This window comes from Drosophila suzukii, chromosome X (genome assembly GCF_043229965.1).
Source record: "Drosophila suzukii chromosome X, CBGP_Dsuzu_IsoJpt1.0, whole genome shotgun sequence".
Lineage (NCBI taxonomy): Eukaryota > Metazoa > Arthropoda > Insecta > Diptera > Drosophilidae > Drosophila > Drosophila suzukii.
Window position 1 is genome coordinate 32,211,608 of NC_092084.1, and position 72,089 is coordinate 32,283,696.

At 40.6% G+C, this 72,089-nt stretch overlaps 4 protein-coding genes across 4 annotated transcripts; 3 read left to right on the forward strand and 1 right to left on the reverse strand.

Moving 5' to 3' along the window:
• Window positions 1–10,133: 10,133 nt before the first annotated feature.
• LOC139353457 (uncharacterized) lies at window positions 10,134–27,084 on the forward strand. Its single transcript, XM_070997702.1, has 2 exons — window positions 10,134–10,398; window positions 25,742–27,084. Exon 2 carries the CDS (start codon window positions 25,743–25,745, stop codon window positions 26,778–26,780), a length of 1,038 nt encoding a protein of 345 aa, XP_070853803.1. The 5' UTR covers window positions 10,134–10,398; window position 25,742; the 3' UTR covers window positions 26,781–27,084.
• A 15,575-nt stretch (window positions 27,085–42,659) lies between these two features.
• LOC118878269 (uncharacterized) lies at window positions 42,660–43,325 on the reverse strand. The gene has a single exon (XM_036820155.2). It carries the CDS (start codon window positions 43,323–43,325, stop codon window positions 42,660–42,662), a length of 666 nt encoding a protein of 221 aa, XP_036676050.2.
• Window positions 43,326–44,985: 1,660 nt separating this feature from the next.
• Window positions 44,986–50,314, forward strand: LOC136117769 (uncharacterized). Its single transcript, XM_065868735.2, has 2 exons — window positions 44,986–45,268; window positions 49,128–50,314. The coding sequence occupies exon 2, from the start codon at window positions 49,129–49,131 to the stop codon at window positions 49,987–49,989; it is 861 nt and encodes a 286-aa protein (XP_065724807.1). The 5' UTR covers window positions 44,986–45,268; window position 49,128; the 3' UTR covers window positions 49,990–50,314.
• A 3,593-nt stretch (window positions 50,315–53,907) lies between these two features.
• Window positions 53,908–58,344, forward strand: LOC136117762 (uncharacterized). Its single transcript, XM_065868731.2, has 2 exons — window positions 53,908–54,192; window positions 57,203–58,344. The coding sequence occupies exon 2, from the start codon at window positions 57,204–57,206 to the stop codon at window positions 58,062–58,064; it is 861 nt and encodes a 286-aa protein (XP_065724803.1). The 5' UTR covers window positions 53,908–54,192; window position 57,203; the 3' UTR covers window positions 58,065–58,344.
• Window positions 58,345–72,089: the final 13,745 nt, after the last annotated feature.

Here is a 72,089-nt window from a genome sequence, read left to right on the forward strand (position 1 = left end):
TTCCCAGTTTTAAATACACGTGGCTAATGGGACACCTTTTAAAGTTAGTTTTAATTAAACTGTTGTTGAATATTTAATCAGGTATATTATAATCCTTAAGTATTTTCTAATTTCCATCCTAGCACAGCTTTCTCTCTGAAACTGTACAAAAAATTAAAAAATATTTTTATTTTTTATTCCAACTGCATCTTAAAACATCGTTCACAACCAAATTTCCGACGTTCCAAACCGGGCGCCGACCGCAAATCTAGTATATATTAAAATGTATAAATAAATAAAGAAGACATTTCAAGGGAACCAAAAAAAAATCTCTTTACAGAACTGTCATCTCGACAAGCTCACAGTTTTTATTTAGACTTCTTTAAAAAAAAACCGACCACCAGCTTCCAGCAAGCCACTATCCCCATTCAAAACCCTACCATCAGCTTCCATCAACTTGCCATCAGCTTCCAGCAACGTACCAGCAGCTTTCAGCATTTGGGTTCTTAGCTTCCAGAAGACCTTCACCGTGTGAAAGCAAATTCATAAATTGGCAACTGGAAACTATTCGTGATCCTTCGACCTAAGTTGCAAAGAACTGGTGATTTCTTCAGCAAAACAAGGTAAATTTCCCCCAGCCGCGCGAAAAATAAAACCTTTTTTTTTATTTATGTGCATGTGCATTTCAACATACGTTCATACATACAGAAAGTAAACAAAGTTTAACCTTGTGCCTCAATAGGGACAGTCCACATACACAAGTATACATTGAGTGCACGCACAAAATTGTGAAAGATAATAAGGACTTCTTAGCAGTATGCAGACTTCTGCGACTTAAGTTTTTGGGGTTGATTCAATTAAATGGGCATATTAAGAAAAACGCTAAGCCAATATATATCTTTGAAGCCCACAAACGTGTTCGCAACCATATTTAACATCAGAGTTATTTGACATTAAATTCAAAGCATGGGCTGCAGGCAGAGATTTGGAGTGTATTTACATATCATATTAACAAAAAAGACGTTGCATCACATCTACACACTAAACGAAAATCAAGAACGCATTTGTCGAGTGCCTCCACAATCATACAACCGCTACTCAGCAAATCAAATCAACCTAGTAACTAACGGTTGAGTATTTCAAGCCTAAAGTTTAATACTGGCTCGATTTGTAATCAATGTGCACATTAAAAGAAAAAAAGCAATATATTGAAGAATGAAAATGCGATGCGGTTTTTATTTTGATTTGGTTATCTTATATTATCTATTTATACTACCCGTTACCCGTAGAGTAAAAGGGTACACTAGATTTGTCAGAAAGTATGTAACATGAAGAAGCAAGCGTTTCCAACCCCATAGAATATAAAGTACATTAAGTATATTGATCACGATCACTAGCCAAGTCGATCTAGCCGTGTCCGTCTGTCCAATTGTCTGATTGACCGTCTGTCCGTATGAACCCAGAGATCTCGGAAACTTTAAGAGCTAGAGTGTTGGGAATTGGCATGTAACTTGGCAGGGTGCCAAGACCACTCTTACGCCCACAACTCTAACACTAAAACCCGTCCAGCACACACATTTTTTTATGTTTTGTAAAAATTTTCAAAAGCGTTTGCCTTTTTATAAATTCCTTTCTACACGTCAAAAAATTTTGGAAATCGGACCTTCATTAAAAAGTTATAACCAAATAATAATCAATATTGTGCAATTCAATCGAGATTGCACACCACATGTAGCAAATAAGCTGTTTTCACTAATACGCCAGGGGCTAGGGGCGCTATAGGCCAGTTGGCGCTGTAAGTCAAGTGGCGCTATAGAAGAAGAAGATAGGTGGCGCTATTGACCAGGTGTGATACTGAAAAAACCATATCTTCATCCCTCTCGCATTCCCTTAAGCTTAGTAACGGGTAATAGTCGAGGCCATCGACTTGTTTTTATACTTGTTACTCGTAGAGTAAAAGGGTATAATAGATTCGTCGGAAAGTATGTAACAGGTAAAAGAAAGCGTCTTCGAACCTATAAAGTATACATATATATTCTTGATCACGATCACTAGCAAATTTGATCTAGCCATGTCTGTCTGTCCGCTTGTCCGTATGAACGCTGTGATCTCGGAAACTATAAAAGCTGCAGTACTGGAATTAGGCATGCAGTGTGCCATTGGAATCTTTCGGAGTCTATTTAAACCTAATTAACTCTTACCTAAATATTCTCAAAGAAAACTGCGCAAAAGGCCCGACGTCGGCAGCGACGAGCAGAATTGACGGTAACGTTATGGGCAGAGCGCTGACCTTGCACTCCGTATCAGCCGCATAGCCCGCTGCATAACTCGTCCGTTTTGGTCAACGGCACTAGCGTGGGACCGCTGCACCATCAAATGAATGATGCATAGATTTGTGCAGTCAAGGCAGGCATGAAATGTATTTCATACGGGTTGCACTTTTCATCTCTCAATAACTTTCAAACGGTAATTATTAGGGCAAAAAGTGTTGTAGATGGAAAGTTGAGGAATCTTAAGGGCACTATATTTTGAATTTTAAAAAGAAATTGTTCGAACCAATTTTGAGAAATAGGCAAAAAGAGGATTTAAAAAAAAATTAAGCTTTAAAAAAATTTTTTAAGTTCTCACTTTTACACTTTTACTGCCTTTTTTCTAAAGCCAATTGAAATTATTTAAGTCTTGGTAAGCAATATATTTAGTTTTCGCAACAATTTCGATTATCGTGTCACATTGTGGACGGACCATCAATGCAGATCTTCGATTCTGAGGCTAAATGTAGAAGGCGCCATCACACTCTCCAGGCGCGCAAGTTAAGTGTTCTCCTTTAATGAGTAGGAGGTAATGGTAAATGTGTAGCAGATATTTTGGGTTTAAAAGAATTAAAGAAGTGATCGCTTTGGAAGCCAGAAATCAAGTGTTCTATTCTATAGACGGTTGGCTCTTCCAAAGCTCGGCCCATACCATAAGAAATGAATAAGCATTTCTGTACAAAGTATGTATAAGTCTAAGTTTAAATGTGTATTCTCTTTTATGCAGCTACGTCAGGCCGGATGTGTGCCGACTAGGTGGATTTCGTTGTGCCGGTGGAGGGGAGTGCTCAGCCGGTAACTCCTCCCGTTTCTCCCGTTGAGTATAAGATGAACCCTTCTTCTGGTTCCAAAATGTCGATGGCCTCTCCGACGGCTCTTCTTATTTAAGAGGCTATTGATGCATTTGTTTGAAACCGAAGGTGTGTGTGTGTCTTTCGGCTTCTTACAAAACATTGTTTTGTTTATCATGGGACATTTGGTCTTGAATTTTTTTGTCTCTCCATCGTTGTGCGCAACGAAGTTTGGTATGTTACTGAATTATGTATTCTATAAAATTTGTATATAATTTTCTCGAAAATAGGTATTTTAATATTAAACATGATATGGTTTTTGTCTATAATGGTTTGTATTTAAATTATAGAAAGCATATCCTCCTCTAGATTTAATTGTAAGTTTTGGTCTATAAGGACATTTCTTATTTTGTTCATTTCGCTTTTATCGAAAAAAAATTTTGGAAGGATATTGGCTCTTGCAAAAACCATGCTTTCCGCAATGTTTTCGATTAAGTTACTTCTAATGTCTATGTTAAAAGCTATTCTATTTGACTATTGGAGTGTGAGAATAGTATAGTTGTGTGACGAAAATAGTAACCTACATATCTTCGTTATCTATTTTTTTATATATTAAATTTTGTATATTGTTGAAGAATTGTTTAATATTTTGTTGTTCTCTGTTTATATGTTCTGTTACATTTGAAAATCGGATCATGATCTCATGGTTTAGATTACTTTGAGTTTTGGCTTCTGTATTTAGATTGTTTTGCATAGATTTTAAAGAATTTAATTCCTTAAAAATTTCTTCGGCGTCTGCGGTATCCATATTTCCCGAGATTGTTTTAATAATTGAACCTAAACCGTTTATTAGCCCTCTTTATACCCGTTACTCGTAGAGTAAAAGGGTATACTAGATTCGTCGGAAAGTATGTAACAGGCAGAAGGAAGCGTTTCCGACCCCATAAAGTATATATATTCTTGATCAGGATCACTAGCCGAGTCGATCTAGCCATGTCCGTCTGTCCGTCTGTCCGTCTGTCCGTCTGTCCGTCTGTCCGTCTGTCCGTCTGACCGTCTGTCCGTCTGTCCGTCTGTCCGTCTGTCCGTCTGTCTGTCCGGATGAACGCTGAGATCTCGGAAACTATGAGAGTTAGGCTATTGAGATTTGGCGTACAGATTCCTGAGCTTCTTACGCAGCGCAAGTTTGTTTCAGTAGACTGCCACGCCCACTCTAACGCCCACAAACCGCCCAAAACTGAAACTCCTACAGTTTTGATGCTAGATAGAAAATTTTAACTGAAATGTATTGTTCTCATCAATACCTATCGATTGACCTAAAAAAAAGTTTGCCACGCCCACTTAAACGCCCACAAACCGCGAAAACTTGTGACGCCCACAATTTGGATGCTAGATGAAAAATTTTAACTGAAATGTATTGGTGTCGTCAATACCTATCGATTGATCCAAAAATAAATTTGCCACGCCCACTCTAACGCTCATAACGCTTAAATCTGTCTACCGCCGGCAGGTGGCGCATTTTAATTTCGCTTTGCTGCTTGCATATCTCCATTTCCCTTTGAGTAACGGGTATCTGATAGTCGAGGTACTCGACTATAGCGTACATCCTTGTTTTGTTCTGTATTGCGGTATAAGGTTTCTGTTCGGAGCAGATCGCCAGCGCCTAGTCATGAGCGCATACAGGTAGATAGACAGATAGATAGAGAGACAGACAGACAGAAAGATAAACATACAAACAGACAGACAGATAGATAGACAGATAGACAGATAGACAGATAGACAGATAGACAGATAGACAGATAGACAGATAGACAGATAGACAGATAGACAGATAGACAGATAGACAGATAGACAGATAGACAGATAGACAGATAGACAGATAGACAGATAGACAGATAGACAGATAGACAGATAGACAGATAGACAGATAGACAGATAGACAGATAGACAGATAGACAGATAGACAGATAGACAGATAGACAGATAGACAGATAGACAGATAGACAGATAGACAGATAGACAGATAGACAGATAGACAGATAGACAGATAGACAGATAGACAGATAGACAGATAGACAGATAGACAGATAGACAGATAGACAGATAGACAGACGCCTAAGTCTGTCTACCGCCCACATAACCATATATTGTGATCAGGGGTAGGTGGCGCATTTCAGTCTCGCTTTGCTGCTTGCATATCTCCATTTCCCTTTTGTCCCTTTAGCTGAGTTACGGGTATCTGATAGTCGAGGTACTCGACTATAGCGTTCTTCCTTGTTTAAATTTTGAAACGTTATTAACGATATATAACGATGTATAATATAAAACTTTTCCTCTTTATGTACTTTCCTAGGATGAACCAGGATGGCCTTTCTCCGCCCATCGACCACGATGGGGATACACTGAGCAACAGCAGTGACAGCATGCATAACTCCGTCGTGTCGTCGGTTCTGGACACGTCACCGCGATATAGCCCCACGGGGTGTGGCATAGCATTGCGTAGGAATGAAGACGAGGAACCCAGAGGAGGAATCTCGACAGCGAGCAACGAGCCCACAAGTCCCGATAGCCCGGGGATGAGTTCCCGAAATTACGATTCGGATTCAACCCAAGCTTTCATGCACCCGGGCCAGATTTCACCGATAGGAGACCACAGCGAGGAAGTGTACAACGAGGAAACCGCACTGAACTTAGGGCGACTGCCAATGCTGAGGGTCGAAGAGGACATCGCACCTGTAACCGACTCGGCTCACTGGTTGCTAACCTCCTGGCTGCGCACCCAAAACCACCACTCCTTCGCACCAGGACTCTTGGAGAGTTGCGTTGAGGAGTTTCAAGGGACCGAATGGACCGACTCGACATCGTCTGACGATTCCTCGGTAGGGGGCGATGGTCGCTTTGGCATTGGAGGATATCGACCACCCCTAGCCGACGCTGTCAGGGCAGCGAACGCTGCTTGGGACATCTACCTGGACGACATCAGCGGCGATAGAAACGCTCCCAACGATGCCATACCCGACCGGATCCTAGCAGCTCCTGATTCCCAAGTAATCTTCGACGCAACGCTCTCCTCGATTGGTGATACGGATCATTACGACCCGGTTCGCAGTCCAACTCCGCGAACACCCTGGTCACCAGGACACTTGGATTGGTCTGTTGAGATGGATCAAGATACCGGACCGACGATTCCTCGTTAGAAGGCGATGGTCTCAGGGTAACGACCGCGGTTTGGAAAAACTACCTGGATACTTTATTCTTGTTACGCTCCCCGTCCGAGAGGTCTCCCTACGATGCCGAAAACGACCTGGTCCTAGCGTCACCTGATTTCCCACCTCTCCGAATGGAAGATGAGATACACAACACGGTGTGCAGTCCTCTTCCGCAAACACCGCCAACGACACCCAGGGCAGTGTCATCCAGGGCACCAGTCTCGCCACTTTTTCTGGCCCAAGGGTTGCGTACCTCCGCCCGATTAAACCCACCGACCCCAGGGCGTACAGTCCCACCGGCAGCCCACGACATGCTTCACTGGAGAAAGCCAAGAACAAGCACATCCGAGACCGAAGACACGCAATGGGGACTGCAAGATCTTCGGGTATCGCCCGGAGCAGAGGAGGCCTTGAGTGAGGACCACTAGCATGGCGAGTGGACACGCACGACCGCCGACTACCCCCGACTCTAGTCCAGTTCGTTCTTCAGCATGAACGCACACGGGTCCGTTTCTTTCGGCACGCGGGGGGTCACCGGTTCCGGATCACCATCTCGGGACAGCGAGCCGTCACAATTTCCATGTGCAACCTAAAAGAATAGGGGGGCGGGAGTAAGCACTAAACTAAACCCCACATTTATCTATCACATCGGTCCAGGAGGCCACTTCACGTTTCTGACTATGATTTAGTTTAAATATAAGATTTGAATAAATTTTAAACTCAGGGCTTAAAGGAAATGTTTCATATTATTTTCCCACTAATTTTCCGATCGTTTCTATGGCAGCTGTATGATATAGTCGTCCGATTTTAACAAAATTAAATACGAAATTCAGAACTAATTAAAAAATGTAGTTTCCAAGCGTAGGAGGATATATGTTAAACACCACAGATATAATTTTTTTACATTTTTTTCCCGATTATTTCTAAACGAGCTATAAGATATAGTTGTCCTTATACTTATATACTACTACTGCAAAGGAAAGAAGACTTTTGGAAAAGTTTCAGCCCGATAGCTTTAAAACTGAGAGACTAGTTTGCGCAGACGGGCGAACAGACGGGCAGACGGACGTGGCTAGATCGACTTGTCTAGTCATGCTCATCAAGAATATATATACTTTATGGGGTCTGAAACGTTTCCTTCACTGCGCTGCAAACTTCTGACTGAAATCATATTACCCTCTGCAAGGGTATAATAAGTAAGAAAAGTCCTTGAAACCCCCGATCAGCTTTTTACACCCGTTACTTGTGGAGCAAAAACGTATATTAGATTCGTCGGAGAGTATGTAACAGGCAGAAGGAAGTTCAGAAACTCTTCTGTTTTACCATATAAAGTATAAAAATATTCTTAGAAATGTAAAGATAAAGTTCGAGGAAAAAAAGTAGGATCTAAATCTGTGTTAGAACATTTAATATTTTGTGATAATAGGATAAAGTATATTACAATCATAACATAATACTCTAAAAGGTTCATGCAAGTTATAGTTAGATCTACAATAATTTAAAATAAGGGGAATGAAATTTCTTGTTGATCTGCATGGAACAGAAAAGTTTAGCAGGATAACCAAGTCGGGGCTATCCATTTCACCCCGAATAAGGTTATAATTAAAGACTCTTCCAAGCATCGTTCTGCGGTTGGCAGAGGAGGGTTAGAAGTGATCTATTAGAATTAAGAGGTAAAATAAGGCTTGCGTCCCAGGCGCCTTCTTTAAGCAAATAGTAAAATATATTGCATATTGAGGACTGACACGACAAAAAGTCATTTATAGCCAGTAAATTGTCAGAGCACCATGTTTGAAAATTATTTAAATTGGATTGAAAGTTGGACTGGCAAGAAGTATCCTTGTATTGCAGGCATAATTTAACATAATCTGCGGAGGTAACGTGGAGTAGACAAGATAAATAAAAAGTGCTCTTTTGTTCTGGAATTCATATAACTTAAGATCCATTTTAAAGGATCAACAGTTTTCTAACCAGTAAGTGGTTGTTGATCTACGTTTCAGAAACCAGTGTTGAAACGGAACATATGGACCTTAGAGTTGCGTAAGAGGTGCTACTTTGGACAGAAACACGCAGTCCAGATTAGATACAAGAACAATAAGCTGCCTAGTGAATTTATAAAATAGCTAACTTGGGACAAAGATATGTCAAGCAAACCTTCAGTGAAATCAGGATGAGCTAACGGAAGTAAGACATTCGATTTTTTATCTGTGGACCACGAAGTTCCAGGTTTATCAAAGTCCCCTACGCAAGCCTCTGATATTCTGATAAGAGTTAAGCTAGTTTTTAGTTTTTTCAAGAAGGTGCTAAGATAGAAGATGCAGGTGCGACACTACTCTGGCCGGGGAATCTTGTTACTAAGGTTCTTTTTCTTTTACTTGTATTCTTATTCCTAGTTTTGAATTTCTTTACCACCATAAATGCGGGCCAGAAATCTGCCGAACATATGGTTGAAAAGAGCTCACTTGGAACAGAGATTTTAAAAGACGAAGTATCTTTAGCATAGGTAAAATTAAATATTTCCATGGTAATGTTTTTGGCATTTGTTTTGTGTTGTATATAGTCCAACCCCTCGGAGGCCGTTTGGTCAGGGGAAACTTGTACCGGTAGAATGCATTCAGTATTCAGTGGAGGTGGGAAGTTATTTAAGGAAGGAAGAATTGGTGAGTCAGTTGCAGACGATCCAAATTTAAATTGATCCATATCTTTTTTAGCTGCTGATCTGAACAACATTTGAGGATCTGTTGAAGTCGACCGCTGCTCCGTGAAAGAGCTTTGATCATCACATTCCAGGGGTCGCGGGGTTTTCCCCATGGGCTGCCCACCAGCAGTTGTTTTTTTACGCGTTGGGGACTCATCCAATAGCTAACGGCTATTAAATTGGGAGTCCAGTGCTGAGAGTAACTCATCCGCTTGCCGAAAACTATCTCTAGCTATGCCGAAGCTATTAAATATACCCTTTAAGCCATCTTTAGTTTGGCGCATAAACGATCTTATCTCTTGCGCAACCTCAAGACAAGGGTCACAACAACATAGTAAGTTATGCCCCTTAGCAAGGTCATCAGGGCGACAGGTATACCCAGCCATTTTTTCACAAAGCCAACTCGTCAGTTTTGACTGGTCGGCTCTACTTAATCGATGGCATTTTTTAATGGAGTCGACAAAAGTATATGTAACAGGTAAAAGGAAGCGTCTCCGACCCTATAAAGTATATATATTCTTGATCAGGATCTGTCCGTATAAACGCTGAGATCTCAGAAACTATAAGAGCTAGAGTGTTGGGACTTACCATATAGATTCTTGGGCTTTCTGCGCAGCGCAAGCTTGCGCCACGCCCACTCTAACGCCCACATGCAACTATACCGTCTAGCGCCCAAATTTTTAAATATTTTATCAATACCTATTTACATGCCAAACATTATTGAAATCGGACCAGTCATAAAAAAGTTATAGCCAAGTTATTATCAATATTTTGCAATCAAATCGAGATTGCACACCACATGCCGCAAAAAAGCTGTTTTTACTTATACGTCACCAAGCCGCTAGGGGCGCTATAGGCTTATTGGCGCTGTAGGCCAAGTGGCGCTATAGAAGAATTAGATAGGTGCCGCTATAGACTAGATGTGTTCGTGAAAAAACAGAGTTGCTTTAAGAATATACCTCATCCTTCTCGTACTCCCTTAAGCTGAGTAACGGGCATCTAATAGTCGAGGCCATCGACTATAGCGTTTTCTTAAAATATCGTTCACACCCTAGTTTACGCCGTTCAAAAACGAACACCGGTCTGAAATCTAGTGTGTATCAAAATTTAGTTAGAAATTAAAACATTTTAAGGCAACCCAAAAAAGGTCTCATTACAGAACTGTCATCTCGACAAGCTCACAGTTTTCATTTACACTCATTGAAAAAAAAATTACCATCAGCTTCCAGCAAGCCACTATCACCTTTCAACATCAGCTTCTAGCGACGTACCAGCAGCTACCAGCATTTGGGTTCTCTGCTTTCTGAAGACCTTCACCGCCTGAAAGCTATATCATAGATTGGCAACCGGCAACTATTCGTGGTTCTACGACTAGAGTGGCAAATAACTAGTGTGTTTTTCAGCATTACAAGGTAAATTTCTCTCAGCCGCGCGAAAGAAAACTTTTTTTATTTATACACTCAATACAGACAGTCCACTTACTTACGTACACATTGAGTGCACGAGTTACGTGTTGAAATATGGTTGAGGGTGGAGAATATCCTGTGTTAGGTAAAAGGTGACCGCCCAAATGATAATACGATCGTTTAGGACTGCCGTGATTGGGTTCGTCTCAGCGACTGACTTCATTTATTTTTATCTTTGTCTTTCAATGGCTTATAGCTAATACAATTTATGCTGACCTAGCGGAAGGGAGTTGCAATTGGAGCGGATGTGCAGCGGCCCAGATGTTTATGTTGGCACTTGTTGCCAACGTGATATTTGCGCTGAGATGGCATTTATGCCAGTCGTAGGGGTTTCGGTGGGGGATCGCCGAGGGTAAGTGCTGAGGCGGTAACTCCTCCCCCCTCAGACTGAACTACCGACCATAGTGGAGCGATGGTAGGTGTGAAGGTGGCAGGTGGACCAATAGTTGGCGTGAATGACGTGAGTGGTGCCGCTGGTGTAAAGGTGGTCGTTCTTTTCGACAAGCAAGCCACGGCTGTTACCACTATCAATAGTACGGTTAGCATTGTATATGTCGCTGTTGCGTGTATTGCTGTTCCCGTCTGGATTCTATTGATTTGTATTTTCGTCTCGATGTCCTCCATCTTCAACTCATGTATGCCCAATTCTTGGGTAGTTCGGTTTTTTTGGATGGCTTTGATCTGAGGTATCTGTAAGTTTAATCTCACTGTGCCAAGCTTTTCCAATGTTCCGTATTGGATGTTCTTTACCATTGCTCTGCACTCTCTGAATGTGATCAGTGCTGATCCATTTATGGTCCTTTCATGTCCGCAGTCTGTTTGCACCTTTATATTCTCTCCATTGAATATAGCGATGTAACCCTCTTCCGGCTCGAAAATTCTGCTCACGAGTCCTACATCCTTCGTCTCGCAACTTGCTTCCTCCCCGCTAATCAGCTTCCTAATACATTTCTCATTGACTTGGTTTACTATTTTCTCATTCTTACATGTAAATAAATTTCTTATTTTTAGACATTTTTCCTTATAGTAATATATCTCTTCTTCGTTGTTTACAATATATTCCGGTGCTAATACATATTCAGTTTTGTTCATGGGTAACGCTATTATTCTCTGCAAAGAATACGTTCCCTTTTTAAAAACCGGTAATTTAATTGAGAATATTATGTCCGTTCTGTTCATAATTGCTTTTAATTCTAAGAATTCATACATGTGTTCCTCGGACGTTATATTTATGCCTTGTCCTTCTAACTCCTGTACACATTTTGTTGTTTCTTGCTTATCAAATATGAATTTTGAAACTAATCCTATCTTAGCCAGCAACAGGCTTTCTGCTATGTCGTTAATATTCAATCCTAACATGTCTATCGTTACAGAAATTATATCTATGTATTCTAACCTGTATATTCTTTTATCTTCTTCCAGGAACGTTTTACTTATTCCGTTCCTATAGTTATTTATGAACATGGTTACCCTAGTTTGCTCCTCATTAATATATTTTGTTAGGTTTTTGAACATTATGCTGAACTTTACTCCTGTCCTTTCCTGCGCATTCATTGTCTCTCTCAATACCTTCTCTTCCTCCTGGGTCTTCCTAATTTCTTCTTCCAGTCTTTCTGCATCCTCTGCATCAAGATTTCCCGTTATAGATTTGACAACCGATCCTAACCCATTAATTAACCCTCTAGTTCTCCTACTCTTGGGACATATTGCTTCCAGCCTGGCTTTAATCATGTGTAATTTGTTTTGTAACACCCTAACGAGGTCCTTTGTTTCTGCATCCTCGACTACCTCTCTGAGTGTCTGTTCTATTGGGTTGGCAAGAAAGTCATGTCGTTTTTTTTCAATATTTTCAAAGATGATTTATTTATATCAGGACTTATAATTAATCAATTATGTATTGGCCGTTTTGTTCGACCACTAATGACCATCTCTCGGGCAGCTGCATAATTCCGCGCTCGAAGAACTTTTGGTCTTTTCCAGCAAAGAATCGAGACAAGTGGTTTTCGACAGCCTCATCTGAATCAAAGTTTTTACCATTCAAAGAGTTTTGAAGAGAGCGAAACAAATGGTAATCTGAAGGTGCTAGGTCCGGACTATAAGGTGGATGTGGTAGCACTTCCCAATTCAGCTCCGTTAATTTTTGCCGAGTGACCAAAGATGTGTGGGGCCTAGCGTTGTCATGGTGAAAGACTATACGCTTGCGATTAGCTAGTGCCGGCTCCTTTTCTTTAATTTTTTCCGCCAAATTGGATAGCTGGCGACAGTACACATCTGAATTGATGGTTTCATTCCGTCCCAGCAGCTCAAAGTGCACTACACCCTTCCAATTCCACCAAACAGACAGCATAACTTTCCTCTGATGGATATCGGCCTTTGATGTGGCTTGGGCTTGCTCATCTTTCTTGCTCCATGATCTTTTTCGTTGGACATTATTGTAAACAACCCACTTTTCGTCGCCAGTAATGATCCGCTTCAAAAAAGGATCGTTTTTAATCCGTTGCAGCAGAGAATAGCAGATGTTGATACGCTTAGTTAGGTGAATTTCCTTTAAGTTATGCGGAACCCAAACATCGAGCTTGCTTACGTAGCCAAGTTTCTTCAAATGGTTTTCAACCGTTGTATGCGACACACTGAGCTTCTCTGACATCTCCCGCGTTGAATAGCGCCGGTTTTCATCCAGCAAAGCCTGAATTTGTTCGTCAAAAACGGCCGATGGTCGACCAGAACGTGGGGCGTCTTTAACTCCAAAATCTCCAAGCCTGAATTTGGAAAACCAGCGCTGACATTGGCGATCACTCATGGCATCTTTACCATACACTTCGCACAATTTTTCGCGAGCTTCGACCGCTTTTTTTCCTTTTCGGAAGTAAAAAAGCAAAATATGCCGAAAATGCTCACTTTGGTCCTCCATGTTTAATTTGCTATAGCTTCCACAAATGTTATCGAATAATTACCAAATTTTCGTCGATAGTACCTAAGACAATAAGCTTTAAAACGATACTAAAAAGTGTGACCCTGGTGCTCGATTAGTCGTAAATAAATTAGATTAAAAACGATTACTAAAAAAAACGACATGACTTTCTTGCCCACCCAATATGTTCTCTATAGCCTCCTGATATTCCTGTAGTCTTATTATGTGTATTAAATTTTTATGTGTCTGAATTATTTTAGCAGGGCCTAAGCTGATTTGTGCTACCGGTTCGTCTCCTTGTAATGTCCGGATCTCGAACCTCTTCTCCGCTGTCATGGTCCTTGACCACCTGGAATGAATCATTCATTTGATTTAGTTAATTTCCTGATTTTTTCTTTATGGATCTTTTGTGGTCTTGTTGATGTTAGTGTTAGTCCGTTGTCCTCCAAAACCTTGTGTTTCGAAAACCGAGGGGTAAGTTTATCCCTCCTGTTTTCTTTCCTAAATATTGTATCACCTGCCTGTACCGGGCTTGGTTCTTCTCTATCTGCATTTGCTGCATCTATCCTTCTGATTTTTTGTTGCTCTACTTTTTCTTTGATTTTTGGGTACAATTCTGCCTGAAACGCATTGATCTTTTGCAAATAATCGTGTTCATTGTTAAACGCTACGTTATTTAAGAAGGTATGTGTTCTACCAGTGAATAATTCTTGCGGTGTTAACTTAGTGGCTGAATGAATAGCATTATTGTAAGTTATAAACGCCTCATCCAGTACTTCCTCATGTCTGATATCTAACTTATTTGTCTTTTTAGTTTCGTTAATAAGCCTGTATATTTCCGTAATCGTGGAGTGTAGCCTTTCAACCGTGGAGTTGCTCGACGACTGCTGAAAGGACGTTGTGTGCAGTTCCAAATCGTACTGCCTACAAAAGTCTTTGAAGAGGTTGGACGAGAATTCTACTCCCTGATCGCAAACTATCTTCTTGGGTACTCCGAACAAGGCCATGAAACCTTTTATTGCCTTCACTATATTTACGCTTTCCTTTGCTGGAATTGTTAATCCCCAAGCGTACCTCGAGAATTTGTCTATTATGGTTAGTACATTTTTCTTGTTCACGAAATACAAGTCTATGTGCACTATTTCCATAGGTCTCTCTGGCGTTTCCGTCAGACTGTACTTAATCTTATTTGGTTTCCTATCGTATTTCTGAATTTGGCAGCTGTCGCAATTATTTATCGTTTGTGCGATTGCCTGTTTCATGAGTAGGAAAAACACCTTCCTCTTGAGGTGGGCTAACGTTTCATCTATGCCCCTATGATTGCTCTTTTCGTGATACTCCTTAATGACTTGTTCCTGTTCGCCCTTTTCCGTTATATCTGGCAACAAGACTGTACATCTTATTGCCCTATACAACTTACTATAAGCAAAGTATTTGCAATATACGTCCTGGATCGTTATCACCAAGTTTTCCGGAATCAATAACGCCACCGTCCTTTTTGGTTTTAGAATTTCTTTTAGCCTACGGCCAATTGTTTCGTCGTCAAAACAGTTTTCCGTCCAAATTATTCTTAATTTATTCCTAAATGGGACTCGTTTTTCTACTCCTGCTCTCACCCCTTCCTGTATAACCACCTGAATATTATACTCATTCAGTGGTTTCTCTGATATTGGGAATCCCAGTTGTAGGTCTTCTCCAGCAGAGTGAATTGTCTCTCCATTCGTTGCTATTCCCGACGCATCTTCTAACACATTGAGTTCGGGTTGAATTCTGCTCAATGCGTCTGCCACTACGTTCAAGGAGCCCTTTTTATATACGATCTCATAATCATACTCCAACAGTTGGAGTCGCCACCTTACGAGTTTGGAGTCTGGTTCCTTGATGCTCATCAGCCAGGTCAGTGGCCTATGATCCGTAACTATTTTGAACTTTGTGCCGAATACATAGTGTCTAAAATGCTTAATTGCCCAGATAATGGCCAGCATTTCTTTTTCTATGGTCGCATAGTTCACCTCCGATCCTGATAATGTCCTACTAGCATATGCTATTGGTCTGTCCGTTCCCAGGTTTCCTTGGGATAATACGGCGCCAATCGCATAGTTGCTTGCATCCGTGGTCAGGATGAATGGTTTCTCAAAATCGGGAAACTGTAAAATCGGATCGTTGCATAGTAAGGTTTTGCATACCTCAAATGCTTCTTTGTATTCTTGATCCATCTGTACAGTTTTTTTGCCCTTTAATTGTTTCGTCATCGGCTTCGTGATAGCCGCGAAATCTCGTATAAACTTCCTATAGTACCCCAATAGGCCTAGGAACGATTTGATCTGTTTCCTAGTCTTGGGAATCTCGAATCTTTTAATTGCTTCGATCTTCCCTGGGTTTGGTTTAATACCTTGTTGGGTTACTACATGTCCTAAATATTCTACTTCTTTCCTCAAAAATTCCGTCTTGTCTAACTGTAGTTTAAAATTAGCTTCCACCAACTTCTTAAAGACTCTTTCCAAATCCGTGATGTGCTCCTGCAACGAGGCTGAGAATACCATAATGTCATCCATATATATGAGACAACATTTTCCCAGTAGTTCCCCGAAAATGTTATTCATTAACCTTTGAAAGGTTGCTGGAGCGTTATTCAATCCGAATGGCATTCTTACATACTCGAAGTGCCCCCCTTCAGCCGAGAAGGCTGTTTTCGGAATATCTTCTGCCTTTACCTCGATTTGGTGGTATCCACTCGCCAAATCTAAGGTTGAGAAATATTTGGCCCTACCCAAACTATCCAATACATCACTTATTATTGGCATCGGGTACCTGTCCTTAATTACTTTCTCGTTTAACTTCCTATAGTCCACTACCATCCGCCATTTCCTCTCTCCTGAGGCATCCTTCTTCTTTGGCACCAACCAAACCGGCGCACTCCATGGTGAGTGGCTATGTCTAATGATCTTCTGATCTAGTAACTTCTCTATTTGTTTCTTAACTTCCTGTCTCTCTTTGAATGCATACCGGTACGGCCTGGCATACACTGGTATGTCATCCCCCGTTCTAATTTGATGCTTGACTGCATTAGTGAACGATAACTTCTCCTTTTCTTTATGGAATACCTTAGGGTACTTCTTGCAAATCCTGCGAAGCTCTCTAAGCTCCTCACTATTTAGGTGCTCTGTCCTGATCTTGTGGAACGGTACGATTGTATCTTCGTTCCCTGTTCCTTCTATATTATTGAGCTCGAAATGCTGCTCAGTTTTGAATTTTACCACTTTTAATGGTTCCTCTAAAAACAACTCCTGGTCTATCTCCGCGTAATTTGTTACCTCTACTAGGCTCTCTCCAGCCATTGCCCTATAAATTCCTTCTGAAATGATCATATCTTCCTTTACTGTTGTTTTACTCAGTAAGAAGTCCCCATCAGGTACCTGTACTGGAATACTTATAACTCTTTTTGTTCCCGCTTCTATCCTGTGAACCTCGCTTGGTCTATATGTAGCAAACTGAATCTGCAACCTCTTGTCTACCGTGCGGAACCACCCATTTTCTATATCGATCACGGCCTTTAACTGTTGTAGTAAATCTATTCCGATTAATCCTTCAAAAAACTGGTGGAATCTGAAGAGCAGCATCCTCATCTTCCCTATTCCTCCCAGTTCCTTGAATGTCGGCAAGTATGCTTCTTTCGAAATCTTATGAGATTGTGTAATTGTCTTAATTGCTATTGGGTCTTGTAGGTCTTTCACGTATTGTGATTGAGCCAGTTCGGGTCGAATAAAAGAGAAAGTAGATCCTGTGTCAATTAACATTTTAATTACTCTTTCGGGAGTGATTCTGATCAATACATAAGGTAGGGTTGAATGGCCCCTCCTGGCCCCTAAATATCCTGTTGGTTGTTCGAGGCTGATTTCGGAAAATTTACATCGTCTTCTTGAATGTTATGCAACTGGCCACTGGTTGCCGGCTGATTTCCCCCTCTCTCTGCGTTATTTGTCGAATTATACGACCGTCTTGTATTGGCCGAATTATTCGACTGCCTTGAATTGTTGGAATTATACGATTGCCCGGAATAGTTCGAATTCCTAGACATCCTTGTCTGGCCACTACCCTCTGCATCTCCAGCCGCCTGGATTGCTCGCTGACCCTCTCTAGGCCTGTTGTTATACCTGTTGTTTCCATACCACTGCCTATCTCGATTATTTTGCCCATAGTTCCTATTATTATTCCAATTATCATTCCTATTATCGTTCCTGTTCTGGTAGTTACGATATGGTCTTGAGTAGTTGGAAGTTTCCCCCTGGTTAAAACTGTCTGGTCTGAATGGGTTCCCCATCATGGGACACGGAAATCCAAATCCCGGCCATCCATTCATGTTGGGCATCGGAAATGGCATTGGGAACTGTGGTAAGGTGTTTTCTGCCCACCGATACTGAGCCCAAGTGCCAGTCTGCGACTCGGGTACTGGGTTATCTTGCCTTCCTGGCTCCTGTTTCGGAGTTTCTTTAACCTCTTTGCCCTGCGGCTCTGTCAAAACTTGCCCTTTTGCTTCCACTTCTACCTCCTCCAGGGTGCCCAAGTTCTTTTCCCTGCAGGCTATCTCGTAGGCTTTGGCTATATTGGTTACCCCCATGTTCCTGATAGTCACTCCTATTGGTCCTTTTAAGGCTGACACAAAGGCGTTTAAGGCCATATCCTCATACCATTTGGTCTTTTCGCCCCTCAACAACATGCCTTGCTCCTTGGACTTGGCCTGGCTCACTAGGGCTTTCTTTAGGGTCATAACTTTGGTGTACAAGGCCTCTAATTCCAACTTCTTTTCCTTAATATGTGTTAATTCCATAATCAAATCCTGTTCAGATCTCTTGTCTTTGAAATGGGTAATCAATATCTTCTTTATCTGGTCCCAATTTAGCTCCGAATCATCCAAATCTAGGACTTTATCTGCTGCTCCTACAATCTTGCTCCTTATCGCTCCGAGTGCGATCACTCCTATGTTTGACCTCTCTTCTCCCTTTATCAGATTGAGGACCTGTTCTACTGTCCCTATAAATCCATCTAGTTTCGCCGATTCTCCTTCATACTTAGGGATTATCTCTACCAGGTCTATGACCTTGATAGCTTCCAGGACGCTAGTCGTCGCCATACTTGTCGTCCTATTCTCTTCTGTCATAACAATTGTTTTTTCTCTTCCTATTCTTGCTGTCTTCTTCTTCTTTACTTAGTAGTGTGCTTATACTATGTATACTGTGTATAATTTTAGTGTATAATTTTAGTGGATAATTTTAGTGTATCTCTTAATTTTAGTGTTACTTATTCTTATTTATTTGTTTTCTTCTTGTGTTTGTGTAGATCCGTGTCCGTGTTGTGCAATGGAATTCTGTAATTAATTCAATATAAGTACTTTTCCTCAGATTGGTTTTTATAAATAGCAACAATGGATTTCATTATAATCATTTAGAAAATTTTTTTTTTTTTTTTCTTTATTATCACTGTACTTCCGTCTCCTCCTACCATACCTCATAATTTAATTGTTCTTTACTGTTTATTTATTTTATTTATTCCTTTAATCGTTGCTACCCGGCATGCTGAAGCTAGCTGCTCAGCTGTGCGATACAGCATCACAACCAAATGCGGACAGTCAGTGCCATTAGGGATTTTTATTTGTATTTCCTTTGACTATCCCCATGCTAAACGACTACACTGTTTGTTCCAGTGTATCGCTTAATACATGTGAAAAGCCTCGTGTCACGTTCCATGTATTTTATTAATTTTTCTCTGTATTCTCTTAGTAACATATTCTTCCATCCCCACGCTAAGCGGCCGCCCTGTGCATTACAGTGCGCCGCCTAATACATGTTAATGGATATATATCACTTCTCTTATTCTCTCTATCGAATCAGTACCTCCCCTTGCTAAGCGGCCGCCCTGTGATCCACAGTTCGCCGCCTAATACAAGTGAAAGCCTAACCGATATTAATTATATTTAATTGTTCATGATGCTTTACTTCATTCTCACGCTAAGCGGCCGCCCTGTGCAATACAGTGCGCCGCTCAATACATGCAAATGGAGCCAATAATTTATTTATAGTATTTATTTTGAATTATAACTCTTGCTCCCGAACTTCTAGTTCACTGCCTCGACATCTCCCTGTATCCAACCTATCGAACCACTCTCTTGTCTTCTGTATTGCTTGAACTTGCCGACAACCACTTCCAACTCGATCCGAGCTGTCTGCAACCACCCGACTGTCACTGCTCATGGCCGAACACCACCAAATACCGCAACATCGAACTGTCTGCAACATCTTCTCTCTGTCATCTACCAACGATCGACCGTTCGACCGAGCTGTTCGGTGCGCATCGAACCATCGCCGACCACAACCGTCTGCCGACACTTGTCGACATCCGACCGTTCGATCGAACCGCTCGACGCAACCTCGAACCGTCGGTGCTCCCGACCGTTCGCCGGCGTTTGACCACGAGCCTTTTGTTGCACTCAAACCTTCCATTTAGTTCGCAAACACGACCACTATTAATATTATTAAAACTTCTTATTAAACTTCCAAGTTAATTTTCTTCCACTTATTAAACACATTCTATGTGAATATATTTTTTATTTAATTATTTTTTCAATCTGCTGTCGTTCAACTTCGGACATTATGTACTTGCCCTATTCTCCTTTCACAATCCTCTGCCTGCGGTTCGAATACTGCCTTTATTCTCACTGATTATAACACTCCTTGATTGCATATTTTGTTAATTTTTTTTTTTTTTTTTTTTTTATTAATTTATTTTTTTAGTTTTGTTTATTTTCCATTCCATTGCACCCACTTCACTCTACTTACTCTTACATAATTATGGTACAAATAATGTAAATCGTTGACATATCCCTTGCTGTCTCAGATCCTTCCTTCAGAATGTTGGGGTCAGACCTGTCCTTAAACAAGGGTCTACCGACTGCGCCAGTTACGTGTTGAAATATGGTTGAGGGTGGAGAATATCCTGTGTTAGGTAAAAGGTGACCGCCCAAATGATAATACGATCGTTTAGGACTGCCGTGATTGGGTTCGTCTCAGCGACTGACTTCATTTATTTTTATCTTTGTCTTTCAATGGCTTATAGCTAATACAATTTATGCTGACCTAGCGGAAGGGAGTTGCAATTGGAGCGGATGTGCAGCGGCCCAGATGTTTATGTTGGCACTTGTTGCCAACGTGATATTTGCGCTGAGATGGCATTTATGCCAGTCGTAGGGGTTTCGGTGGGGGATCGCCGAGGGTAAGTGCTGAGGCGGTAACTCACGCACAAAATTGTATAAAGATAATAAGGACTTCTTAGCAGTACGCAGACTTCTGCGACTTAAGTTTTTGGGGTTGATTCAATTAAATGGGCATATTAAGAAAAACGCTAAACCAATATATATCTTAGAAGCCCACAAACGGGTTCGCAACCATTTTAATTATCAGTTATTTGACATTAAAGTCAACGTCTAAATTTTGCTTGGGCTGCAGGCAGAGATATTTGTATCTTAAATTAACAAAAACAAGAAAGGAAGCTAACTTCGGCAAGTCGAAGTTTGTATACCCTTGCAGCTATAATTATTAAATTTAAAAATACAAAAATTGATATTTCCAATAGTATAAGATAACATGTTAAAAACACCGAAGCTATAATTTGTTTCATATTATTTTCCCACCAATTTTCCGATCCTTCCTATGGCGGCTATATGATATAGTCGTTTGATTTTGATAAAATTAAATTCGAAGTTCAGAACTAATTAAAAAATGGTATTTCCAAGCGTGGGAAGTTTTATGTTAAAAAACACCGAAGCTATAATTTGTTTCATATTATTTTCCCACCAATTTTCCGATCGTTCCTATGGCAGCATATGATAAAGTCGTCCGATTTTGATAAAATTGAATTCGAAATTTAAAACTAATTAAAAAATGTTATTTCCAAGCATATGAGGTTATATGTTAAAAAACAGCAAAGATATAAGGAGCTTTAAGACATAGTTGTCCGATCCGGCTGGTTCCGACTTATATACACCTGCAAAAGAAATAAGACTCTTGGGAAAGTTTCAGCCCGATAGCTTTAAAACTAAGAGACTAGTTTGCGTAGAAACGGACGGACAGACGGACATGGCTAGATCGACACGTTTAGTCATGCTGAATATGTATACTTTATGGGGTCGGAAACGTATCCTTCACTGCGTTGCAAACTTCTGACTGAAATCAATATACCGTCTGCAAGGGTATAAAGATGTTACATGACATTTACACACTAAACGAAAATCAAGAACGCATTAGTAATTAACTTATTATCTAACGGTCGATTAATTCATGCTTAATATTTAGTACTGGCTCGATTAGTAATCGACTAATGTACACATTAAAAAAAACAAGGAAGAACGCTATAGTCGAGTACCTCGACTATCGGATACCCGTTACTCAAAGGGAAATGGAGATATGCAAGCAGCAAAGCGAAATTAAAATGCGCCACCTACCGGCGGTAGACAGATTTAAGCGTTATGGGCGTTAGAGTGGGCGTGGCAGAATTTTTTTTGGATCAATCGATAGGTATTGACGACACCAATACATTTCAGTTAAAATTTTTTATCTAGCATGCAAATTGTGGGCGTCACAGGTTTTCGCGGTTTGTGGGCGTTTAAGTGGGCATGGCAAACTTTTTTTTAGGTCAATCGATAGGTATTGATGAGAACAATACATTTCAGTTAAAATTTTCTATCTAGCATCAAAACTGTAGGAGTTACAGTTTTGGGCGGTTTGTGGGCGTTAGAGTGGGCGTGGCAGTCTAATGAAACAAACTTGCGCTGCGTAAGAAGCTCAGGAATCTGTACGCCAAATCTCAATAGCCTAGCTCTCATAGTTTCCGAGATCTCAGCGTTCATCCGGACGGACAGACAGACGGACAGACGGACAGACGGACAGACGGACAGACGGACAGACGGACAGACGGTCAGACGGACAGACGGACAGACGGACAGACGGACATGGCTAGATCGACTCGGCTAGTGATCCTGATCAAGAATATATATACTTTATGGGGTCGGAAACGCTTCCTTCTGCCTGTTACATACTTTCCGACGAATCTAGTATACCCTTTTACTCTACGAGTAACGGGTATAACAAGGAAGAACGCTATAGTCGAGTACCTCGACTATCAGATACCCGTTACTCAGCTATATGGAGATATGCAAGCAGCAAAGCGAGATTAAAATGCGCCACCTACCGGCGGTATACAGATTTAAGCGTTATGGGCGTTAGAGTGGGCGTGGAAAATTTTTTTTTGGATCAATCGATAGGTATCGACGAGACCAATACATTTTAGTTAAAATTTTTTATCTAGCATGAAAATTGTGGGCGTCACAGGTTTTCGCGGTTTGTGGGCGTTAAAGTGGGCGTGGCAAACTTTTTTTGGGTCAATCGATAGGTATTGATGAGAACAATACATTTCAGTTAAAATTTTTATTCTAGCATCAAAATTGTAGGAGCCACAGTTTTGGGCGGTTTGTGGGCGTTAGAGTGGGCGTGGCACTGTGCCGAAACAAACTTGCGCTGCGTAAGAAGCTCAGGAATCTGCACGCCAAATCTCAATAGCCTAGCTCCCATAGTTTCCGAGATCTCAGCGTTCATCCGGACGGACAGACAGACGGACAGACGGACATGGCTAGATCGACTCGGCTAGTGATCCTGATCAAGAATATATATACTTTGTGGGGTCGGAAACGCTTCCTTCTGCCTGTTACATACTTTCCGACGAATCTAGTATACCCTTTTACTCTACGAGTAACGGGTATAAATACAATATATTGAAGTGTGAAAATGTGATGTGGTTTTTATTTCGATTTGGTTATCTTTTATTATCAATGTGTGTTGTTATGTATTGTATTTTTTTTATACATTTTTACTAGTTAATATTAAAAACGAATACCGCTCCCTTAAGATAACTTCTGCAACATTGATTCTCATTTTCCTCCTGAAGAGATTCCGCCTCCTGGCATTCCCAGTCCGCCATTGGGAAGACTCCTCTGCTCGCTCAGGCGAGTCCTCATCTCTTGGGTTAAAGGAAAATTTGCTGGGGTGGTCATTCTGTTCGTGTACTCCTATACTTTTTGCAACTCCGTTGCCATATTCGTACAAAGAATTCCCTTGACGTTTGCATTCTTTTATATATATTTGCATATGCAAATACCATATGCAGAATACCATCTGACGTATTGCAAACTCAACTTCTTTGCTGCTTTCTCGTGCACCCAAATAAATCCTTGGCTTACTTTATCCCAGAATAATTCTTGACATCTTGTCATCAAGTCACTGTACTAGATCTGCTGTAGCAATGCCGACGAAACATCGCATGTTTGAATACGCACTCACATAGTCAGGTTCAAATCCCAAAGCTTCGTGGTAACCACTTCTTAGCCACTGCCGCTGGTCTTTCAGTCGTTTCCCTGAGCATTTGCAGTACGGATCGGACTGCTCCTTGAGCTGCATTCACTTGTGGAGCATAGAATCCTGTTTTTTTGTGTCGGATTTTGGCTGAGCAATTTTGCGAACACCTGAGACACGAACTGCTTACAGTTATCGGAGTGTTTAAGCCTTAGCACTCTAAACTGATGAAAAATGTTATTTTCCAGAAAGCTTTCGACTTCTCCCGCGGTGGCCTTCCAGATCGGCTGTACCCATACGAACTTGGTAAAATGGTCGAAGTCTTTTGAAGGATATGCCCTTTCCATTTTGTACTCTCAACAGCGTCATCGAACCAGACCTGGAACTGAACGAGTTCTTCCATTTGGATGACTAAGCAATATCGGTACGACTTGAAAGGATCACGCCTTGGAGCCGACCTACTGTTAAACCAGGTGATGACAGACAAGTGTATTTAGGACCTCTGATCAGAGACGAGGGACTCAGCATTTTTACCCGATCGGTTTCGGCAGCTATGTCGGCTTCCACTGGCGCTGGGGGGTCTAAAGCTTCGCTGCCGGCAGTGCCCATAGGTACTGAAAGCTCTGGAAAAGTCCCTGGTTCCGCTAGTCAGTCTAAGGGATAAACACTACTTTTTGTGCCTACAGGAGAAGTAAGCTCTATAAGAGTCCCTGGTCCCGATAGTCAGACAAACGATGTTTAGATTGCTGGTGGAGGAAGAAAGAGACTCTCTGTTGTTCTATATAGGAAACAATTATCTGCAAATGTTTTGAAATTTATACACCAAAACATACCATCGCTAAACATTATAGTGGAAGAGTTTAAATATTCTTATGCTAGTAATATAACTTCATTTAAAAGATCTGCTCCTCCAGAAATATTTAATATACTAAATTCTTAAAGTCTTCCCAACTGATTGCCGTTACCTCTAGTCAAACATCGGAGAGAATATACTTTATTAAACCCAACGACAGTTAATTGGTTTGTGTTAAATTTTTGTTTGCAATCTTACCCTATTTTTGTAACTTTTCTTATATTCCACCTGGATCCGACTTAATAATTTGTGAGCACCATTTGACTGCAATAAAAAATGTTCTATCTCATCTTTCCGACAGGTATCTCTTGATTGTTTTGGGTGGTTTTAATCTCCCTGAAATTTTTTGGTCCCCTTCCATTGACTCACTTTGACCATGACTTCCATGACTTTGTTCATGGTCTGTTAGAATTATCAGTAGAGCAAGTAAGCTTAAAACGTAATTAACTAAATAGAAAATTAAATCTTGTTATACCCGTTACTCGTAGAGTAAAAGGGTATACTAGATTCGTCGGAAAGTATGTAACAGGCAGAAGGAAGCGTTTCCGACCCCATAAAGTATAGATATTCTTGATCAGGATCACTAGCCGAGTCGATCTAGTCATGTCCGTCTGTTCGTCTGTCTCTTCGTCCGGATGAACGCTGAGACCTCGGAAACTATAAGAGCTAGGCTATTGAGATTTGGCATGCAGATTCCTGAGCTTCTTACGCAGCGCAACGCTTCTTTCAGCAGCGTGCCACGCCCACTCTAACGCCCACAAACCGCCCAAAACTGTGGCTCATACAGTTTTGGTGCTAAAATAAAATTTTAACTGAAATGTATTGTTCTCACCAACACCTATCGATTGGCCCAAAAAGTTTGCCACGCCCACTCTAACGCCCATAACGCTTAAGTCTGTCTACCGCCCACATAACCATATATTGAGATCACGGGTAGGTGGCGCATTTCAGTCTCGCTTTGCTGCTTGCATATCTCCCATTTCCCTTTTCTCCCTTTAGCTGAGTAACGGGTATCTGATAGTCGAGGTACTCGACTATAGCGTTCTTCCTTGTTTAAATTTTGAAACGTTATTAACGATATATAACGATGTATAATATAAAACTTTTCCTCTTTATGTACTTTCCTAGGATGAACCAGGATGGCCTTTCTCCGCCCATCGACCACGATGGGGATACATTGAGCAACAGCAGTGACAGCATGCATAACTCCGACGTGTCGTCGGTTCTGGACATTACCACGTCACCGCGATACAGCCCCACGGGGTGTGGCATAGCATTGCGTAGGAATGAAGACGAGGAACCCAGAGGAAGAATCTCGACAGCGAGCAACGAGCCCACAAGTCCCGATAGCCCAGGGATGAGTTCCCGAAATTACGATTCGGATTCAACCCAACCTTTCGTGCACCCGGGCCAGATTTCACCGATAGGAGACCACAGCGAGGAAGAGTACAACGAGGAAACCGCACTGAACTTAGGGCGACTGCCAAGGCTGAGGGTCGAAGACGACATCGCACCTGTAACCGACTCGGCTCACTGGTGGCTAACCTCCTGGCTGCGCACCCAAAACCACCACTCCTTCGCACCAGGACTCTTGGAGAGTTGCGTTGAGGAGTTTCAAGGGACCGAATGGACCGACTCGACATCGTCTGACGATTCCTCGGTTGGGGGCGATGGTCGCTTTGGCATTGGAGGATATCGACCACCCCTAGCCGACGCTGTCAGGGCAGCGAACGCTGCTTGGGACATCTACCTGGACGACAGCAGCGGCGATAGAAACGCTCCCAACGATGCCATACCCGACCGGATCCTAGCAGCTCCTGATTCCCAAATAATCTTCGACGCAGCGCTCTCCTCGATTGGTGATACGGATCATTACGACCCGCTTCGCAGTCCAACTCCGCGAACAACCTGGTCACCAGGACACTTGGATTGGTCTGTTGAGATGGATCAAGATACCGGAAGGGCCGACTCGGCCGACGATTCCTCGTTAGAAGGCGATGGTCTCAGGGTAACGACCGCGGCTTGGGAAAACTACCTGGATACTTTATTGTTGTTAGGCTCCCCGTCCGAGAGGTCTCCCTCCGATGCCGAAAACGACCTGGTCCTAGCGTCACCTGATTCCCCACCTCTCCGAATGGAAGATAGTGATAATAATGATGGACGTTGATGCACTACGAGCAGTACAAACAAGTGGCCCAACGACACCAAGCACGTGCTTGTTACGCGCGGGGCCCTTTTATCAATTTGGGCAAAAAATACGAGTTCGCGAGGAAGATACAAAAAACAAATATAGACGGGACACAAATGAAAATAAAAGAAGCATCTAAGAATGAAGCAAATGAGTTAAAATATTAGTTTTTAATACCCGGATAGAAGTTGAAGTGCAAATTAAATGATAAAGGTTGTTATAATTATTACATAGAACGCGAAAGGGCTCGTGCAGACAAAAATTAGATGTACATCGTGGCAAATTTTAACAGGAACATTGAAAGTTAGGCGGTTTACAAGTTCTACAGAATCAATATCACCTCTTATACGATTTTGCATAAAAATAGTACCAAGCATTGTTCTACGATTTGCAAGTGTAGGTAAATTAAGCAATAGTAATCTACTCTGATAGGAAGGTAGCCTTATTTTTTGATCCCATTTTAAACTACGAAGGGCAAAAAGAAGACATTTTTTTTGTACCGACTCAATACGGTCAATATGCACTTGATATTGTGGACTCCAAACCGAAGAACAATATTCCAAAATAGGACGGACAAGGGAGGTAAATAATAGTTTGGTTGTATAAGGGTCATCAAATTCTTTTGACCAACGCTTTATAAACCCAAGAACACTCATGGCCTTGCTGATAGTGGACATTATGTGGCAGTCAAATTTAAGTTTTGGGTTCAGAAGAACGCCTAAGTCATTAACTGAATATATACGGTCGAGTGGCGTATTTTGAAGAGAGTAACTAACAAAAGTAGGAGTACCACTATGAAAAGTCATATCGTTGCATTTAAGGCAGTTCAAATTTAAAAGGTTATACTGACACCATCCCTGAAAGCAATCAATATCTGACTGTAAGTTGAAACCCGACGCTATATCATTATGTGATAAACAAAGCTTTACATCATCAGCATACATTAGTACACGAGAGTGTGTTATGATAGAGGGAAGATCGTTAATAAACAAAGTAAACAGCAAAGGGCCCAAATGACTACCCTGAGGCACTCCAGATGTCACATAGATCAGTTTTGAGGCAGCGTTCTTGAATATAACCCTCTGAGTCCTACCATTCAAATAACTTGAAATCCAAGTTAATAGATTACATGGAAACCCAAGCTGATTTAATTTGAATACGAGAAGAGAGTGGTTGACAGAGTCAAAGGCCTTACTAAAATCTGTGTATATAACGTCAGTCTGCATTTTATTCTTAAATCCATTTATTACAATACATGACAATTCCAGAAGGTTGGTGGTGGTCGATCTTCGCTTAACAAAACCATGCTGACACGGTGATATTAGCGAGGAACATAAATGTTGCAAATGAGAAGTAATATTACGTTCAAATGCTTTAGGAATTGCCGACAATTTAGAAATACCTCTGTAATTCTGGGCATCCGCCTTCGCACCCTTTTTGTGAAGTGGAATGATAAAAGAGTCCTTCCAGATAGTAGGAAAAACTGACGATGAAATAGACAAACTAAAAAGTTTAAGAATCGGTTTACATATGGTTGCCGCACAAAACTTAAGCACACACCCGGGGAGTCCATCAGGACCGGGAGAATAAGTTGGCGTTGTTTTTTCTAAGTCTCTTACGAGAGAAATTTCCGTAATTTCAGGGGTAAAGATACAATTTGCCTTATTTAAGGGATTAGGGTAGTTAGAATTTGACCAAGCAGCCGAACTATAAGTAGTTTGGAAAAACTCGGCAAATAAATCAGCAATTTCAGAATCTGTCGATGCCTCCATTGAGTTAAAGCGTACCGATAAAGGCAATGCTGACGACTTACGCTTGGCATTGACAAAGTTATAAAACTGCTTCGGATCATTTGAAAATTCAAATTTACATCGACTTAAATACATAGAATAGCAATGACTATTGAGAACATTAAAATCCGATCGAGCCACCACATATTTCGAAAAATCAGATGGCTTACCCGATTTCTTATACTTTTTATAAGTGTTTGTCTTAAGGTTTTTTAGTCTTTGAAGCGCATTGGTAAACCAAGGTGGCCTGTTTGTCTTTGAAGGAAACCTATCAGAAACGCATTCATTAAAAAAGGTATTTAACACTATATAGAAGTGTTCAGTGGCACTTTCAATATCCATACATTTGTACAATTCTGTCCAATTATATTGAGAAATCATGTCGTTAAGTTTTTTATAGTTACATTTTCGGAAACATCTCACTTTAGTTTGAAAAACTAAAGGAGAGAGGGTATCAACGCATGGGAGGCAGATTGTCAATTCCATTGTTGGATGATATCGGTCTTCAAGTACAACAAGAGCGTCAATTCTAGATACCGTGACTTCAGACGGGTCTGAAACAAACACAAGATCTAGTTGTCTATTTAATGAATTCCGTATAAAGCTTACTTGCTGTAACGATAATTCTAGAAGACCATCTACAAAATCATGGGCGGATAGAGGTATAGCGACTAGTGAGTCAGTAGGAGGAGACCAAGAAATATCAGGGAGATTAAAGTCACCCAAAACAATCAAAAGGTCACTGTTAGAAAGAAGGGATAGAACAGATTTTATCCCAGACAGGTGGTGCTCATAAATTATTAAATCAGAGCCAGGTGGAATATAGGAACATGTAACAAATATTGAGAATGATTGCAAGGAAACTTTCACACTAACAAATTCAATTTCATTAGGAGTATCAGAGTGAATTCTCTCGGATGTTAGGCTAGTGCTAACGGCAATCAGCACCCCGCCTCCCCTACGTGAGGAGCGATCGGTCCTATAGGCATTAAAATTGTTTGACAGAACTTCATTGTCAGATATCTCTGGTTTCAGCCAAGATTCCGTAAAAGCCAAAATATCAGCAGTAAATGCAGAGGAGTCAGCATAAAGCTTGGGTAGCTTCATACTTAGTCCCCTAACATTTTGATAAGCCAAAAATAAACTTTTTAGTTTTTTGGCGCAGTGGAAGGTCTGTTATTTGTTCTCGGTTTATTGGGAAAAAATTTTTTTATTACTAAATCATCATTAAGCCAAAAGCTTTCAGAAAGTAGTGCCTTAAACACATCAGGCGGAGCAAATATTTTAAAAGACGATATACTACGAGCATATGAAAATCTAAATTGTTCAACTGAAATATTCTCGGATGGGAATTTTTCACGAATAAATTCCAAAACATCCTCAGATGTGGTATCTGGGGTGAATCTCGAAACAAATAATTGTTTTCTATGTGGAACAACTGATAATTTCTTACGTCCCCCAGAAGCAGATTGCACCTCACTAAGCTGAGAGCCAGAAACGGTAACTTCTGTACCTATAGGTACGGTCGGCACCGTAGCCGGCACTGAAGGTTTTTTTACAACCCGACTTCGAGAAGCAGTGACTTCACCTGAAACAGCTGTATCCATAGGCGCAGTAGGTTCACTTACCACAGTGTCAACAGAGACTGCTGCAGCCACCAAGTTCGGATTTGGGGTGGATACCGTGACCGTATTAACTACCGCTAAGCTGGTTTTTTTACGTTTAGGCGACTCAGTTAGTAATTTTTTATTATTAAATTGGGCACAAACGGAATTGAACCCCTCATTGAGCTGCTTAAAAGCACCAGAGAGATTCAAAAGGCTGTCTCGAGTCTGCTTCATAAAGCCGCTCATCTCAACAACCATTTCCTTGCAGGATCCACATGACCACATGAGTCCAGAATTCTGATCAATGATGTCTTTGACTCTACCAGTAAATCCTACGCATTTAATGTGCATCATCGATTCGCAGAGCCAGCAGAAAATAAAAGGGTCTTTAGTTGAAGACGAAAGAGTACAATTTTTCTTAGAGCAGACAAGAGCCATTTAAAGGAAATGAAATAAAATAAAATAATATATGAAAAATACCTCAAGTAAATTTGGCACTGGGATCAAATTCCAAGACCACAAAGGCACAAAACACGAAAAAAAATAAGAGCGCGAGGTCGCGTATTAATTTAAATGTAAGAGAGCACGAGAGATTAAATCTTCTATCGATTGAGCGTTGCTTGTAGGACACTGACAACTTTATGCAGGAACAGTTACAATGTAAAGCAAGCAAGAGAGAGAGAGAGCGAGAGAGAGACAAGAGAATAGCACACCAAAAGTCTACCAGAAATTTGGCAGGTTCAGAGAGAGTTTAAGTTACAGTTGTAATATAGAGCGGGAGAGAGAGTGAGAATCAAAGAGTTTTAGCAAGTTTAGTGAGTATAAAAATTACACAAACAAAGCTAGGAGATTAAACAAATCTAATATAAATGTTAAAATAACTATAATCACTGGGAGATCTAGTAAAAAACACTAAACACACTAACCCAGCGGTTAGACTAAGCTTTGTTAATAAACAAACACAAAACACTCGCAAAAAATCACAGAATAGACAAAAATTCAGAGCACAAGAGTAAACACAACCGTTCACAAGCGACGCTTAATCGATATGGTGATGATGAGATACACAACACGGTGTGCAGTCCTCCTCCGCAAACACCTGAGTGCGATCGTTCGAGGCCGTGGCACCCAGTACCGCCAACAGTGACACTGGCAATAACCCCAGGTAGACGGATCTCAAACCCAACGACACCCAGGGCAGTGTCATCCAGGGCACCAGTCTCGCCACTTTTTCTGGCCCAAGGTTTGCGTACCTCCGCCCGATTACTCCCACCGACCCCAGGGCGTACAGTCCCACCGGCAGCCCACGACATGCTTCACGGGAGAAAGCCAAGAACAAGCACATCCGAGACCGAAGACACGAAATGGGGACTGCAAGATCTTCGGGTATCGCCCGGAGCAGAGGAGGCCTTGAGTGAGGACCACTGGGTCGTTGCCCCCCTAGCATGGCGAGTGGACACGCACGACCGCCGACTACCCCCGACTCTAGTCCAGTTCGTTCTTCAGCATGAACGCACACGGGTCCGTTTCTTTCTGCACGCGGGGGGTCACCGGTTCCGGATCACTATCTCGGGACAGCGATCCGTCACCATTTCCATGTGCAACCAAAAAGAATAGGGGGGGCGGGAGTAAGCATTAAACTAAGCCCCACATTTATCTATCACATCGGCCACGGAGACCCTCCCAAATATTAAATATATTCTTTGGTCCAGGAGGCCACTTCTCGTTTCTGACTATGATTTAGTTTAAATATAAGATTTGAATAAATTTTAAACTCAGGGTTTAAAGGAAATGCTTCATATTATTTTCTCACCGATTTTCCGATCGTTTCTGTGGCAGCTATATGATATAGTCGTCTGATTTTGATAAAACTAAATTCGAAATTCAGAACTCATTAAGAAATGTTATTTCCAAGCGTAGGAGGTTATACTTTAAAAAACACCAAAGAAATAATTTTAAAAACTTTTTTTTCCGATTTCCGTTTCTGTTTTAGCCCGATAGCTTAAAAACTGAGAGACTAGTTTTCTTAGAAACCGACGGACAGACGGGCATGGCTAGATCGTCTCGTCTAGTGATGCTGATCAAGAATATATATACTTTATGGGGTCGGAAACGTCTCCTTCACTGCGTTGCAAACTTCTGACTGAAAACATAATACCCTCAGCAAGGGTATAACAAGAAAGGAAGTTTACTTCGGCAAGCCGAAGTTCGTATACCCTTGCAGGTCTAATTATTAAATCCAGTTCGAAGTTCTTAAAAATATAAAAAATTATATTCCCATTAGTATAAGATAAATATGTCAAAAAACACCGAAGCTATAATTTGATTCATATTATTTTCCCACCAATTTTCCGGTTCTTCCTATGGCAGCTGTATGATATAGTCGTCCGATTTTGACAAAATTAAATACGAAATTCAGAACTTATAAAAAAATGTTGATTCCAAGCGTAGGAGGTTATATGTTAAACACCACAGATATAATTTTTTTAAATTTTTTCTCCGATTATTCCTAAACGAGCTATAAGATATAGTTGTCCTTATACTTATATACTACCTGCAAAGGAAAGAAGACTTTTGGAAAAGTTTCAGCCCGATAGCTTTAAAACTGAGAGACTAGTTTGCGCAGACGGGCGAACAGACGGGCAGACCGACATGGCTAGATCGACTTGTCTAGTCAAGCTGATCAAGAATATATATATATATTGGGTCGGAAACGTTTCCATCACTGCGTTGCAAACTTCTGACTGAAATCATATTACCCTTTGCAAGGGTATAATAAGTAAGAAAAGTCCTTGAAAGCCCCGATCAGCTTTTTACACCCGTTACTTGTAGAGTAAAAACGCATATTAGATTCGTCGGAAAGTATGTAACAGGCAGAAGGAAGTTCAGAAACTCTTTCTTTTTACCATATAAAGTATAAAAATATTCTTTTTTTTAAGCGTGGGATTCCAAAGCCACACCTCTCGCCTAATCGACCGAGGGGCGCTGCCTTGTGTCGTGCTGCATGAATCCGAGAGATGATAGACGCGTAGAAAAATAAAGATAAAGTTCGAGGAAAAAAAGTAGGATCTAAATCTGTGTTAAAACATTTAATATTAATCGTCTTAGGAGAGGCAGAGAGTCAAATTTTGTGATAATAGGATAAAGTCAATTGTTATCAGAACATAATACTCTGAAAGATCTAGATCTTCAATGATTTAAAATTAGGGGAATGAAATTTCTTGTTAATCTGCATGGAACAAAAAAGTTAAGCTGGATAACCAAGTCGGGGCTATACATTTAACCCCGAATAAGGTTATAAATAAAGACTGTTCCAAGCATCGTTCTGCGGTTGACTAGGGAGGGTTAGGTAATTAGGAGTAATCTATTAGAATTAGAAGGTAAAATAAGGTTTGCATCCCAGGCGCCTACCTAAAGCAAATAGTAAAAAGTTCTTCTGTACAGATTTGATACGATCAACATGAATTCCGTATTGCAGACTCCAGACGGGTGATCCATACTCAAGTATCGGGCGGACAAGCGAAATAAATAAGGTCTTAGTTATATAAGGATCATAAAACTCCTTTAACCACCTTTTAATAACGCCAAGAACACCCCTAGCTTAACTCACCATGGACGAGATGTGATCAGCAAACCTTAGTCTTGGGTCCCACAAAACACCATGATACATACCGAGAGTTATTCTATCCAATGAGCCCTCACTCAGCGTCTATATTGCATATTGAGGACTCACACGACAAAAAGTCACTACACTTAGAGCCGTTTATATCCAGTAAATTGTTTGAAAATTATTTAAATTGGATTGTAAGTTGGACTGGCAAGAAGTATCCTTGTATTGCAGGCATAATTTAACATCATCTGCAGAGGTAACGTGGAGTAGACGAGAGAAATAATTTTTAAAAAGTACTCTTCTCTTCTGGAATTCATATAATCCATATATATATCCATTTTAAAAGATCAACAGTTTTCTAACCAGAAGAACATGACTTAGAGGGTCAATTTCTTTACTAAAGTCTGTGAAATTGACGTCTGCTTGAAGATGTTTTTTAAATCCCTTTATCACAAATGATGTAAGTTCCAAAAGGTAAGTGGTTGTTGATCTACGTGTCATAAGCCCGTGTTGAAACGGAGATATATCTACCTATAGAGTAATACAATTTTCAAAGAGCTTTGGGGTCGCTGATAATTTAGAGATACCTCTATAATTATTTGCTTCCACTTCGCTACGCGTCCTATGGAGAGGATTTGCTCACGATTCCTTTCACATATGGGGAAATTGTGAAGATTGTTAAGATAGGGTTAACAATTTAAAAAAGGGCTTGCATAAGGCCTCCGCGCAATATCTAAGCACGCAGCCAGGAACTCCATTGGGACCAGGTGAATAAACGTGCTTAACACGTTGAAGACCAACAAGTAGAGAGCTTTCGTTTAAGGTTGGTCAGAATATTAAATAAAACTTGGATACAATGTAAGAATAAGGCTGTGAAGAATGAGGTAAGGTAGAATATGTCGCTTGAAAAAGCTTGGAAAACAGAACGGCTATTGCCTGGTCGGTTGTTGCAGTAATATTTTCAAATGATAGCTAGGAAGGATAATTTATGGATTTACGCTTAGTGTTAATAAATGTATATTAATTTTTCCGATTCTGAGAGAATTGGACCTTACAACGATTTAAATAGTTTTTGTAACACAGAGAGTTAAGCACGGTAAAACTATCCCAAACCCTTAAGTATCTACAATAAATAGATTGAGGACCGGTTATTTTTTATTTCCTATTGTTTACATCAAAAGGGCGTTTAATTTCAGGAGGCAGTGTCGAGCGGCAGTTTTATCCAGATGTCTACATCTCGCGCGCTTGCACTGCCGTCCGCTCTCCCTCTCCATCTCTCCCCTATGTCACCGCTCCGCTCTGGAGCGCTTAAGTTAAGTTAGGCTTAACTAGTTCATATTTCCAAGTGTAAAAACCAAAAAGTACCACCGTGTTTTTTGCGTACCCTTCGTTCTTGGGACTTCACCTATTCCAGCGACCAAGCCGCCCGCCCCAACATTTTGGTCGAAGCCGGATTTCAAAATCTTTGGAAAGAAAGTTACAATATCCACAAATTTACTCAAGCAAATCGTTTGCAATTTAGTTGTGCAGGTGACAAACAAGCATAAGGGAAGTATTTACAATTCCCGCAACGTTATTCCGCTATTCGCACCCCACACATGTACAAATTAATATTGTCACTGGTAATTTTAGTAAAAAAATATATTTTTTACTTATTCGAACTTGGTGTTAAACCTTTTAATTTTATTTCACTAATACAAGACACTTTATTTCTTACATTCGAATTCCGAACTTCCGGTCTGTTTCTCGATCCAAAATGGACTGCCAGTTTAATTCTAAAACCTTATCCAACGAACCTCGGGCAGAAGCTTTTCTTTGAGCTTCAAGAACTTTTCCTTGGTTTAGAATAAAAGCTTGGGATGAAATCATGGCATCCTATTGAGAAATTTAAATATGCTGACCTATTCAACTTGTTTGGGCTTGAATCGCAATAGTTTGAACTTGCAACGCAATTGATTGGGCTTCGAGCGGAAGTCCTTTAAGTTTGGTTTGTTTATCTTGGCTGGGAAACCAAGAGCGGGCGCCAAAGCCAAAGACAAGGGCAAAGACAAAGACAAAGGCAAATGCAAAGGCATAGGCAAAGATCGCTTAGATTGAATTTTGAAAATTGTTTATAAATTCCATAAGTAGCCCGGTTTCACGGGTTGGATAACTGGTTGGATAATCTTGCAAATGTTTGGTTAAAAGGATTATTATTTCTATTTTGGAGTTGGATGCTGGCGTCCACTTCCACTGGTTCACCCCTGTTTTGGTAAGTATTGTTCGGTTGTGTCCAAACATTATTGTTTGGGATAGAATTGAACCGAGTATTGTTGTACTGATAGTTATTATTGTTTGGAAGTTATAGATAGCTGTTAGCACTTTCATAGGTATTAAAAGGTTGATAGCTATGGTTATTTTGATAAATATTATTTTGGTGGCCATGTTTATTGGTGTTTTGATAGTTTGTATTTTGTCAATGATAATTATATCCGTTACTCGTAGAGTAAAAGGGTATACTACAAGGTGAGTTCCAAAGTAAACAGGACTTTTAAAATAAGACAGAACAAATAGTTTTTTCGGCAAAATCAATTTATTTTATTCAAAATAGTCTCCTTCTGCTTTAATACAGCGTTTTGCACGGTCCAAAAGCATGTCGAACGAGTGTTTTAGCTCGTTGCCCGGTATCACCGCCAGTATGCCGGTCCAAGCCTTTTGAATGGCCTCTACGTCGGCATAACGCTTTCCTTTCATCGGCAAAGGATTTTTCCGAAAAGGTAGAAGTCGCACGGTGCCATATCAGGTGAATACGGGGAGTGGTTGATGGTTAAAATGTGATTTTTGGTCAAATAGTCGGACACAAGCGTCGATCGATGAGACGGCGCATTATCGTGCAACAAACGCCAACTTCCATCTTCACGATATTCGGGCCGAACACGTCGAATACGGCGCACCAAACGGTTCAAAACTCCAAGGTAGAATACCGCATTAACGTTTTGGCCGGGTGGAACAAATTCTTTGTGGACAATACCCTTGGAATCATAAAAACAAATCAGCATTGTCTTCACTTTTCACGTTTTGTCACCAGTCACATTCTTGTAAAGGAAGTTCTGGTCTTTTTTTGCATCTTTAATGATGTCCCTCGAATGTTAAATTCTGAGCAATTTTTGGACGTCAGTCAATTTGTGCGGAACAAACCGTGCACACACCTTTTGCAAGCCCAAATGTTCGATCAAAATGCGATAAATCGATGTTTTGGAGATGTTCAATTCTATATGATGATTTCGGCTGATTTTTTATGAATTCACGCACAGTTTCGATGAAATTTTCGGTGATCACGGATTTTGGTTGGCCCACATGTTCATCGTCATTTATGTCCTCACGACCACTTTGAAAACGTTGAAACCACTCGTGCACTCTGCTACGGGATAGGCAATCATCGCCATAAACTTGTTTCATCAATTGAAACGTTTCGGTAAAAGTTTTACCAACTTTAAAACAAAATTTAATGTTGGCTGTGTGTTCGAAGCTCATTTGCGCACCGATGACAAAAACATGCTGACACTTAAAACGCAATAACCTCCTCAATAACCTACCAATAGATGAAACGTCATGCAATTTTTACTGGAAGTCGATAAACGATAGCATATTCTAACGCACCAGTTGACATATAGATGGCGCCACTAGAGGGCGCTAGATTAAAAAAGTCCTGTTTACTTTGGAACTCACCTTGTAGATTCGTCGGAAAGTATGTAACAGGCAGAAGGAAGCGTTTCCGACCCCATAAAGTATATATATTTTTGATTAGGATCAATAGCCGAGTCGATCTAGCCATGTCCGTCTGTCTGTCTGACCGTCTATCCGTCTGTCCGTATGAACGCTGAGATCTCGGAAACTATACAAACTACAATACTGGGATTAGGCATGCAGATTCCTGAGATTCCTTATGATTATAATCATTGGTTCTATTCAGACGAAAGTGATTTCCCTGATTGCAGTTGTCCGATGTATAATATGGTCTTATGAAGTTCTTAGATTTTCGTTAAAGCGGCGTCGAGGAGATCTAAAACGATAAGCATACTGTGCCCTCAATTGGTTGCTTTCCATTTCTTGCACTCTGGCTAATGCGTTTCGCAAGTCAGAAGGATTAACGGGAAACAGAGTGGCGGAAATTGGGCCGTTTTGGCCAGTTATAAACAATCTCAAGGCGTTTTGCCTGTGGCTGAGGTTTGTTTCTGTAGTTATGGGATTTTCTTTCATATAAGTCATTATGGTTTTATTTATTATTAGGGTTAGCCAAATTATAAAAGTAAATAACTGAGAACTTATTTTGTGTAGAGACGCTTAGTTCTTGTTCAATTATGTGAATAGGTCCCTTGCCGCTAAAGACAAAGTCGAGACTGGCTAAAATTGTGTCAAAGTATAAAACCGTTCCGTGATTAGTAAAGGCATCATTGTATAACTTCTTGTACAAATTTTCAGACCGTTCTCAGCGCTGTCGCCTCTCTGCGTCACCGTTAATTGCACTGCGATACATATCTGGGAATGGTAAGCAATCTTGCCACACCCAAGCAAACATTTTAAACTAACCCTCTGGGAACGACTACCGCCGCAATTGGCGATGGAATCTCCATAAGACATCGGTATCTTTATATGTACTGGGCCTAGCATTTTTTGGGTGGGTCAACTCCTTAATCAATTAAAGTGGTTTGTTAGAGATAAGCCTAACCTAACCGAACCTAAGGATAGTAAGAAAAGTTTGGTTGAACAAATCGGCTATAAATAAAGAGTCATCACATTGAAAGTGGTGTAATTGGAAAGCCTGTTCTTTTAACTTTTTTCTACACTATTTATGAGTCAATTGCAAAGCCTTCTAGAACTTTTGCCAAATGTGAAAATACTTTTTAAACTATCCTTGCTCCAGTAATGGTGCCAAGATAGTTATTAATTTACTTCCTCTGTAAATGGAACATGGTTAAGAAAAATTTTTTTTTCAATTTAATTGGTTTCTTTGGACACCATTCCTTCCATCTCAAATGGAACAGATTTTCGCGTTTTTCTTCAAAACCTTCCTCCATGACATAAAATTGCGGTTAAGCTTTTTGACGCAAAGGACCACATTTATGTTAATGTAATTTTTTTTTCTTTGTTGATCTACAGAATATTATTATCCCCTGAAAATTCGATGATGTCAACATTTTTTTTGGGCGTCTCGGCCCCGTTTTTGACCGTTAGACTTAGTATTACGGCATTTTGGGTCATCGAGCACTGGCACCATCACTGACACCATGAAAGCTATATATATAGATCAACAAAATCCGTATTATTAAATATTATTTTTAACTTCTTGCCTCACAGGTAGTGCAAAGTACCACTAATAATAGTATATAAAAGTTTATCCTGACTTCTCTGATTTTCTATCACCACTGTACCAGTGTTGATTCTAACATCGGATTTTTAGGTCAATAGGTTGTGCTACCTTAGACAGAAACACTTAGTCCAGATTTCCTCGTAACTGCAATCGCATACTTTTTAGCTTGCCCAGCACTAATAGCAAGGAAACTGACGTTATGCATAACAACTTGCACCAAATTCTTACGTTCCCCAACATTGAAAATTTAAAATAACGTTTAACGTCCGTTGCCCCCGAATACTGAACTTGGGTATACACGTTTAAAAATCTGTTAAAAATCGATTTACCAACGGCTTGTCGTGATCAATGGCGCATATTCTCCATTACGGTTCAGCCTTCAAGAAAACAACATAAAACTAATTTGGGTTCTTACGCGTGTATTTTTAAAGAAGCCATTTATGCCAGCGTTTTTGAATTTTTTCCAACATTTTCAACTTTGACGAAGGGTAGCTTCTAAACTTATGAATGGAACTCAATTATGTGTATAAAAAAGTTAAAGGGCATTCTATTACCTGTAAAATGAGTCTTTGATGACCGAATTCGGTTCATCACAACTCGAGTTAGAAAATAAAAAAATGCGAAAAACGTTTTTTACACTTAAAAAAAAATTGGTACCATGGAAATAATTTTAAGTGCCTTTTTCTTAATCAGGGACATGTATCTTACCGGAAAACAAAGGTTTCCTGAAAGGCGTATTTCATCAATTTTCTTTTGTAAACTGGTGATATTATTATTATTATTAATTCACTCGACACGGCTAGCTTGTACTCTTCTGCGAAAACCCGACCATTTGGCTTACAATTTATCACAACACATTACAGGCTCTTGCCGCCACTTGCGACGATATGCACCTTTAGTGCCACAATTTCTCATCAGATCAAACATAGCCTCTGTGTGTGATGTCCTGTGCACCCCTCTTAGGTGACAGGTCTCAAGTCATCTCCTGCGTCTATTTCAACGCCATCACTCTCTTCGACAAACTCAGATTTAACTCGTTTATCCGGCAATTTTCGCAAGCTCTCATGCAAATACTTAAAAGTTATTTTACTAGTCAATGATTTCGATAGGTAACGATCACCTTCCAGCAATTCTGTTACCAATTGAGATCCAATTTCGTTTTATGCCGTTCCTCACTTCGTAGCAAGACATGATCGCCAATCCCATGTTTCACAGTTTTTGACTTATTTTGATCAACTCTACTTTTATCACATCTTGTATTTTTATCCATATTCTCGTTAGCTTCTGCCATAGCTTCCTTACAATGCATCTTAGGTTCAGCTATTATGGGTAACATGCCCAAAGGTCTTGCCTGCCTTCCTATTAGTAATTCTAAGAGTACAATTCATAGCTAACACCAGTTTACAAAAAACACCAATTTACAAAAAAAAGTAATGAAGTACGCCTTCAAGAAAACCTTTGTTTTCCCGTAAGGTACATATCCCTGATAAAGAAAAGAGCACTTAAAATTTTTTCTATGGTACCAATTTTGTATAAAGTGTTAAAAGCGTTTTTCGCACTTTCTAACTATTTTCTAACTCGAGTTCTGATAAACCGAATTCGGTCATCAAAGACTCATTTTACAGGTAATAGAATGCCCTTTAACTTTTTAATACACATAATTGAGTTCCATTCATAAGTTTAGAAGCTACCCTTCGTCAAAGTTGAAAACGTTGGAAAAAATTCAAAAACGCTTCTTTAAAAATACACGCCTAAAAACTGAAATTAGTTTTATGTTGTTTTCTTGAAGGCTGAACCTTAACGGAGAACATGCGCAGTTGATCACTACAATCCGTTGGTAAATCGATTTTTTACACATTTTTAAACGTTAATACCCAAGTTCGGTATTCGGGAGCAGCGGCCGTTAAACATTATTTTAAATTTTCAGTGTTGGGGAACGTAAGAATTTGGTGCAAGTTGGGGGGCTTAACTTTTCCGATTTCCCCCTTTGAATTTTATCTTAGTTTTCCGGCATTTTATGCCAAATTCACGGCTCTACGAAGAAAATATCCGCAGCGGTTCCGCGACGGACCAAACGTCTTGCAGCGCGATCGAACAACTGCCTTTGGCTCTCGCTCAAAGGAAGAACGAACCCCAAGCAAAAGCTTTTGATTTGTAACTTAGCAAACAAAAATGGTTATGTGTGTCGGGTCTTCTTCCATCGCCCCAAAGGCAATGCTGTTGGCGGGGCCCTGAACTGGGCCTCTTTTCCGCTTCTCGACCTAGTTTTTCGAGCAGCTTGTCCGGCTCCAAATATAATAGGGGATGACCTCCACAGATCTCTCTCGAATTCACGGCGGCCGCGCAGGAACCTTTTGAGGACGGCTGGTAGCCTAATCCGTAGTTAATCTCCTAAATATATCTCCTTTTTTCCGGTGGCCCAGCAAGATGAACAGGCCGACCTTAGTCACTCGCGCTAAACTTTGCGGATTAAACACTTGTAGAGAAATTTTCACTTCTGCTCGCCTAGGCTGCCAAAACGGAAAAGACCGACTCTGATGCCAAAATTCCGGCGGTAACCCAAACCCCGGAGTATGAGGTGAAAAACTAGACCCGAGAAAGCCTGACATTTGCCCCTGTTGCTCTCACTTATTCCGAAACCTGCTACAGAACATTTCTTCGCACGAATGCTAGATGGCGCCACCCCTGTGTCTCTATGAGCCACTTCTGCTTAAGCAAGCGCTACACTATAAATAATATATATTCCTGATCAGGATTACTAGTTAAGTCGATCTTTCCATTTCCGTCTGTCGGTCCGTCCGTACGCTGAGATCTCGGAAACTATAAGGGCTAGAACGTTGGGTCTTGGCACGTATGTATATTCTTGGGCTTCTTGAGCAGCGCAAGTTCATTTTGCTCCAACGATAACCTAGTATACCCTTTTACTCCACGAGTAACGGGCTTCACTTTTCAAAATCTTGTAAAACACCTCTTAAGGAAGTAAAAAACTAGAGACATTCGCACTTTCAACATACAAAAGTAATAATCTCAACTTTCGTGACGAAAATGTACTATACGATCTACTAAATAAATTCACTTTCTAAATTTTTCTCATTTGGCACGCCTGTGCCACAGGCATATTCCTGTGTAGGTAATAAGCTGTACGATTTTGAAAAAGAGTGCCTATCGATTGACCTAGAAAAACTTTGGTACACCCACAAACGCTATTAACGCTTAAGTCCGACTGTTCCCCCCTGTCTTAAAGATTTTGTAAGGTGAAAATGGGATTTAGTTTTGTTTGCCCATTTACCTAAAAATTGTTCAAGTCATCACCGCTAGGTGGCTCCCTGAAATCTCGAAAAAAGTCGCTTTGCTGCTTGCATTCTCCATTTTCCTTGCGCTCCCTTTAAGACAATACAAGAGAGTCCGTAAATAAGCTCATTTTACATTTAATGGATGTGTTATATATTTTTTTGCTGATGTAATATGAACAATTATGCATAGAACATATGGCTCGATTTCCTAAGTCTTTGGTGAAGGCTGATGAACCTCTTCGTTCTGCTGCTCACCCTGCTGCCCGTTCTGCCCCCCGTATTGACCATTGGCCAGCTCCTCGTCCATCTTAGGTCTCTTGGCATTGAGCAGTTCCATCTGATCGCAGACCTCTATACGCTCCTCCAGTTGGTCGACCTCCAGCCACATTTGGGACGCCAGAAGCCAATTCGGCGGTGGATTGTCGTTGATAAGGGTCATCAGAGTTTCCAGACGTTTACGATCCCAGTGTTCGGCATTTTTGCTTCGATTGGTCATCAGGGACTTCAGATATTCAATCGGTTGCTCGCCGTTATTCGGGATGATCACACGGTCGGCTGAATCCAGAGTACCGTCGTCCATCGCCTGGCAGGCCTTCTCATTCAAATCGGGAACAAACGGTGGGCAAGCCGCCGGTTGTTTACATATCATGATGGAAGCGGCCAACGGTTCTGCCTGCGGATTGACCGCCGGCATCAGGTGCGTGGGCAAATGTTGGGACGGCGGTATCTGCAAGGCATTCTTGCGCTTCGACGGACCCATTGCCAGGACATTCGTTTGGGTGCCAACTGAACGCCGGGACGCGGTCTCGGTCGTCTGCACTACCGGTACCACGCTCCCCGGTGCGATCATCGAAATGCGTTTCTTTGGGGCCATGGCTGTGGCTAACTGAATATGCCGAAATTGTATAGATTTTTTTACTTTTTATAGAAAAGCGCTAGAGCTTGACGTTGTCGAAAAGTTCCGATTGCAATAATTCAGCTGTCACAGGAAAACGAATGGCCTACTAGCTCATCATATCTAAGGAACAGGGCTGCCACTTAAAAGCCATAACTTAATGTGTTTTTGTATCCTTCGATAGCCAATTTTTTGGTTTACGACAAGACCGATTTATTTTGGACACATATTTTTTATTAACTTTTAGTGTAGGGGAGTGTAGGGTATGAACGACTCGTTTTTTGAATGCCACTTTTTCAAAAATTAATATGTTTTAAAAGTTTAAAAGCAGAAAGTTGCCGACATCTATTGAGCATATTCCCGTAAAAGTTCGATGGTAAAATTCCAGCGGAGTTAAGTACTACAGCTCTTGGCGTAAGCCAATAATTTTTCACTTCTAATAGTTGTAGGGTAAAGTGACGAACTGATAAATACACACTAAAACTTTATCCAAATTATTGATTTTTTCTTTAACAAATGTTGAAATTTGACAATAATGCAATTCAAATGTAACTGTACTCTTAAAACAAAAGAAAACGCTATAGTCGATGGCCTCAACTATTAAATACCCGTTACTCAGCTTAAGGGAGTGCGAGATTGATGGAGATATGCTTAAAGCAAATCTGTTTTTTTCACTACAACACCTACCCTATAGCGCCACCTATCTTCTTCTTCTTTAGCGCCACAGGCGGCTGAACTTAAAATAATTAACGAAGCAACATTACATTATTATACCCGTCAATCGTAGAGTAAAAGGGTATACTAGATTCGTCGGAAAGTATGTAACAGGCAGAAGGAAGCGTTTCCGACCACATAAAGTATATATATTCTTGATCAGGATCACTAGCCGAGTCGATCTAGCCATTTCCGTCTGTCCGTATGAACGCTGAGATCTCGGAAACTATACAAGCTACAATGTTGGGATTAGGCATGCAGATTCCTAAAATTCCTGCGTAGCGCAAGTTTGTTTCAGCAGGGTGCCACGCCCACTCTAACGCCCACAAACCGCCCGAGACTGTGGCTCCTACTGTTTTGATGCTAGAATAAAATAATAAAATAAAAGAAACCGACCACAAATTAAAAAAAATCGTAAATGTGAACGCGGATATCTCGGAAACTATATAAGATAGAGAATTGAGATTTAGATTCCGAATATGCCCATAAGCCGCCTAAGTCTGTGGCTCCCACAATTTTCATGCTAGATAAAAAATCTTAACTGAAATGTTTTAGCCTCGTCAATACCTATCCATTGACCCAAAAAAAGATTGCCACGCCCACTCTAATGTCCATAACGCGTAAATCATAACCACATATTGAGATCGCGGGTAGGTGGTGCATTTCAATTTCGCTTTGCTGCTTGCTTATGGTTCCTTAAATTGAGTATTTTCTAATTTCCATCCTAGCACAGCTTTCTCTCTGAAACTATACAAAAAATTAAAAAATATTTGTATTTTTTATTCCAACTGCATCTTAAAACATCGTTCACAACCAAATTTCCGACGTTCCAAACCGGGCGCCGACCTCAAATCTGGTATATATCAAAATGTATAAATAAATAAAGAAGACATTTCAAGGGAACCAAAAAAAGGTCTCTTTACAGAACTGTCATCTCGACAAGCTCACAGTTTTTATTTAGACTTCTTTAAAAAAAAACCGACCACCAGCTTCCAGCAAGCCACTATCCCCATTCAAAACCCTACCATCAGCTTCCATCAACTTGCCATCAGCTTCCAGCAACGTACCAGCAGCTTCCAGCATTTGGGTTCTTAGCTTCCAGAAGACCTTCACCGTGTGAAAGCGAATTCATAAATTGGCAACTGGAAACTATTCGTGATCCTTCGACCTAAGTTGCAAAGAACTGGTGATTTCTTCAGCAAAACAAGGTAAATTTCCCCCAGCCGCGCGAAAAATAAAACCTTTTTTTTATTTATGTGCATGTGCATTTCAACATACGTTCATACATAAAGAAAGTAAACAAAGTTTAACCTTGTGCCTCAATAGGGACAGTCCACATACACAAGTATACATTGAGTGCACGCACAAAATTGTGAAAGATAATAAGGACTTCTTAGCAGTATGCAGACTTCTGCGACTTAAGTTTTTGGGGTTGATTCAATTAAATGGGCATATTAAGAAAAACGCTAAGCCAATATATATATCTTAGAAGCCCACAAATGGGTTCGCAACCATTTTAATTATCAGTTATTTGACATTAAAGTCAAAGTCTGAATTTTGCTTGGGCTGCAGGCAGAGATATGGAGTGTATTTGTATCTTAAATTAACAAAAACAAGAAAGGAAGTTAACTTCGGCAAGTCGAAGTTTGTATACCCTTGCAGCTATAATTATTAAATTTAAAAATACAAAAATTGATATTTCCAATAGTATAAGATAACATGTCAAAAACACCGAAGCTATAATTTGTTTCATATTATTTTACCACCAATTTTCCGATCCTTCCTATGGCGGCTATATGATATAGTCGTCCGATTTTGATAAAATTAAATTCGAAGTTCAGAACTAATTAAAAAATGGTATTTCCAACATAAGACTTCCTATCTTATGTTAAAAAACACCGAAGCTATAATATGTTTCATATTATTTTCCCACCAATTTTCCGATCGTTCCTATGGCAGCATATGATAAAGTCGTCCGATTTTGATAAAATTGAATTCGAAATTTAAAACTAATTAAAAAATGTTATTTCCAAGCATATGAGGTTATTCGTTAAAAAACAACAACATATGTTAAGGAGCTCTAAGACATAGTTGTCCGATCCGGCTGGTTCCGACTTATATACTACCTGCAAAAGAAATAAGACTCTTGGGAAAGTTTCAGCCCGATAGCTTTAAAACTAAGAGACTAGTTTGCGTAGAAACGGACGGACAGACGGACATGGCTAGATCGACACGTTTAGTCATGCTGAATATGTATACTTTATGGGGTCGGAAACGTATCCTTCACTGCGTTGCAAACTTCTGACTGAAATCAATATACCCTCTGCAAGGGTATAAAGATGTTACATGACATCTACACACTAAACGAAAGTCAAGAACGCATTAGTAATTAACTTATTATCCAACGGTCGATTAATTCACGCTTAATATTTAGTACTGGCTCGATTAGTAATCGACTAATGTACACATTTAAAAAAAATACAATATATTGAAGTGTGAAAATGTGATGTGGTTTTTATTTCGATTTGGTTATTTTTTATTATCAATATGTGTTTTTTTGTATTGTATTTTTTTTATACATTTTTTCTAGTTAATATTTAAAACGAATACCGCTCCCTTAAGATAACTTCTGCAACATTGATTCTCATTTTCCTCCTGAAGAGTTTCCGCCTCCTGGCATTCCCAGTTCGCCATTGGGAAGACTCCTCTGCTCGCTCAGGCGAGTCCTCATCTCTTGGGTTAAAGGAAAATTTGCTGGGGTGGTCATTCTGTTCGTGTACTCCGATACTTTTTGCAACTCCGTTGCCATATTCGTACAAAGAATTCCCTTGACGTTTACATTATATTATATATGTGTATTTGCATATTGCAGAATACCATCTGACGTATTGCAAACTCAACTTCTTTGCTGTTTTCTCGTGCACCCAAATAAATCCTTGGCTTACTTTATCCCAGAATAATTCTTGACATCTTGTCATCAAGTCACTGTGCTAGATCTGCTGTAGCAATGCCGACGAAACATCGCATGTTTGAATACGCACTTGCGTTCGTGACCATGCGTATTTCAAACATCACATAGTCAGGTTCAAATCCCAAAGCTTAGTGGTAACCACTTCTTAGCCACTGCCGCTGGTCTTTCAGTCATTTCCCTGAGCATTTGCAGTACGGATCGGACTACTCCTTCAGCTACATTCACTTGTGGAGCATAGAATCCTCTTTTTTTGTGTCGGATTTTGGCTGAGCAATTTTGCGAACACCTGAGACACGAACTGCTTACAGTTATCAGAGTGTTTAAGCCTTAGCACTCTAAACTGATGAAAAGTGTTATTTTCCAGAAAGCTTTCGACTTCTCCCGCGGTGGCCTTCCAGATCGGCTGTACCCATACGAACTTGGTAAAATGGTCGAAGTCTTTTGAAGGATATGCCCTTTCCATTTTGTACTCTCAACAGCGTCATCGAACCAGACCTGGAACTGAACGAGTTCTTCCATTTGGATGACTAAACAATATCGGTACGACTTGAAAGGATCACGCCTTGGAGCCAACCTACTGTTAAACCAGGTGATGACAGACAAGTGTATTTAGGACCTCTGATCAGCGAGGAGGGACTCAGCATTTTTACCCGATCGGTTTCGGCAGCTATGTCGGCATCCACTGCCGCTGGGGGGTCTAAAGCTTCGCTGCCGGCAGTGCCCATAAGTACTGAAAGCTCTGGAAAAGTCCCTGGTTCTGCTAGTCAGTCTAAGGGGTAAACACTACTTTTTGTGCCTACAGGAGAAGTAAGCTCTATAGGAGTCCCTGGTCCCGATAGTCAGACAAACGATGTTTAGATTGCTGGTGGAGGAAGAAAGAGACTCTCTGTTGTTCTATATATGAAACAATTATTTGTGTCTTGGTTAACCCGCGAAACCACATCTGCAAATGTTTTGAAATTTATACACCAAAAATTACCATCGCTAAACATTATAGTGGAAGAGTTTAAATATTCTTATGCTAGTAATATTACTTCATTTAAAGGATCTGCTCCTCCAGAAATATTTAATATACTAAATTCTAAAAGTCTTCCCAACTGATTGCCGTTACCAATAGTCAAACATCGGAGAGAATATACTTTATTAAAACCAACGACATTTAATTGGTTTGTGTTAAATTTTTGTTTGCAATCTTCACCTATTTTTGTAACCTGTTCTTATATTCCACCTGGATCCGACTTAATAATTTGTGAGCACCATTTGACTGCAATAAAAAATGTTCTATCTCATCTTTCCGACAAGTACATCTTGATTGTTTTGGCCGATTTTAATCTCCCTGAAATTTTTTGGTCCCCTTCCATTGACTCACTTTGACCATGACGTCCATGACTTTGTTGATGGTCTGTTAGAATTATCAGTAGAGCAAGTAAGCTTAAAACGTAATTAACTAAATAGACAATTAAATCTTGTTATACCCGTTACTCGTAGAGTAAAAGGGTATACTAGATTCGTCGGAAAGTATGTAACAGGCAGAAGGAAGCATTTGCGACCCCATAAAGTATAGATATTCTTGATCAGGATCACTAGCCGAATCGATCTAGTCATGTCCGTCTGTTCGTTTGTCTCTCCGTCCGGATGAACGCTGAGATCTCAAAAACTATAAGAGCTAGGCTATTGAGATTTGGCATGCTGATTCCTGAGCTTATTACGCAGCGTGCCACGCCCACAAGCCGCCCAAAACTGTGGCTCATACAGTTTTGGTGCTACAATAAAAATTTTAACTGAAATGTATTGTTCTCACCAATACCTATCGATTGACCCAAAAAGTTTGCCACGCCCACTCTAACGCCCATAACGCTTAAGTCTGTCTACCGCCCACATAACCATATATTGAGATCAGGGGTAGGTGGCGCATTTCAGTCTCGCTTTGCTGCTTGCATATCCCCATTTCTCTTTTGTCCCTTTAGCTGAGTAACGGGTATCTGATAGTCGAGGTACTCGACTATAGTGTTCTTCCTTGTTTAAATTTTAATACGTTATTAACTATATATAACGATGTATAATATACAACTTTTCCTCTTTATGTACTTTCCTAGGATGAACCAGGATGGCCTTTCTCCGCCCATCGACCACGATGGGGATACATTGAGCAACAGCAGTGACAGCATGCATAACTCCGACGTGTCGTCGGTTTTGGACATTACCACGTCACCGCGATATAGCCCCACGGGGTGTGGCATAGCATTGCGTAGGAATGAAGACGAGGAACCCAGAGGAAGAATTTCGACAGCGAGCAACGAGCCCACAAGTCCCGATAGCCCGGGGATGAGTTCCCGAAATTACGATTCGGATTCAACCCAACCTTTCGTGCACCCGGGCCAGATATCACCGATAGGAGACCACAGCGAGGAAGAGTACAACGAGGAAACCGCACTGAACTTAGGGCGACTGCCAAGGCTGAGGGTCGAAGACGACATCGCACCTGTAACCGACTCGGCTCACTGGTGGGTAGCCTCCTGGCTGCGCACCCAAAACCACCACTCCTTCGCACCAGGACTCTTGGAGAGTTGCGTTGAGGAGTTTCAAAGCACCGAATGGACCGACTCGACATCGTCTGACGGCGATGGTCGCTTTGGCATGGGAGGATATCGACCACCCCTAGCCGACGCTGTCAGGGCAGCGAGCGCTGCTTGGGACATCTTCGAGAGCAGCGGCGATAGAAACGCTCCCAACGATGCCATTCCCGACCGGAGCGACGAAACGCTCTCCTCGATTGGTGATACGGATCATTACGACCCGGTTCGCAGTCCAACTCCGCGAACACCCTGGTCACCAGGACACTTGGATTGGTCTGTTGAGATGGATCAAGATACCGGAAGGGCCGACTCGGCCGACGATTCCTCGTTAGAAGGCGATGGTCTCAGGGAGACCCAGTCCACTGGGTCGTTGCCCCCCTAGCATGGCGAGTGGACACGCACGACCGCCGACTACCCCCGACTCTAGTCCAGTTCGTTCTTCAGCATGAACGCACACGGGTCCGTTTCTTTCTGCACGCGGGGGGTCACCGGTTCCGGATCACCATCTCGGGACAGCGAGCCGTCACAATTCCCATGTGCAACCAAAAAGAATAGGGGGGGCGGGAGTAAGCACTAAACTAAACCCCACATTTATCTATCACATCGGCCACAGAGACCCTCCCAAATATTAAATATATTCTTTGGTCCAGGAGGCCACTTTACGTTTCTGACTATGATTTAGTTTAAATATAAGATTTGAATAAATTTTAAACTCAGGGTTTAAAGGAAATGTTTCATATTATTTTCCCACCAATTTTCCGATCGTTTCTATGGCAGCTATATGATATAGTCGTCCGATTTTGATAAAATTAAATTCGAAATTCAGAAATACCCTGAAATTATAATACCCTCAGCAAGGGTATAACAAGAAAGGAAGTTTACTTCGGCAAGCCGATGTTCGTATACCCTTGCAGGTCTTATTATTAAATCCAATTCGAAGTTCTTAAAAATAGAAAAAATTATATTCCCATTATTATAAGATAAATATGTCAAAAAACACCGAAGCTATAATTTGATTCATATTATTTTCCCACCAATTTTCCGATTCTTCCTATGGCAGCTGTATGATATAGTCGTCCGATTTTGACAAAATTAAATACGAAATTCAGAACTAATTAAAAAATGTAGTTTCCAAGCGTAGGAGGATATATGTTAAACACCACAGATATAATTTTTTTACATTTTTTTCCCGATTATTTCTAAACGAGCTATAAGATATAGTTGTCCTTATACTTATATACTACTACTGCAAAGGAAAGAAGACTTTTGGAAAAGTTTCAGGCCGATAGCTTTAAAACTGAGAGACTAGTTTGCGCAGACGGGCGAACAGACGGGCAGACGGACGTGGCTAGATCGACTTGTCTAGTCATGCTGATCAAGAATATATATACTTTATGGGGTCTGAAACGTTTCCTTCACTGCGTTGCTAACTTCTGACTGAAATCATATTACCCTCTGCAAGGGTATAATAAGTAAGAAAAGTCCTTGAAACCCCCGATCAGCTTTTTACACCCGTTACTTGTGGAGCAAAAACGTATATTAGATTCGTCGGAAAGTATGTAACAGGCAAAAGGAAGTTCAGAAACTTACTTTTTTTTACCATATAAAGTATAAAAATATTCTTTTTCTTAAGCGTGGGATCCCAAAGCCACACCACCCGCCCAATCGACCGAGGGGCGCTGCCTTGTGTCGTGCGGAATGAATTCGAGAGATGATAGACGCGTAGAAAAATAAAGATATAGTTCGAGGAAAAAAAGTAGGATCTAAATCTGTGTTAGAACATTTAATATTTTGTGATAATAGGATAAAGTATATTACAACCATAACATAATACTCTAAAAGGTTCATGCAAGTTATAGTTAGATTTACAATAATTTAAAATAAGGGGAATGAAATTTCTTGTTGATCTGCATGGAACAGAAAAGTTTAGCAGGATAACCAAGACGGGGCTATCCATTTCACCCCGAACAAGGTTATAATTAAAGACTGTTCCAAGCATCGTTCTGCGGTTGGCAGAGGAGGGTTAGAAGTAATCTATTAGAATTAAGAGGTAAAATAAGGCTTGCTTCTTTAAGCAAATAGTAAAATATATTGCATATTGAGGATTGACACGACAAAAAGTCATTACCTTACACTTAGAGCCATTTATAGCTTGTAAATTGTCAGAGCACCATGTTTGAAAATTATTTAAATTGGATTGAAATTTGGACTGGCAAGAAGTATCCTTGTATTGCAGGCATAATTTAACATCATCTGCGGAGGTAACGTGGAGTAGACAAGATAAATAATTTTTAAAAAGTACTCTTTTGTTCTGGAATTCATATAACTTAAGATCCATTTTAAAGGATCAACAGTTTTCTAACCAGAAGAACATTTAGAGGGTCAATTTCTTTACTAAAGTCAGTGTAAATGACGTCTGCTTGAAGATGTTTTTTAAATCTCTTTATCACAAATGCTGTAAGTTCCAAAGGGTTAGTGGTTGTTGATCTACGTTTCAGAAACCAGTGTTGAAACGGAACATATGGATCTTAGAGTTGCGAAAGAGGTGCTAGGTCCAGATTAGATACAAGAACAATAAGCTGCCTAGTGAATTTATAAAATAGCTTGGGAACTTGGGACAAAGATATGTCAAGCAAACCTTCAGTGAAATCAGGATGAGCTAACGGAAGTAAGACATTCGATTTTTTATTTGTGGACCTCGTGGTCCACAAATAAAAAATCGAATGTCCAGGTTTATCAAAGTGCCCTACGCAAGCCTCTGGTACTCTGATAAGAGTTAAGCTAGTTTTTTCAAGAAGGTGCTAAGATAGAAGATGCAGGTGCGACACTACTCTGGCTGGGGAGTCTTGTTACTAAGGTTCTTTTTCTTTTACTTGTATTCTTATTCCTAGTTTTGAATTTCTTTACCACCATAAATGCGGGCCAGAAATCTGCCGAACATATGGTTGAAAAGAGCTCACTTGGAACAGAGATTTAAAAGGACGAAGTGTCTTTAGCATAGGTAAAATTAAATATTTCCATGGTAATGTTTTTGGCATTTGTTTTGTGTTGTATATAGTCCAACCCCTCGGAGGCCGTTTGGTCAAGGGAAACTTGTACCGGTAGAATGCATTCAGTATTCACTGGAGGTGGGAAGTTATTTAAGGAAGGAAGAATTGGGGAGTCAGTTGCAGACGATCCAAATTTCAATTTATCCATATCATTTTTAGCTGCTGATCTGAACAACATTTCAGGATCTGTTGAAGTCGACCGCTGCTCCGTGAAAGAGCTTTGATCATCACATTCCAGGGGTCGCGGGGTTTTCCCCATGGGCTGCCCACCAGCAGTTGTTTTTTTACGCGTTGGGGACTCATCCAATAGCTAACGGCTATTAAATTGGGAGTCCAGTGCTGAGAGTAACTCATCCGCTTGCCGAAAACTATCTCTAGCTATGCCGAAGCTATTAAATATACCCTTTAAGCCATCTTTAGTTTGGCGCATAAACGATCTTATCTCTTGCGCAACCTCAAGACAAGGGTCACAACAAAATAGTAAGTTATGCCCCTTAGCAAGGTCATCAGGGCGACAGGTATACCCAGCACACTTGCTATGAACCATTTTTTCACAAAGCCAACTCGTCAGTTTTGACTGGTCGGCTCTACTTAATCGATGGCATTTTTTAATGGAGCCGACAAAAGTATACACAATTTTTATACCCGTTACTCGTAAAGTAAAAGGATATACTAGGTTCTCCGGAAAGTATGTAACAGGTAAAAGGAAGCGCCTCCAACCCTATAAAGTATATATATTCTTGATCAGGATATGTCCGTCTGTCCGTATAAACGCTGAGATCTCAGAAACTATAAGAGCTAGAGTGTTGGGACTTGCCATATAGATTCTTGGTTCATAAAAAAGTTATAGCCAAGTTATTATCAATATTTTGGAATCCAATCGAGATTGCACACCACATGCCGCAAAAAAGCTGTTTTTACTTATACGTCACCAAGCCGCTAGGGGCGCTATAGGCTAATTGGCGCTGTATACCAAGTGGCGCTATAGAAGAATAAGATAGGTGCCGCTATAGACTAGATGTGTTCGTGAAAAAAACAGAGTTGCTTTAAGAATATACCTCATCCTTCTGGTACTCCCTTAAGCAGAGTAACGGGCATCTAATAGTCGAGGCCATCGACTATAGCGTTTTCTCTGTTTTTTATTCCAATTGCATCTTAAAACATCGTTCACACCCTAATTTACGCCGTTCAAAAACGAACACCGGTCTGAAATCTAGTATGTATCAAAATTTAGTTAGAAATTAAAACATTTCAAGGCAACCCAAAAAAGGTCTCATTACAGAACTGTCATCTCGACAAGCTCACAGTTTTCATTTACACTCATTGAAAAAAAAATTACCATCAGCTTCCAGCAAGCCACTATCACCTTTCAACATCAGCTTCTAGCGACGTACCAGCAGCTACCAGCATTTGGGTTCTCTGCTTTCTGAAGACCTTCACCGCCTGAAAGCTATATCATAGATTGGCAACCGGCAAGTATTCGTGGTTTTACGACTAGAGTGGCAAATAACTAGTGTGTTTTTCAGCATTACAAGGTAAATTTCTCTCAGCCGCGCGAAAGAAAACTTTTTTTATTTATACACTCAATACAGACAGTCCACTTACTTACGTACACATTGAGTGCACGCACAAAATTGTATAAAGATAATAAGGACTTCTTAGCAGTACGCAGACTTCTGCGACTTAAGTTTTTGGGGTTGATTCAATAAAATGGGCATATTAAGAAAAACGCTAAGCCAATATATATCTTAGAAGCCCACAAACGGGTTCGCAACCATTTTAATTATCAGTTATTTGACATTAAAGTCAAAGTCTAAATTTTGCTTGGGCTGCAGGCAGAGATATGGAGTGTATTTGTATCTTAAATTAACAAAAACAAGAAAGGAAGTTAACTTCGGCAAGTCGAAGTTTGTATACCCTTGCAGCTATAATTATTAAATTTAAAAATACAAAAATTGATATTTCCAATAGTATAAGATAACATGTCAAACACACCGAAGCTATAATTTGTTTCATATTATTTTCCCACCAATTTTCCGATCCTTCCTATGGCGGCTATATGATATAGTCGTCCGATTTTGATAAAATTAAATTCGAAGTTCAGAACTAATTAAAAAATGGTATTTCCAAGCGTAGGAAGTTTTATGTTAAAAACACCGAAGCTATAATTTGTTTCATATTATTTTCCCAACAATTTTCCGATCGCTCCTATGGCAGCTATATGATAAAGTCGTCCGATTTTGATAAAATTGAATTCAAAATTTAAAACTAATTAAATAATGTTATTTCCAAGCATATGAAGTTATATGTTAAAAAACACCAAAGATATAAGGAGCTTTAAGACATAGTTGTCCGATCCGGCTGGTTCCGACTTATATACTACCTGCAAAAGAAATAAGACTCTTGGGAAAGTTTCAGCCCGATAGCTTTAAAACTAAGAGACTAGTTTGCGTAGAAACGGACGGACAGACGGACATGGCTAGATCGACACGTTTAGTCATGCTGAATATGTATACTTTATGGGGTCGGAAACGTATCCTTCACTGCGTTGCAAACTTCTGACTGAAATCAACATACCCTCTGCAAGGGTATAAAGATGTTACATGACAACTACACACTAAACGAAAATCAAGAACGCATTAGTAATTAACTTATTATCTAACGGTCGATTAATTCACGCTTAATATTTAGTACTGGCTCGATTAGTAATCGACTAATGTACACATTTAAAAAAAATACAATATATTGAAGTGTGAAAATGTGATGTGGTTTTTATTTCGATTTGGTTATTTTTTATTATCAATATGTGTTTTTTTGTATTGTATTTTTTTTATACATTTTTTCTAGTTAATATTTAAAACGAATACCGCTCCCTTAAGATAACTTCTGCAACATTGATTCTCATTTTCCTCCTGAAGAGTTTCCGCCTCCTGGCATTCCCAGTTCGCCATTGGGAAGACTCCTCTGCTCGCTCAGGCGAGTCCTCATCTCTTGGGTTAAAGGAAAATTTGCTGGGGTGGTCATTCTGTTCGTGTACTCCGATACTTTTTGCAACTCCGTTGCCATATTCGTACAAAGAATTCCCTTGACGTTTACATTATATTATATATATGTATTTGCATATTGCAGAATACCATCTGACGTATTGCAAACTCAACTTCTTTGCTGCTTTCTCGTGCACCCAAATAAATCCTTGGCTTACTTTATCCCAGAATAATTCTTGACATCTTGTCATCAAGTCACTGTGCTAGATCTGCTGTAGCAATGCCGACGAAACATCGCATGTTTGAATACGCACTTGCGTTCGTGACCATGCGTATTTCAAACATCACATAGTCAGGTTCAAATCCCAAAGCTTAGTGGTAACCACTTCTTAGCCACTGCCGCTGGTCTTTCAGTCATTTCCCTGAGCATTTGCCGTACGGATCGGACTACTCCTTCAGCTACATTCACTTGTGGAGCATAGAATCCTGTTTTTTTGTGTCGGATTTTGGCTGAGCAATTTTGCGAACACCTGAGACACGAACTGCTTACAGTTATCAGAGTGTTTAAGCCTTAGCACTCTAAACTGATGAAAAATGTTATTTTCCAGAAAGCTTTTGACTTCTCCCGCGGTGGCCTTCCAGATCGGCTGTACCCATACGAACTTGCTAAAATGGTAACCTGTTCTTATATTCCACCTGGATCCGACTTAATAATTTGTGAGCACCATTTGACATCTTTCCGACAAGTATATCTTGATTGTTTTGGGCGATTTTAATCTCCCTGAAATTTTTTGGTCCCCTTCCATTGACTCACTTTGACCATGACTTCCATGACTTTGTTGATGGTCTGTTAGAATTATCAGTAAAGCAAGTAAGCTTAAAACGTAATTAACTAAATAGACAATTAAATCTTGTTATACCCCTTACTCGTAGAGTAAAAGGGTATACTAGATTCGTCGGAAAGTATGTAACAGGCAGAAGGAAGCGTTTGCGACCCCATAAAGTATAGATATTCTTGATCAGGATCACTAGCCGAGTCGATCTAGTCATGTCCGTCTGTTCGTTTGTCTCTCCGTCCGGATGAACGCTGAGATCTCGGAAACTATAAGAGCTAGGCTATTGAGATTTGGCATGCAGATTCCTGAACTTCTTACGCAGCGCAACGCTTCTTTCAGCAGCGTGCCACGCCCACAAACCGCCCAAAACTGTGGCTCATACAGTTTTGGTGCTACAATAAAAATTTTAACTGAAATGTATTGTTCTCACCAATACCTATCGATTGACCCAAAAAGTTTGCCACGCCCACTCTAACGCCCATAACGCTTAAGTCTGTCTACCGCCCACATAACCATATATTGAGATCAGGGGTAGGTGGCGCATTTCAGTCTCGCTTTGCTGCTTGCATATCCCCATTTCTCTTTTGTCCCTTTAGCTGAGTAACGGGTATCTGATAGTCGAGGTACTCGACTATAGTGTTCTTCCTTGTTTAAATTTTAATACGTTATTAACTATATATAACGATGTATAATATACAACTTTTCCTCTTTATGTACTTTCCTAGGATGAACCAGGATGGCCTTTCTCCGCCCATCGACCACGATGGGGATACATTGAGCAACAGCAGTGACAGCATGCATAACTCCGACGTGTCGTCGGTTCTGGACATTACCACGTCACCGCGATACAGCCCCACGGGGTGTGGCATAGCATTGCGTAGGAATGAAGACGAGGAACCCAGAGGAAGAATTTCGACAGCGAGCAACGAGCCCACAAGTCCCGATAGCCCGGGGATGAGTTCCCGAAATTACGATTCGGATTCAACCCAACCTTTCGTGCACCCGGGCCAGATATCACCGATAGGAGACCACAGCGAGGAAGTGTACAACGAGGAAACCGCACTGAACTTAGGGCGACTGCCAAGGCTGAGGGTCGAAGACGACATCGCACCTGTAACCGACTCGGCTCACTGGTGGGTAACCTCCTGGCTGCGCACCCAAAACCACCACTCCTTCGCACCAGGACTCTTGGAGAGTTGCGCTGAGGAGTTTCAATGCACCGAATGGACCGACTCGACATCGTCTGACGGCGATGGTCGCTTTGGCATGGGAGGATATCGACCACCCCTAGCCGACGCTGTCAGGGCAGCGAGCGCTGCTTGGGACATCTTCGAGAGCAGCGGCGATAGAAACGCTCCCAACGATGCCATTCCCGACCGGAGCGACGAAACGCTCTCCTCGATTGGTGATACGGATCATTACGACCCGGTTCGCAGTCCAACTCCGCGAACACCCTGGTCACCAGGACACTTGGATTGGTCTGTTGAGATGGATCAAGATACCGGAAGGGCCGACTCGGCCGACGATTCCTCGTTAGAAGGCGATGGTCTCAGGGAGACCCAGTCCACTGGGTCGTTGCCCCCCTAGCATGGCGAGTGGACACGCACGACCGCCGACTACCCCCGACTCTAGTCCAGTTCGTTCTTCAGCATGAACGCACACGGGTCCGTTTCTTTCTGCACGCGGGGGGTCACCGGTTCCGGATCACCATCTCGGGACAGCGAGCCGTCACAATTCCCATGTGCAACCAAAAAGAATAGGGGGGGCGGGAGTAAGCACTAAACTAAACCCCACATTTATCTATCACATCGGCCACAGAGACCCTCCCAAATATTAAATATATTCTTTGGTCCAGGAGGCCACTTTACGTTTCTGACTATGATTTAGTTTAAATATAAGATTTGAATAAATTTTAAACTCAGGGTTTAAAGGAAATGTTTCATATTATTTTCCCACCAATTTTCCGATCGTTTCTATGGCAGCTATATGATATAGTCGTCCGATTTTGATAAAATTAAATTCGAAATTCAGAAATACCCTGAAATTATAATACCCTCAGCAAGGGTATAACAAGAAAGGAAGTTTACTTCGGCAAGCCGAAGTTCGTATACCCTTGCAGGTCTTATTATTAAATCCAATTCGAAGTTCTTAAAAATAGAAAAAATTATATTCCCATTATTATAAGATAAATATGTCAAAAAACACCGAAGCTATAATTTGATTCATATTATTTTCCCACCAATTTTCCGATTCTTCCTATGGCAGCTGTATGATATAGTCGTCCGATTTTGACAAAATTAAATACGAAATTCAGAACTAATTAAAAAATGTAGTTTCCAAGCGTAGGAGGATATATGTTAAACACCACAGATATAATTTTTTTACATTTTTTTCCCGATTATTCCTAAACGAGCTATAAGATATAGTTGTCCTTATACTTATATACTACTACTGCAAAGGAAAGAAGACTTTTGGAAAAGTTTCAGGCCGATAGCTTTAAAACTGAGAGACCAGTTTGCGCAGACGGGCGAACAGATGGGCAGACGGACGTGGCTAGATCGACTTGTCTAGTCATGCTGATCAAGAATATGTATACTTTATGGGGTCTGAAACGTTTCTTCACTGCGTTACAAACTTCTGACTGAAATCATATTACCCTCTGCGAGGGTATAATAAGTAAGAAAAGTCCTTGAAACCCCCGATCAGCTTTTTACACCCGTTACTTGTATAGTAAAAACCCACTCTAACGCACATAACGCTTAAATCTGTATACCGCCGGTAGGTGGCGCATTTTAATCTCGCTTTGCTACTTGCATATCTCTATTTAGCTGAGTAACGGGTATCTGATAGTCGAGGTACTCGACTATAGCGTTCTTCCTTGTTTTATACTTTATATGGTAAAAAGGAAGAGTTTCTGAACTTCCTTCTGCATGTTACATACTTTCCGACGAATCTAGTATACCCTTTTACTCTACGAGTAACGGGTATAAATATTCTTTTTTTTAAGCGTGGGATCCCAAAGCCCCACCTCCCGCCTAATCAACCGAGGGGCGCTGCCTTGTGTCGTGCGGCATGAATCCTAGAGATGATAGACGCGTAGAAAAATAAAGATAAAGTTCGAGGAAAAAAAGTAGGATCTAAATCTGTGTTAAAACATTTAATATTAATCGTCTTAGGAGAGGCAGAGAGTCAAATTTTGTGATAATAGGATAAAGTCAATTGTAATCAGAACATAATACTCTGAAAGATCTAGATCTACAATGATTTAAAATTAGGGGAATGAAATTTCTTGTTAATCTGCATGGAACAGAAAAGTTTAGCTGGATAACCAAGTCGGGGCTATACATTTAACCCCGAATAAGGTTATAAATAAAGACTGTTCCAAGCATCGTTCTGCGGTTGACTAGGGAGGGTTAGGTAATTAGGAGTAATCTATTAGAATTAGAAGGTAAAATAAGGTTTGCATACCAGGCGCCTACCTAAAGCAAATAGTAAAAAGTTCTTCTGTACAGATTTGATACGATCAACATGAATTCCGTATTGCAGACTCCAGACGGGTGATCCATACTCAAGTATCGGGCGGACAAGCGAAATAAATAAGGTCTTAGTTATATAAGGATCATAAAACTCCTTTGACCACCTTTTAATAACGCCAAGAGCACCCCTAGCTTAACTCACCATGGACGAGATGTGATCAGCAAACCTTAGTCTTGGGTCCAACAAAACACCATGATACATACCGAGAGTTATTCTATCCAATGAGCCCTCACTCAGCGTCTATATTGCATATTGAGGACTCACACGACAAAAAGTCACTACACTTAGAGCCGTTTATATCCAGTAAATTGTTTGAAAATTATTTAAATTGGATTGTAAGTTGGACTGGCAAGAAGTATCCTTGTATTGCAGGCATAATTTAACATCATCTGCAGAGGTAACGTGGAGTAGACGAGAGAAATAATTTTTAAAAAGTACTCTTCTATTCTGGAATTCATATAATCCATATATATCCATTTTAAAAGATCAACAGTTTTCTAACCAGAAGAACATGACTTAGAGGGTCAATTTCTTTACTAAAGTCAGTGAAATTGACGTCTGCTTGAAGATGTTTTTTAAATCCCTTTATCACAAATGATGTAAGTTCCAAAAGGTTAGTGATTGTTGATCTACGTGTCATAAGCCCGTGTTAAAACGGAGATATATCTACCTATAGAGTAATACAATTTTCAAAGAGCTTTGGGGTCGCTGATAATTTAGAGATACCTCTATAATTATTTGCTTCCACTTCGCTACGCGTCCTATGGAGAGGATTTGCTCACGATTCCTTTCACATATGGGGAAATTGTGAAGATTGTTAAGATAGGGTTAACAATTTAAAAAAGGGCTTGCATAAGGCCTCCGCGCAATATCTAAGCACGCAGCCAGGAACTCCATTGGGACCAGGTGAATAAACGTGCTTAACACGTTGAAGACCAACAAGTAGAGAGCTTTCGTTTAAGGTGGGTCAGAATATTAAATAAGACTTGGATACAGTGTAAGAATAAGGCTGTGAAGAATGAGGTAAGGTAGAATATGTCGCTTGAAAAAGCTTGGAAAACAGAACGGCTATTGCCTGATCGGTCGGAAATGGACCTTACAACGATTTAAATAGTTTTTGTAACACAGAAAGTTAAGCACGGTAAAACTATCAAACCCTTAAGTATCTAGAATAAATAGATTGAGGACCGGTATTTTTTTATTTCCTATTGTTTACATCAAAAGGGCGTTTAATTTCAGGAGGCAGTGTCGAGCGGCGGTTTTATCCAGATGTCTACATCTCGCGCGCTTGCACTGCCGTCCGCTCTCCCTCTCCATCTCTCCCATATGTCACCGCTCCGCTCTGGAGCGCTTAAGTTAAGATAGGCTTAAGCAGTTCTTATTTCCAAGTGTACCAATAAACACCTTTGCACGTCGCGTAAAAACCCCAAAGTACCATCGTGTTTTTTGCGTACCCTTCGTTCTTGGGACTTCACCTATTTCAGTGACCAAGCCGCCCGCCCCAACATTTTGGTTCAGTCGAAGCCGGATTTCAAAATCTTTGGAAAGAATGTTACAATATCCACAAATTTACTCAAGCAAATCGTTTGCAATTTAGTTGTGCAGGTGACAAACAAGCATAAGAGAAGTCTTTACAATTCCCGCAACGTTATTCCGCTATTCGCACCCCACACATGTACAAATTAATATTGTCACTGGTAATTTATTTAAAAAAATATATTGTTTACTTATTCGAACTTGGTGTTAAACCTTTTAATTTTATTTCACTAATACAAGACACTTTATTTAGAACATTCGGATTCCGAACTTCCGATCTCTTTCTCGATCCAAAATGGACTGCCAGCTTAATTCTAAAACCTTATCCAACGAACCTCGGCCAGAAGCTTTTCTTTGAGCTTCAAGAACTTTTCCTTGCTTTAGAATAAAAGCTTGGGATGAAATCATGGCATCCTATTGAGAAATTAAAATATGCTGACCGATTCAATTTGTTTGGGTTTGAATCGCAATAGTTTGAACTTGCAACGCAATTGATTGGGTTTCGAGCGGAAGTCCTTTAAGTTTGGTTTGTTTATCTTGGCTGGGATACCAAGAGCGGGCCCCAAAGCCAAAGACAAGGGCAAAGACAAAGACAAAGGCAAATGCGAAGGCAGAGGCAAAGATCGCTTAGATTGAATTTTGAAAATTGTTTATAAATTCCATAAGTAGCCCGGTTTCACGGGTTGGATAACTGGTTGGATAATCTTGCAAATGTTTGGTTAAAAGGATTATTATTTCTATTTTGGAGTTGGATGCTGGCGTCCACTTCCACTGGTTCACCCCTGTTTTGGTAAGTATTGTTCGGTTGTGTCCAAACATTGTTGTTTGGGCTAGAATTGAACCGAGTATTGCTGATAGTTATTATTGTTTGGAAGTTATTAGCATTAAGATAGCTGTTAGCATTTTCATAGGTATTAAAAAGTTGATAGCTATGTGATTTCCCTGATTGTAGTTGTCCGATTTATAATATGAGTCTTATAAAACGATAAGCACACTGTGCCCTCAATTGGTTGCTTTCCATTTCTTGCACTGTGGCTAATGCGTTTCGCAAGTCAGGAGGATTAACGGAAAACAGAGTGGCGGAAATTGGGCCGTTTAGGCCAGTTATAAACACTCTCAAGGCGTTTTGCCTGTGTCTGAGGTTTGTTTCTGTAGTTATGAGATTTTCTTTCATATAAGTCATTATGGTTTTATTTATTATTAGGGTAAGCCAAATTATAAAAGTTAATAACTGAGAACTTATTTTGTGTAGAGACGCTTAGTTCTTGTTCAATTATGTGAATAGGTCCCTTGTCGCTAAAGACAAAGTCGAGCCTGGCTAAAATTGCGCCAAAGCTTAAAACCGTTCCGTGATTAGTAAAAGCATCATTGTATAACTTCTTGTACAAATTTTCCGACCGTTCTCAGCGCTGTCGCCTCTCTGCGTCACCGTTAATTGCACTGCGATACATATCTGGGAAGCAATGGTAAGCAATCTTGCCACACACAAGCAAACATTTTAAACTAACCCTCTGGGAACGACTGCCGCCGCAATTGGCGATGGAATCTCCATAAGACATAGGTATCTCTATATGTACTGGGCCTAGCATTTTTTGGGTGGGTCAACTCCTTAATCAATTAAAGTGGGTTGTTAGAGATAAACCTAACCTAACCGAACCTAAGGATAGTAAGAAAAGTTTGGTTGAACAAATCAGCTATAAATAAAGAGTCATCACATTGAAAGTGGTGTAATTGGAAAGCCTGTTCTTTTAACTTTTTTCTACACTATTTATAAGTCAATTGCAAAGCCTTCTAGAACTTTTGCCAAATGTGAAAATACTTTTTAAACTATCCTTGCTCCAGTAATGGTGCCAAAATAGTTATTAATTTACTTCCTCTGTAAATGGTATGTACATGGTTAAGAAAATTTTTTTTTCAATTTAATTGGTTTCTTTGGACACCATTCCTTCCATCTCAAATGGAACAGATTTTCGCGTTTTTCTTCAAAACCTTCCTTCATGACATAAAATTGCGCGGAGGACCACATTTATGTTAATGTAATTTTTTTTTCTTTGTTGATCTACAGAATATTATTATCCCCTGAAAATTCGATGATGTCAACATTTTTTTTTGGGCGTCTCGGCCCCGTTTTTGACCGTTAGACTTAGTATTACGGCATTTTGGGTCATCGAGCACTGGCAGCATCACTGACACCATGAAAACTATATATATAGATCAACAAAATCCGTATTATTAGATATTATTTTTAACTTCTTGCCTCACAGGTAGTGCAAAGTACCACTAATAATAGTATATAAAAGTTTATCCTGACTTTTCTGATTTTCTATCACCACTGTACCAGTGTTGATTCTAACATCGGATTTTTAGGTCAATAGGTTGTGCTACCTTAGACAGAAACACTTAGTCCAGATTTCCTCGTAACTGCAAGGAAACTGACGTTATGCATAACAACTTGCACCAAATTCTTACGTTCCCCAACACTGAAAATTTAAAGTAACGTTTAACGGCCGCTGCTCCCGAATACTGAACTTGGGTATATACGTTTAAAAATCTGTTAAAAATCGATTTACCAACGGATTGTCGTGATCAATAGCGCATATTCTCCGTTACGGTTCAGCCTTCAAGAAAACAACATAAAACAAATATCGGTTTTTACGCGTGTATTTTTAAAGAAGCCATTTATGCCAGCGTTTTTGATTTTTTTTTAAATTTTTCAACTTTGATGAAGTGTAGCTTTTGAACTAATAAATGGAACTTAATGATGTGTATAAAAAGTTAAAGGGCATTCTATTACCTGTAAAATGAGTCTTTGATGACCGAATTCGGTTTATCACAACTCGAGTTAGAAAATAAAAAAGTGCGAAAAACGTTTTTTACACTTAAAAAAAAATTGGTACCATAGAAAAAATTTTAAGTGCCCTTTTCTTAATCAGGGACATGTATCTTACCGGAAAACAAAGGTTTCCTGAAAGGCGTATTTCATCAATTTTCTTTTCTTTAGACAGATAGACAGATAGACAGATAGACAGATAGACAGATAGACAGATAGACAGATAGACAGATAGACAGATAGACAGATAGACAGATAGACAGATAGACAGATAGACAGATAGACAGATAGACAGATAGACAGATAGACAGATAGACAGATAGACAGATAGACAGATAGACAGATAGACAGACGCCTAAGTCTGTCTACCGCCCACATAACCATATATTGTGATCAGGGGTAGGTGGCGCATTTCAGTCTCGCTTTGCTGCTTGCATATCTCCATTTCCCTTTTGACCCTTTAGCTGAGTTACGGGTATCTGATAGTCGAGGTACTCGACTATAGCGTTCTTCCTTGTTTAAATTTTGAAACGTTATTAACGATATATAACGATGTATAATATACAACTTTTCCTCTTTATGTACTTTCCTAGGATGAACCAGGATGGCCTTTCTCCGCCCATCGACCACGATACATTGAGCAACAGCAGTGACAGCATGCATAACTCCGACGTGTCGTCGGTTCTGGACACGTCACCGCGATATAGCCCCACGGGGTGTGGCATAGCATTGCGTAGGAATGAAGACGAGGAACCCAGAGGAGGAATCTCGACAGCGAGCAACGAGCCCACAAGTCCCGATAGCCCGGGGATGAGTTCCCGAAATTACGATTCGGATTCAACCCAACCTTTCGTGCACCCGGGCCAGATATCACCGATAGGAGACCACAGCGAGGAAGAGTACAACGAGGAAACCGCACTGAACTTAGGGCGACTGCCAAGGCTGAGGGTCGAAGACGACATCGCACCTGTAACCGACTCGGCTCACTGGTGGGTAGCCTCCTGGCTGCGCACCCAAAACCACCACTCCTTCGCACCAGGACTCTTGGAGAGTTGCGTTGAGGAGTTTCAAGGGACCGAATGGACCGACTCGACATCGTCTGACGATTCCTCGGTTGGGGGCGATGGTCGCTTTGGCATGGGAGGATATCAACCACCCCTAGCCGACGCTGTCAGGGCAGCGAACGCGGCTTGGGACATCTACCTGGACGACAGCAGCGTCGATAGAAACGCTCCCAACGATGCCATACCCGACCGGATCCTAGCAGCTCCTGATTCCCAAGTAATCTTCGACGCAACGCTCTCCTCGATTGGTGATACGGATCATTACGACCCGGTTCGCAGTCCAACTCCGCGAACACCCTGGTCACCAGGACACTTGGATTGGTCTGTTGAGATGGATCAAGATACCGGAAGGGCCGACTCGGCCGACGATTCCTCGTTAGAAGGCGATGGTCTCAGGGTAACGACCGCGGTTTGGGAAAACTACCTGAATACTTTATTCTTGTTACGCTCCCCGTCCGAGAGGTCTCCCTACGATGCCGAAAACGACCTGGTCCTAGCGTCACCTGATTCCCCACCTCTCCGAATGGAAGATGAGATACACAACACGGTGTGCAGTCCTCTTCCGCAAACACCTGGGTGCGATCGTTCGAAGCCGTGGCACCCAGTACCGCCAACAGTGACACTGGCAATAACCCCAGGTAGACGGATCTCAAACCCAACGACACCCAGGGCAGTGTCATCCAGGGCACCAGTCTCGCCACTTTTTCTGGCCCAAGGGTTGCGTACCTCCGCCCGATTACTCCCACCGATCCCAGGGCGTACAGTCCCACCGGCAGCCCACGACATGCTTCACGGGAGAAAGCCAAGAACAAGCACATCCGAGACCGAAGACACGAAATGGGGACTGCAAGATCTTCGGGTATCGCCCGGAGCAGAGGAGGCCTTGAGTGAGGACCACTAGCATGGCGAGTGGACACGCACGACCGCCGACTACCCCCGACTCTAGTCCAGTTCGTTCTTCAGCATGAACGCACACGGGTCCGTTTATTTCTGCACGCGGGGGGTCACCGGTTCCGGATCACCATCTCGGGACAGCGAGCCGTCACAATTTCCATGTGCAACCAAAAATAATAGGGGGGCGGGAGTAAGCATTAAACTAAACCCCACATTTATCTATCACATCGGCCACGGAGACCCTCCCAAATATTAAATATATTCTTTGGTCCAGGAGGCCACTTCTCGTTTCTGACTATGATTTAGTTTAAATATAAGATTTGAATAAATTTTAAACTCAGGGTTTAAAGGAAATGCTTCATATTATTTTCTCACCGATTTTCCGATCGTTTCTGTGGCAGCTATATGATATAGTCGTCTGATTTTGATAAAACTAAATTCGAAATTCAGAACTCATTAAGAAATGTTATTTCCAAGCGTAGGAGGTTATACTTTAAAAAACACCAAAGAAATAATTTTAAAAACTTTTTTTTCCGATTTCCGTTTCTGTTTTAGCCCGATAGCTTAAAAACTGAGAGACTAGTTTTCTTAGAAACCGACGGACAGACGGGCATGGCTAGATCGTCTCGTCTAGTGATGCTGATCAAGAATATATATACTTTATGGGGTCGGAAACGTCTCCTTCACTGCGTTGCAAACTTCTGACTGAAAACATAATACCCTCAGCAAGGGTATAACAAGAAAGGAAGTTTACTTCGGCAAGCCGAAGTTCGTATACCCTTGCAGGTCTAATTATTAAATCCAGTTCGAAGTTCTTAAAAATATAAAAAATTATATTCCCATTAGTATAAGATAAATATGTCAAAAAACACCGAAGCTATAATTTGATTCATATTATTTTCCCAACCAAAAAAATGTTGATTCCAAGCGTAGGAGGTTATATGTTAAACACCACAGGTATTATTTTTTTTAAATTTTTTCCCCGATTATTCCTAAACGAGCTATAAGATATAGTTGTCCTTATACTTATATACTATCTGCAAAGGAAAGAAGACTTTTGGAAAAGTTTCAGCCCGATAGCTTTAAAACTGAGAGACTAGTTTGCGCAGACGGGCAGACCGACATGGCTAGATCGACTTGTCTAGTCAAGCTGATCAAGAATATATATATTTATTGGGTCGGAAACGTTTCCATCACTGCGTTGCAAACTTCTGACTGAAATCATATTACCCTTTGCAAGGGTATAATAAGTAAGAAAAGTCCTTGAAAGCCCCGATCAGCTTTTTACACCCGTTACTTGTAGAGTAAAAACGCATATTAGATTCGTCGGAAAGTATGTAACAGGCAGAAGGAAGTTCAGAAACTCTTTCTTTTTACCATATAAAGTATAAAAATATTCTTTTTTTTAAGCGTGGGATTCCAAAGCCACACCTCTCGCCTAATCGACCGAGGGGCGCTGCCTTGTGTCGTGCTGCATGAATCCGAGAGATGATAGACGCGTAGAAAAATAAAGATAAAGTTCGAGGAAAAAAAGTAGGATCTAAATCTGTGTTAAAACATTTAATATTAATCGTCTTAGAAGAGGCAGAGAGTCAAATTTTGTGATAATAGGATAAAGTCAATTGTAATCAGAACATAATACTCTGAAAGATCTAGATCTTCAATGATTTAAAATTAGGGGAATGAAATTTCTTGTTAATCTGCATGGAACAAAAAAGTTAAGCTGGATAACCAAGTCGGGGCTATACATTTAACCCCGAATAAGGTTATAAATAAAGACTGTTCCAAGCATCGTTCTGCGGTTGACTAGGGAGGGTTAGGTAATTAGGAGTAATCTATTAGAATTAGAAGGTAAAATAAGGTTTGCATACCAGGCGCCTACCTAAAGCAAATAGTAAAAAGTTCTTCTGTACAGATTTGATACGATCAACATGAATTCCGTATTGCAGACTCCTGACGGGTGATCCATACTCAAGTATCGGGCGGACAAGCGAAATAAATAAGGTCTTAGTTATATAAGGATCTTAACTCCTTTGACCACCTTTTAATAACGCCAAGAGCACCCCTAGCTTAACTCACCATGGACGAGATGTGATCAGCAAACCTTAGTCTTGGGTCCAACAAAACACCATGATACATACCGAGAGTTATTCTATCCAATGAGCCCTCACTCAGCGTCTATATTGCATATTGAGGACTCACACGACAAAAAGTCACTACACTTAGAGCCGTTTATATCCAGTAAATTGTTTGAAAATTATTTAAATTGGATTGTAAATTGGACTGGCAAGAAGTATCCTTGTATTGCAGGCATAATTTAACATCATCTGCAGAGGTAACGTGGAGTAGACGAGAGAAATAATTTTTAAAAAGTACTCTTCTATTCTGGAATTCATATAATCCATATATATCCATTTTAAAAGATCAACAGTTTTCTAACCAGAAGAACATGACTTAGAGGGTCAATTTCTTTACTAAAGTCAGTGAAATTGACGTCTGCTTGAAGATGTTTTTTAAATCCCTTTATCACAAATGATGTAAGTTCCAAAAGGTTAGTGATTGTTGATCTACGTGTCATAAGCCCGTGTTAAAACGGAGATATATCTACCTATAGAGTAATACAATTTTCAAAGAGCTTTGGGGTCGCTGATAATTTAGAGATACCTCTATAATTATTTGCTTCCACTTCGCTACGCGTCCTATGGAGAGGATTTGCTCACGATTCCTTTCACATATGGGGAAATTGTGAAGATTGTTAAGATAGGGTTAACAATTTAAAAAGGGGCTTGCATAAGGCCTCCGCGCAATATCTAAGCACGCAGCCAGGAACTCCATCGGGACCAGGTGAATAAACGTACCTAACACGTTGAAGACCAACAAGTAGAGAGCTTTCGTTTAAGGTTGGTCAGAATATTAAATAAGACTTGGATACAGTGTAAGAATAAGGCTGTGAAGAATGAGGTAAGGTAGAATATGTCGCTTGAAAAAGCTTGGAAAACAGAACGGCTATTGCCTGATCGGTTGTTGCAGTAATATTTTCAAATGATAGCTAGGAAGGATAATTTGTGGATTTACGCTTAGTGTTAATAAATGTATATTAATTTTTCCGATTCTGAGAGAATTGGACCTTACAACGATTTAAATAGTTTTTGTAACACAGAGAGTTAAGCACGGTAAAACTATCCCAAACCCTTAAGTATCTACAATAAATAGATTGAGGACCGGTTATTTTTTATTTCCTATTGTTTACATCAAAAGGGCGTTTAATTTCAGGAGGCGACACTGCAGTTTTATCCAGATGTCTACATCTCGCGCGCTTGCACTGCCGTCCGCTCTCCCTCTCCATCTCTCCCCTATGTCACCGCTCCGCTCTGGAGCGCTTAAGTTAAGTTAGGCTTAACTAGTTCATATTTCCAAGTGTAAAAACCAAAAAGTACCACCGTGTTTTTTGCGTACCCTTCGTTCTTGGGACTTCACCTATTTCAGCGACCAAGCCGCCCGCCCCAACATTTTGGTCGAAGCCGGATTTCAAAATCTTTGGAAAGAAAGTTACAATATCCACAAATTTACTCAAGCAAATCGTTTGCAATTTAGTTGTGCAGGTGACAAACAAGCATAAGGGAAGTATTTACAATTCCCGCAACGTTATTCCGCTATTCGCACCCCACACATGTACAAATTAATATTGTCACTGGTAATTTTAGTAAAAAACAAGGAAGAACGCTATAGTCGAGTACCTCGACTATCAGATACCCGTTACTCAAAGGGAAATGGAGATATGCAAGCAGCAAAGCGAAATTAAAATGCGCCACCTACCGGCGGTAGACAGATTTAAGCGTTATGGGCGTTAGAGTGGGCGTGGCAAAATTATTTTTGGATCAATCGATAGGTATTGACGACACCAATACATTTCAGTTAAAATTTTTTATCTAGCATGCAAATTGTGGGCGTCACAGGTTTTCGCGGTTTGTGGGCGTTTAAGTGGGCGTGGCAAACTTTTTTTTAGGTCAATCGATAGGTATTGATGAGAACAATACATTTCAGTTAAAATTAAAAATCTAGCATCAAAACTGTAGGAGTTACAGTTTTGGGCGGTTTGTGGGCGTTAGAGTGGGCGTGGCAGTCTACTGAAACAAACTTGCGCTGCGTAAGAAGCTCAGGAATCTGCACGCCAAATCTCAATAGCCTAGCTCTCATAGTTTCCGAGATCTCAGCGTTCATCCGCACGGACAGACAGACGGACAGACGGACAGACGGACAGACGGACAGACGGACAGACGGACAGACGGTCAGACGGACAGACGGACAGACGGACAGACGGACATGGCTAGATCGACTCGGCTAGTGATCCTGATCAAGAATATATATACTTTATGGGGTCGGAAACGCTTCCTTCTGCCTGTTACATACTTTCCGACGAATCTAGTATACCCTTTTACTCTACGAGTAACGGGTATAAATATATTTTTTACTTATTCGAACTTGGTGTTAAACCTTTTAATTTTATTTCACTAATACAAGACACTTTATTTCTTACATTCGAATTCCGAACTTCCGGTCTGTTTCTCGATCCAAAATGGACTGCCAGTTTAATTCTAAAACCTTATCCAACGAACCTCGGCCAGAAGCTTTTCTTTGAGCTTCAAGAACTTTTCCTTGGTTTAGAATAAAAGCTTGGGATGAAATCATGGCATCCTATTGAGAAATTTAAATATGCTGACCTATTCAACTTGTTTGGGCTTGAATCGCAATAGTTTGAACTTGCAACGCAATTGATTGGGCTTCGAGCGGAAGTCCTTTAAGTTTGGTTTGTTTATCTTGGCTGGGAAACCAAGAGCGGGCGCCAAAGCCAAAGACAAGGGCAAAGACAAAGACAAAGGCAAATGCAAAGGCATAGGCAAAGATCGCTTAGATTGAATTTTGAAAATTGTTTATAAATTCCATAAGTAGCCCGGTTTCACGGGTTGGATAACTGGTTAGATAATCTTGCAAATGTTTGGTTAAAAGGATTATTATTTCTATTTTGGAGTTGGATGCTGGCGTCCACTTCCACTGGTTCACCCCTGTTTTGGTAAGTATTGTTCGGTTGTGTCCAAACATTATTGTTTGGGCTAGAATTGAACCGAGTATTGTTGTACTGATAGTTATTATTGTTTGGAAGGTATAGATAGCTGTTAGCACTTTCATAGGTATTAAAAGGTTGATAGCTATGGTTATTTTGATAAATATTATTTTGGTGGCCATGTTTATTGGTGTTTTGATAGTTTGTTTTTTGTCCATGATAATTATATCCGTTACTCGTAGAGTAAAAGGGTATACTTCAAGGTGAGTTCCAAAGTAAACAGGACTTTTAAAAAAAAGACAGAACAAATAGTTTTTTCGGCAAAATCAATTTATTTTATTCAAAATAGTCTCCTTCTGCTTTAATACAGCGTTTTGCACGGTCCAAAAGCATGTCGAACGAGTGTTTTAGCTCGTTGCCCGGTATCACCGCCAGTATGCCGGTCCAAGCCTTTTGAATGGCCTCTACGTCGGCATAACGCTTTCCTTTCATCGGCAAAGGATTTTTCCGAAAAGGTAGAAGTCGCACGGTGCCATATCAGGTGAATACGGGGAGTGGTTGATGGTTAAAATGTGATTTTTGGTCAAATAGTCGGACACAAGCGTCGATCGATGAGACGGCGCATTATCGTGCAACAAACGCCAACTTCCATCTTCACGATATTCGGGCCGAACACGTCGAATACGGCG

Bases quoted from the DNA above. Each gene is read 5' to 3' on its own strand.
- LOC136117769 (XM_065868735.2), top strand. From the start codon at position 49,129: ATGAACCAGGATGGCCTTTCTCCGCCCATCGACCACGATGGGGATACA.
- LOC136117762 (XM_065868731.2), top strand. From the start codon at position 57,204: ATGAACCAGGATGGCCTTTCTCCGCCCATCGACCACGATGGGGATACA.
- LOC118878269 (XM_036820155.2), bottom strand. From the start codon at position 43,325: ATGGCCCCAAAGAAACGCATTTCGATGATCGCACCGGGGAGCGTGGTA.
- LOC139353457 (XM_070997702.1), top strand. From the start codon at position 25,743: ATGAACCAGGATGGCCTTTCTCCGCCCATCGACCACGATGGGGATACA.